The sequence below is a fragment of the Vipera berus genome (assembly GCF_964194415.1).
Source record: "Vipera berus genome assembly, chromosome: 1".
Classification (NCBI taxonomy): Eukaryota; Metazoa; Chordata; class Lepidosauria; order Squamata; family Viperidae; genus Vipera; species Vipera berus.
The window spans coordinates 113193907-113246262 of NC_138202.1; the positions used below are offsets into that span (position 1 = coordinate 113193907).

Consider the following 52356-nt stretch of genomic DNA (forward strand, 5'->3'; position numbering starts at 1 on the left):
TCCACTGTTGGCAGCTGTGTAGTACAATCAACATCTTAATTTATATTCCAGTGATAAATCTAACAGGTTTTCTTTTTTTCCAGGGTGCAGGGGAAAAAAAAAGTTCAAATGATGCTATTTGGAAGAAATGGAATGAAATCCTACAACTATGCCAAGAAAAGGAGGGTCTGCAGAATATGCAAGCCCGTGTTCCATGTTGATTGAGTGGAAAATAACTAAGCACTTACAGATAATGACTGTCCATAGAGGAAAAGCAGGTTTGCTGAGGATGATTTGCTCATGCTGGAATTTTTTGCAGTCAGAGGCAGGGAGTGAAGCGGAGGTGAGGCATTCCTCCTTTCTTCTCAAGGAAGCATGATCAAGGTGGGGTATTTGATGTGTTTCTGAATGTATCCACTGTAGGTTTTATTAATATCTGCTTTTATCAAATTGTATCCACTGTGTGTAAACAGCTAGGAGTGTTCTCACCCTATCAGGCAATCTACAAATAAATTCATAGGTTAAATGAAAGAACTCGCCTCAGGTGGGAGTTCTCTGGCTGATCAGGAAAAAAGATGAGTAGGTTGGACCTAGTTAGGTCAACCTAGAAGGTACACTGGGCTAAAAAGACCAATGCCACATAGGTTAGGGCTCCTTTTATTGGAACAGCTACAGTAATGGGTTCTTGAAAGTCTGAATGTACTTCTCCCTCATTTTTATCTTCATGGGAATTAAGGAGGAGCCTTGTCTGAAAAGTTTTCTCAAGTTGGTTTCTTGAAATGAGCCTAAGTCATTTGATCCTTACCTTGGTAGAGGCTCTTCCTCCTGTTCTCCGAGGCCCCTCCCTTCATCCTTTGCAGGTTAGTATAGATAGTCATCAACTTACAACCATATTGGAGATGGAATTTCTGTCATAAGTCATGATGGTTGTAAGTCAAGGCATCTGAGTGACCCACTTTTTTGCAGTGATTGATAAGCAAACTCCACGGGTCAATACATTCCTGTGGGTGTTTTTTTGCCCAGAAACTACTCAAAAAGGACAGTGTCTGGCAAAAAGCAGCATGTAAATAGTGTCACATGATTGTGAAACATTGCAACTAGCCATAAATACAAGCCAGTTTCCAAGAACCCAGAAGGTCAAGTGACTGCAGAGGGAGGTATCACCATCGGAATTCTGGAATTAGACGCTATTTGGGGGGGGGTGTCTGTCATAACACTAAGCAACTGGTCATTAAGTGAGGACTATAACTATATTTGAATGGGAGGCTACCAAGAAATTCAAGGGTTGGTAGAATACCTTGGGGAAAAGATCCCAGAAAAAGATAATAGCAAACCATTTCCACAGTCTTACCTAAAAACATTATATGGCCGCATAGACATCTGTTCCTAACCATAATGTCAAGTATGACATGCACCATTATATGTACACAAGGACATAAAGAACAGACTTGGCATTATGATGTCACAATGCACATTTTGTCATTTGCCCCCCTTCAACATCTTTATGCACAAATATGTTCCTGTAATCCCAGACTGAGCACAATTCTTAGACATCTTCATTATGCAAAAATTAACTTTGAGCTGAGTCTTAGGATTATTAAAAATAATAATAATATTAATAAATAGTAAATAACAGATAATAAAAATAATATTAATAATATTAAAAATAGGGTGTGCGGAAGTGTTTGTGTGTTTTTGACTCACAAATAAAATTACTGCTGCCTCGGGACAAGAGATACTGTGTGCATGCATGTGATGTGATACTGTGAGAGATGTATGAATATTGTGATTCCACAGAACAGGGGCAATGGGTTGAATATATGAATATTAATAACTTAAAATGTTCCTAGCTCCCTGTAATCCCATTTACCAACTCTTTGAAGATGCCTGTGACTAATGCTGGCCTAAAAGTGCCTGAAGAAACCATCATTACCCACTAATTGTGCCTATTTGGGTTTTTAATTCCTTCCTTCCCATGGCACAATTAGTAAAGCTTCTTATGACATAAAATTTTTTGGTTTAACCCAAGAAGACAGAAATGCTGGCTGGGAATTTAAAGTTGAAATCCTTACGTCTCAAAATTGCCAAAGTTGAGAAATGCTGATCTAGATCAAAAGATAGCCAAGCTTACTCAGACCAGTTCACTTCACTGACAGAAATCATGTTATAATTGCACTTTTATAGTCCAAATGTTTTACGAATGCAGGAGTTAGATACAAATTGCTATTAAATAAATGGTTTGGCTATTAAATACTACATAAAGTTGTCCGTATCTCACTTTAAGCACATTTTAAAAATTTATTTCCATCTTGAATCTTTAGGGTAAAGGATCAGGATCAGAATCAGAATAACAGAGTTGGAAGTGACCTTGTAGGTTATGTAGTCTAGTCCAACCCGCCACCCTACACCATTTCTGATAGATGGCAGTCCAGTCTCTTCTTGAAAGATGGACCAGATTCACCATTTCTGATTTTCAGTAACATTTTTTATCCCTACCCCAGCTTTGTCAGGCAATGTGAGCTGAGAGAGTGAGCCAAAGTCACTCAATGGGTGTTCATGGTTGAGTGGGATTGAACATGGCCCTCCCTAAGTCCTTAATTACTATATGTCATTGGCTGTGACATCTAGTCAGAAACTGATCCTCTGCTAGCTGTCCTGTCATGGTTCCAACAAATGAAACTCTTCAAAGAACTTTAAGGCATTGTTTACCTTAAAGAATCTTTAATAGAAAAGCATAGCTTCGGCACATACATGGTTGAAGCCGAAATCTGAATTCCCTTCCCCTAAACACATAGTATCAAAGCACAATTCCCACCTCTAATTTGCAGTCATAAATCACATTCTCCAATTCGTTTGAAATGCAAACTTCCCCTCCTGTTTCCAATCCATTTCTTATCATCTCTTATTTCAAAAGCTCCAGAATTGTTATGTCTAATTAACTCCCATCACATTCTTCCTCCTTTTCAAGTATCATTAATTCTAAGAGTAAAGCATAGAAAGAAAAAGGCTGCATCTCCCTATGTTGTCAAAACAAGAGCCTCCGATGTTAGCAGCATTGACAGTCCTACATCAACCACTGTTCTGTGATCTAATTGTGATCTAATCTAATTGTGCAATGGTTTCTAATTTCTTTCTGCTAGCTCCCTAGCAGAAGATATGTGCATTTGTATACATAAAACATTGAGATATTCTGCTCTGGAAATGTTTTTTTCTGTCTTATCCTGCCTCCAACCACTACATACGCTGATGTTGTGAGGAGGCGAAGCAGCTGAAATGAGGGGTTCTGTCTTAGCAAACCCATAGCTCCAATTAATTCTGCTGCTTTTCTGTGGGACTACCCCCTTCCAGTCCCTGATCTCCCTTAGCTCTCTTTCAGCTCTGAGGGAACCCAGATCCTTCTGAGCTCCCCCAATGGGTCTTCCTGTCACTTGGTTGATCTACAGAGTGTAAAGCTTGATTCCCTGGGCTTAAAGAAAATATAACTGAATAACAGAGTTGGAAGGGACCTTGGAGGTCATCTAGTCCAACCCCCTGCTCAGGCAGGAAACCCTATACCATTTCAGACAAATGGTTGTCCAATCTCTTCTTAAAAACCTCCAGGTTTGGGGCACCCACAACTTCTGGAGGGAAGTTGTTTCACTGATTAATAGGTCTAACTGTCAGGAAATTTCTCCTTAGTTCTAGGTTGCTTCTCTCCTTGACTAGTTTCCATCCGTTGCTTCTTGTTCTGCCTTCAGGTGTTTTGGAGAATAGCTTGACTCCCTCTTCTTTGTGGCAGCCCCTCAAAGTAATTAGACATATAACTGAAAAGACTTTGCCCTTGTGTTTTGAAAGCATGCCACACAGGAATTCCCGTCCCAGTGGTTGGGGTTTTCAAGAGCCCTGACTCATCCTTTCTTCTCATCTAATTTCATAGGATGGTTAAATAGCTTTGCAGGCTCCCACAGAGTTCACCTCCTTTTACAAACGTCTCCTCTTCAACAGCACTTATCTGGCAACTGCAGATATCCAGACGGCCACTAGATGGCAGCCAGAAAATACAAAACTGTCATTCTTAACTGCAGCCTAGAAGGTAATAGATCAACAGTTGACCAGTCAATCAGTAGTTTCAAGAAATAATGAAAAAGTTAAATCAGACAAGGGTATGAAAGGAAAGAAGGAAAAAAATGTAATGCATAGGTAAGCATGCTGGCTTTTCACATGGTTAGACAATGCTGGAATTTCAGCTGAGGGAATCATTACCTCACCCTAGACTAGTATGTGATTCTCTGTATGAACAGCATCTTAGACATATTTTGGGATATGCATTAAGGGTGCACTGTGGCTAGTAAAATTTAGGGTAGTGTGATTTTTTGCCAGCTCTGGGGCAGGAGACCCGATGTGTGCACATGACCTGAATCAATAGTATTTCTCAGTCAGCCTTGACATGCAAAGCTTCAAACTTTACAGGAAAGGTAGCAATCATCATATGAATTCATTGCTCTGCCCAGAAAAGCCCCAGGCACAACACAAAGGTATGTGCAATAAAACTGATGAAAGACATTGAAGTGTCTGCTCTAAACAAACATCACAATACAAAAAATAAGTGCCCACCATCTGTTTGCCAATAACTCAGCAAATTTATGAGTTTCATATACCTGTTCTCTCACCATCATGTCATACTTGGTGTGCTTATTTTTAAGTATTCTAATTTGCTATCATACTTGCTAGGAGGCAGGTCCAAATGTAACCAGTGGGACTTTTATCCAAGTGAACATATTTAAGTCTGAATTGTAAAGCATGCACGTAGGGAACATTTATGCAAACTAAGCAGTTCAGCATTTACTGAAGCAATTTAATTCCTTCTAGGGCAGAAAAAATTAGATTTGCTTGGTAGAGCAATTTTCTGAGTTTCCTTCATGCACAATTTTATTCAGGAGCTTCCTTGGTGTTCTAGTTTAGAAACAGGTATTTGTGACATTTAATAGTAAGATAAAATATATCAGATGTTATTGTTTCATGGATCTTGATTGCAAAATAAATCTACTCAACGTACAAAATGAGAAATACAATGCATCTTTCCTCTTCACATCTGGTGTTCAAAGATTCAAATTCTCTTCAAAAATATTCCAATTTAAAAAAAGAGTTTTGGGGTGCTTCATAAAACTGGGATAAACTGTGACATAAGATGGTACAATAATGTCTAATTATAAGATCATAATGCTCAAATGATATTGCTTTGGCTCACTCTTTCTTTATAATAATCTGAGTTATAACCTTCCTTCCTTCCTTCCTTCCTTCCTTCCTTCCTTCCTTCCTTCCTTCCTTCCTTCCTTCCTTCCTTCCTTCCTTCCTTCTTTCCTTCCTTCCTTCCTCCTCCCTCCCTCCCTCTCTCCCTCCCTCCCTTCCCAGTACTCATGCCTCCCTAATTTTATCTCCACAACTCCATGGACAGTTAGAGATGTGTTTTGATACAACAATCAATACATAAACACTAATTGAGCTGGAGAAAATTTGGCCTATGAGAACCTTTCCATGCATGTTTTTTCCAGGTCTCCAAGTTGTTAGAAAACTCCTAGCTAATACTGGTCTAGTTGCACCCTGGCAACTGGAAGAGGCCTGTGAGTTGGATGCAGTTCCCTTCTACATATAAATAGACAGATTTGACTCAACAGAGGCATTTGTATTTCATATTTTTCTGTAAGAATGAGAGGGAGTCCCATGACTGATAACTGGCAACATCTCTCAGGAAACTCACTTATTATTCATGACCATCTGTTCAGATGCAAGAAGAGAGAATGTCCTTGTATTTTTGGAAAGAGGGGGATGGGCTGGCTCCTGATGCCATTACGTTTGAGCATCAGGCACAGGTGGGAGATTCATGGCAGGGGGTTATCCAAATGGTTACACAGGCAGATGGGTGGCACATAAAGTGAACATGATGACAGCACATATGTACCATCACTGAGAGGGCAGGCAAACTTTAGCACCTGGAATTTAGTATAATTTTAGTATAATTCTAATTCTGGAGCACCAACCAGAACCAGATCAACATAGTGGCTCATGTATGGTGTAGTGTAGACACTAAGCACATGCTCAACTTAGAAACTTGTCATCAGAAACCCGGGACTTAAACTAACAAGTTCTTTCAAAGAAAAATCTATTCCCTATTTTATCTTTAGTATTTTTATTCAGCATTTAATTTAGGAGCAAAAAAAGTCTCTTTATAGCCATTGCTGTTGTTAGATATCTGGGAGTCAGATATGTGACCACTTGCTGATATATTGAAGGTTTGTTAAGGTCATCCAGTAGATGCTGATCTACCCTAAATAAGAATGAAGCAAAAGGAGTTTGTGGGTTAACTACGTATATCCAGAGTTGATACTAATAAATATAGTGATTTATGGGGAGTATTAGCAGACGCAATCAGTAGGTTACAAGCAGAAGCGACTACAGCACAGGTCTGCAACCCACGGCTCCGGAGCCGCATGCAGCTCTTTCAGCCGTCTCCTGTGGCTCCCAGTCCTCTGACGTGCAGTCCAAAAAAAAAAAAGTGGGACTAAAAAAGTTCAACCAATCAATTCAAATATGCAGGGTAGGTGCATATCTTGCCTTGGCTCCACTCTTCAGTCAAACCCTGTTCTGCACATGCGCACATGTACGCGCATGTGCACACATTTTTTGCGGCTCCCAGATTTTCCTTTTGTGAGGGAACCGGTTCCGAGTGGCTCTTTCACTGTTTCAGGTTGCTGACCCCTGGACTACAGTATTACGAATTGTCATCCAAAATCGTATAGTTCTGGATTACCTTTTAGCTAGCCAAGGAGATGTTTATGTTCTCATTAATTCTAGCAGTTGCACTTTTATTGATCAACAGGATAAGGTTCTTGCTGATGTCTAGGTAATCTCAAACCAGTCTGCCAATGTTCATGCTATTGCACAAACTGATAATTCCTTACCATCCTTCTTCAATCTATGGCACTCTCTCCCCAATTGGCTACCCAGTTTTGGGTGGTTAAAATTGCTAATTGTTATGATAACATTTTTTTGGAGTGATTGGACTCACGGTGTGGTGCTATACGCAGTTTTCCTTAGAGATCCTCTGTGCTTAAGGGATTGTTTCAAAAAAGGGATGATGCACACACTCATGGTTCTAAACTTCTACACTCCTAACCATGATCCCAATTATTACTTATGCTTCCAACACCCCAAAAAAGCAACACATCAGTGCCTTCACTATGGGTTGGTACAGAGCAGGGGTCTTCAAACTTGGCCCTTTTATGACTTGTAGACATCAACTCCCAGAATTCCTCAGCCAGGCATGCTGGCTGAGGAATTCTGGGAGTTGAAGTCCACAAGTCATAAAAGGGCCAAGTTTGAAGACCCCTGGCACAGAGTGTTAAAGGGGGAAATGATGGAGTAGCTTAAAGCCATTTGAGAAAGTTTATTCTTTCATTAGGCAGACAGTTAAAACTGCAAGTGGTTGCCTCCCCATAGGGGTCCCAAAAGTTCATCATCAGTATAGTCAAAATCATGCCCAGAGGCAGGGAGCTTAGATAATGAAGCACACTCCCCAGTGAAAATATAATTGCCTAGTGATGTTATGCAGGGAGTTATTTATTTGCATTGACCAATAATAATTAAAGCTGTATAACTTCCTTGCCTGAAACTGTCTAAATATGCTGTAAAACTGCAAACTTGTGCAATTGATTTGTGGCATCTGCCCCAAGTTTATCTCTTTGGAATAAAAGAAGGGTTTCTAGCCTCCACTATTTGTGTGTGTTTCATTGGCTAATCACACCAGGTGAACAAAGCCAGAGTTCTTTGGGCCAACAAAGAGAATGGAAATCCTGCTTTTCTTTTAGAAATAGATCACCAAAAGAGGTGGGTTAACTTAATCCATTTCTTTTTTCCCCTCCAAAGCTGACATGTGTTTTTTCTTTTTTAAATTTAAAGTCCTATCCTGGATGCAGATTTTATATCACAGACCTACATCACCATCTCTGCTGTTTTACTATTGTTATATGAATGAGTCCAAAAGTCAAACCATTCCAAGAAATCTACCGATTATGTCGTTTTGTATTTCTGCTTTTGTACTACAAAAAGAGAGAGGCGGACTAAATTGTGTAGGGCAGGCTGTAGTACAGCGGGAACAGAGGGAGATAATCCTTCAACCTTTGGTAGAGGGCTTCTTCCTGGCAGAGAGACCATTCAAGGAAGGTCTCTCTGCCAACTGACTGGTTATGTTGATCCTGAGCAACCACATAGATTTTCTCATGAAAATTTTCTTCATCAAGATTATTGGGTTATTTCATTGTAGAGCATTTGGAGGGAAGATGAGACAGGAATGCCTGCTTGCACCAGCCCAGCTGTGCCTATGAAAAGCTACTAACCCTATATTGGTGTTCTCACTGTGAGAATGTAGCATGCAACATCTATGCACTCACTGATTTATTACAAGCTCAGGAGAAGCATGTGTTATCTATTACCCCCACCCTCCACAGCACATCAGTGCTTCGGAGTACAGGCCTTAGCAACATATCAGTAAAAGTTCTCTCATGTCAAATAAAGTTCCCTCATGCCCATAAACAATACTAGAATCAGCGGAGGGAAGCGGTCATTTAGGCCATCAAATCAGACTTCCTGCTAAGTGCAGGAATCCAAATGGAAGCCTCTCAGACAGTCTGATTATTAACAAGAAAACAGAGGGGTAGGATTTTGCCCACACAGACCTCCTTGTTCTCTAATCCCCAAAAATGAATGAATGGATTACAAAACAGGACACAGCCTCCCTTTTCAAGGCTTGATAGTTGGAATGAGAGTTCTGTGAGATTTGTATCCCAGACATCTGAAATATAAGAACTTGCTTTTTAAAGCATCTGTTCCTAGTTTTAACAGGTTCTATTTCCTATCTAGCTTTAATTCAGAAAATGTTTTCCTGCTACATGAAATCCATTTCCTAAGAAGATTCATTGTCTGTATAATCTAATCCTTGAAAAGATCTTTAAGCTGTCAGCGGCTTCTTCTCTGTGCTAAAACAGTCTGTTCCCTAGACACCATTCACAGGAGATGCTTAAATTACCTTTATTGAATGCCGTGTTTTTCCTTAGTGGCATAGCTTCTGCTTTGGTAAAGGGATAGTCTGGGCTGCAAGAGAGCACAACCTTTCTAGAATTTACACCTTGTGGGGATCCTCACCATTATATGGTAGCATGGAAAGAGATGTATTTTCTGGAGAAGTCAGATACAGGTCTGTGTGTGCTATAAAAACACATGGTATATCCATCCAAAAGCAAGCTATTTGTCACATGCAAGAATTAAAGCTTTGCCCTTAGGGAAATCTTGCTTTCAAAATGTTGATCGGTAAGCATTAAGAGCTGGAGGGAGCTTAAAGATATATTTTAATGCTTCTTTGGACCATAAGTAATGGATTCCGCCACACCACCATTCGTTGCATTTTTCAAACCATTCCCAATGCCTTTCCAATCCCTCCTAGGATTCCCCCATTTCATCTGCACCATTCCTGAATTCTGAATGTATTCAGCAAGGCTTTGCTCTGGAGTGCACAGGGAGATCTTTAGCAAATACCAGGCAGCCACAGTAGCACATGCTCTGCCTCACAATATGCCAGTTGTGAAGTTATCCCACCCTGGACTGAACTTCCAGAGGTCCATGAATTAAAAAAAATATCTTCTGTGCCATCACAAAGAGACAAAGTTTGAATTCATCCAGGAGCAGGTGTAGGAAGCGCCAGGTGGCATCCCAGAAAATCCTGATTCAAAGCTGGCTATTTCTTGAGCTGGACTAAATGAAATAGAGGTAGGAAGGTGAACAGGCCAATCTTGTCTAGTCAGAGTGAATTACCATACAGACAGGCTGACCTCAGTGAAACTCATGTTTTCTAATGCAAGGGAAGAAGGAATAAAATGATTTTCCAAGGGTGTCAAGGAAACAGAGTCTCGGGGATTTTGCAGTGTGTTGCCGCTGGCGTGCTCTTGATATCATATGATGTATGGGGGTGCAAACATGTGATATTGATATAGATATAGTTATATTACTTTCCATCTTGCATGTGCCACTGCAAGATTGCAAATTAGAAAGTCAGCCAACTAATCAGACGTTCACAAAATTACTACATGAGGATCAAAAAGACGACAGATTGCCTAGAAATCATATCAGAACAATGCTTAGTTATTTGTGAGGTTAAGATTTTTTTTATCCTGTTGGTGTTCCTACATTCTTTTTACAAATTTTAAAATTAATAACAAAAAAGATATTTTTATTTACATTTATTTACTTATCAAATTTATAGAGCCACCCATCTCACCAAAAGTGACCTATTGGGTGCAAATACATCACCCACAATGTTTTCAGTAACCATGAAATATTTTTCCATAGAATTTCTCTTTTTTTCTCCTCAATTTCATTTTCATTTTTCAAGCTGCCATTTCTTATTTCTCAAAATACAAATATTTAGTGTCCTATGACTGATGTGACCTTGAATTACAAATTACCCAATCAAATTTACTATTCTAAGGATGGATCTATCATGCATGATACATCTGTATCCACTCCACTTCCTCTCTTCTTCTGCCCCTGTATGATGTCAACTGCTTCTTGAGGTCAAGCACACATAAACTGAATAAATAAAGCATTCACACTTTATAAACAGGCTGGTCTCCATTTGCTAATAAATGGTGAAAAGGGGAAGGAAAAGTTCATTGGCTATTGAATTTTATACCATATATATAAAATAAGGCCCAGTGAATTTACATCTCAGTAGATAAGCACAATATTGCATCCTCTGTGATGATAGTGTTCCTATTGGACATTGGAATTAAACAGGACCACACCAGAGCCCAGGTAGGTATTGCATGAGCAGAGGTCATCTCTGTGATGGTGCTGTGCTCTATGTGGGATTACATTTTTACCATAATTCAAAGAGAGGAGAAAGATTAATGAATCTTCAAAACAAATTGGTTGAGCATTTATAGCAAGCAGTAGTCCACATAGCTAATGATGCACATCTTTGTAAAAGTTCACTCTGTCAAATGTTTATTCACATATGAGCCTTTTAGTTTTCTTCTCCAAAACAGGCAAACAGGGCAACAGTACTTGAATCTCAACCATAAGACACACGTGACAATGATTGCAAAAATGTGACTTAAGCAACTTTAGCTGGAAGTAATTTTGCCCAAATTTATCCGAAATAATCAAGACTTGATTCCCAACAAAGGAATGAATGAAGTAAAAAAATTGTGATTCAAATATATATTTATATCAAAGCAGGACCCATTCACTCCCAAGAATTTGACTTCCAAGTCAACACGTCCGAAACACAGGTGAAGTCAAGTACATAAAATATTATAAGCTTTCCTTTTCAGCCTTCAATGAGGAAAATAATGTGGAACCGCAAGACTCAGCGTAAAAAAACTTTTAAGAATAACTGGCTCTCCAAGTTGGTGATTCAGAATGTTGGAATCAAAAGTCCACCAGCTAATAGGAAGCCATCTGTATTTATATATCTTTTTCTCTTACTGTTTTAGCTATGATTCTTTTCCAAGGCTTGGGTAGTCTTATTTGGCAATCCATCATCACATAATCATCTGTCACTGCTATTACGGTTTGTGAGAAATATTTAGATTATTTTTTTAACTCTTATAGTCTCACAAATTCATTGTTCCAACGCATTGGCCTCCTGGAGTTATTTAAGCACCGTGTTGGATTATTTTCAATGAAGTGCAGGTATGCCCTTAGCTTTGTCGAAGTGGGTGCCACATGGATATAGGTTTCCTCAAGGTAGCCAACATTTGATTCCAGTGAGTGATGCCCATGCCTCCTGCAGCTGGGCCTATGACAACATGGCCAATATTTTCAGCCCTCCCATCTTCACAGCATTCTGCGACCGTCACCCGAAGAGAGAGTTCCTGTAAAGTCATAAATTAGGGTTAGAATCTTTGATGGTATACAGTGCATTGGAATTCTGCTACCTTCAATCGACAAACTACACCTAGTTATGCATTTTAGTTTAAGTAAAGCAATGCAATTAGAAGGTTGAAAGTTGGGGAATTTGCCCAGAGTCACAAAGCTTGCCCATCTTACCCTTTTCAACAGCTCTGCAATGCTGCCCGGTGTCCTCATTCCTGCACTCTGTCATCTCTTTGAGCCTTCAGTGGGATTTCATTCTGGTGCTCCGTTATTTCATTGGTACAAAAACTGGCAGCCAACAGACACCCCACATTTGTGATGAGAGAGAAAAAGGCTAAAAATCCCCAGATGGCCACTGTGCTGGGGGAGTGGCAAGACCATACCACAGAGCAACAGGAGAGAGCTGAGAGGGAAACTGCAAGATACCACTGTGTTCTGGTAGCAGATGGTAGGGAGAAGTTCCAGGAATTCGGTGCTGAAATTTCCCACCAAAGTGACTTGAACTGGCCCACAGCTGTAAAGGAAATGCTGCAAAACTATATTCACGGTGTTTCTTTTGGCACAGATCATCACTTCAGCTTCTCAAGAGCCATGAAAGCCCCACAACGTCATGAGAAAATTGTTTCTGCGTACACCAGTATAATCTTTCATTTTGTCCTAAGCCACTCTGAAAAGCCAGCAATTATGCAATGGAACATGAACCGTGAAACTATGATCTTGTACCTACAGAGCTCCATCAAGACCAAAGCGTCTTCTCAGAAGCCACTTCTGTAGTACTGGCTTATATTTTTTTAAAAGTAATCAGACTAACTGGCTTTAGTTTAATGAAATATTTAATGTAGTTTAATATTTTTTGGCTTTTCATTCTGAATATGATCAACCCATTCAAAAACCAACTTCAGTTTTTATCTCTCCAGTAGGTAGGTAGCCTGTGATTTAAATAAGCCATTCAATCTACAGGCCTGATTTCTGGGGTTTGGAGGTAGTTAAAGACATAGCAGGAACAAGAAGGATGGAAAGGAAAGGAAAGGAAAGGAAAGGAAAGGAAAGGAAAGGAAAGGAAAGGAAAGGAAAGGAAAGGAAAGGAAAGGAAAGAAGGAAAGGAAAGGAAAGAAGGAAAGGAAAGGAAAGGAAAGGAAAGGAAAGGAAAGGAAAGGAAAGGAAAGGAAAGGAAAGGAAAGGAAAGGAAAGGAAAGGAAAGGAAAGGAAAGGAAGATGTGGAAAAAGTCATTTATAATTGACTTTTTCAAGCAAGGCTTGAAAAACTGCACGAGAGAAGTACAAGACAGTTGTCTGAGAAAGTCAAATTTTAGAAGTTTCATCTTGGATGAATTTCTTAAACCACTCCAAAATGTGTCTTCAAATGCACATTCTATTATTTAGGAAAAGCTCTGCTCCTCTAATGTAGACTGAAGTGTATGACCTCAACCTTTCAACAGGAATTAGCAACTGGATCTTTATTTATTCTAAGTTAGTCGTTGCTCTGTTTGCAAATGAAACATTAATAGGTCTTCAGGCCATCTGCAGATTTATGTATAATATTTTTTATCGTGGTTCCTATTCTGCTTATTTTTGTGAATGCTTGTTCCAGAAGCTTTGTCCTATCTCTTCTGATCATCTCATCTTCCAAGAAAAAGAGGGATAACAAGGAAAGTAAGCCTTTTCTGGGTTATTGTGATATCCCATCCTTTTACTTGTCTCCATGCTACTGCTGAATAAAGCTTCCTCATACAGTATCTTCTCATTTGAAGATTATTCTTTTAGATGGGGTTCATTAGATTTCAGCACAAGAGCTTTTGAATGACTGAAAAGCAAAAGGAATCTTATATTCAGCCTACCAAGTGACATGGTGGTTCAGTTTACGTCTTTTCCCCGGACAGCTTTTTCCCCCCGGAGAATTTAATTTGAAAGCCTCTGCTTTTTATGCCAAATCCCTGTAGACCAGACATGTCAAACACAAGGCCCGGGGGCCGGATCCGGCCCGCAAAGTGGTTTCATGCGGCCCGTGAAGCCATCCTGGAAACAGTGAGGGAACGGCCCCCACTGCCTTGGCCCTGGCCCAGAGACCCTCCTTCTGCCAGAGACCCTCAGATATGTCCCACTCCTGCCCAGGCCCCCATAGGCACCCTTGATGTGAACCATGTAGAGCTGGCCATGCCCACCCAGTAGGCCATACGCACTCTAGCCACGCCCACCCAATAGGCCACCCATGCCCACCCAGGCCATACCCACCCGGTCCCCTGAGGGCAACTGCCATGCTGATGCGGCCCTCAATGAAATTGAGTTTGACACCCCTGCTGTAGACAGAATCTATTTTCCATCAAGAAAAACTTGTGAAATCACCAAGACTAAGACAGGCAGAATTAAATGCTATAAGCCTATTCTGTTTCAGTTTATTTATTTTTGCTGGTCTGAATTTAGCACAGTGCCCTAATTTGGGGCACCCTGCGACAGGCTGCCTTTAATTTCAGTCTGTGATGCACGTAAAACCTTTGGTACACATGATCACTGACATAAGCAGTTTAGTGTAAGGTACAGCATAAACCGCCCTGTATTTATATCTGCCATAATCCCTAAAAGGTCTATGTTTGTTGACAAAACTACTTCTCAATTATTTACAGACTGTCAAAAGTAAGGGTTTTTTTTAAAAAAAATCAGTAAATTTATATGGCCACCCAACTCACCCACAGTGACTCTGGGCAGCATAGAGGAATAAAAAACCCACAATTTAACACACACCCTCATTCACCCAAGTATTTTTTTTAACATTTCTGCTTCATTTTGTAGTTGAGCATTTTGTTCCAATGATCTGGCTTTAATTGCTATGAAAGCACAGTCATGTACCATAAACCCTGCAGATGGAACAGACCTATTTAATTCTACTCTTGTCCCTCCAACTCTGAAGGACACACAGGGGGAGTCACTACTCCAAGTTCTGGGGCCAATGACAATGGTTCTGTTTAAGCAGTCTGCGACTGATGTAAGTCTAGCAGGATATGCTTACATGTAAAATAGTTATATGGACATGCCAGAAGTTAACTTATGATCAAACACCATTCACCTGACTCAGCATAAACTGAAATGAGAAAATGCACAGCTGCCTAGCTGAGCACATTAGAGTGTGTACAAGATCCCAGATTCAATCCCTGGCATCTCTAGCTGAAAGCATCTCAAGCAGTAGGGTTGTGGGGAAAACAACTACTTGAGTCACTGCTGACAATCCTGACTGGAAGGATTCAGAACCAGCTCATCTGTAGTATCACAGGCAACTAGACTCTAGTCAAGTTATAGATCAGGGCCTGAACAGAATATGTGCCCTTCAACACCACTTGCACAATAGCACGTAATGTCTCAGGAATGCTTGGGCTAGAGATGGATGCCAAAACCACCAGCTTGTTTCTGCAGTGTACGTGTTTTAATGCCCGTGCCCATGACAGGGTGGTGGTGGTTCATTGGAGGGCACCAGGTACATCACTTGAACCAGAGAGCTCTTACCTGCAGGACAATTGCTGGCACTGAAAAAATCATGGCCTCATTAAACACTGGATTTGTGTCATCTCTCTTTACTGCAGTTTTTTTCTTGCTGATCTTCCTCCCATCTTGCAGCAAGTACACTTTGACAAAAGGATCTGAAGGAAGAATAAGGAGATGATCCATAGTCCAAAGAAATGGTTTTTGCACCATCCTTATTTTATCTTTGAAACTCTGTCATAGCTTCAGTGACTGCAATTTCTGCTACTGTGTACCACCTCTGTGTTTTTTTTATTCTGGAGATCAAGGATGAATAGAAAATACGCTGCCACATGACCAGAAATATATATATATCACATCATAGTCTGATTTTAAAGCATTATAATCAGGCTCTTCAGGGTAGGTTAACTTCTACAAACACACTTGCTGACCAGAACCAGGAGAAATCCAATTAATTAAAATAGGAAATTAACCGATCATTTCCTAATTTCTTCAAAGACAGTAACCTCCTATAGATTTTCAATTTCTGCTAACAGCTATTTAAGTAGGTTGATGTTTAGAGAGACATTCCAAAATATACAATGGCTGTCCTGCTATGATCTTCTGGAAAAGATCATAGAAACTTGGCAACACATTGTGTCTCCATCCCTCAATCAATCCCTCTCCATATTTTCTGCCTTGAACCTTATATGATTGGAAAAACCAATTATCTATAATGTAGATTTAGCAAATTTTAAAAGTTAAGGTCACGGAGAGGGGAGATTATTATTATTTTTGTATTCTACCTGATGACTGATGTGGGAGGAATGAGATTTTCAGCCACTGTGTTTGTTCCCTTTGGCCCTACAAACCCGCTTTAGAGAACTGGGGCACAGGGGTCACTACACTCCATCTTTTCTACTTTTCAAAGCTTTTACTGAGTGGTTGGAATGAATTTCAGTCTCAGAATCTGGGTAGCAAATGTGGATTATTCACTGCATTTGGAAATAAAGTCATTTGCTACCAGCATACAGAAATCAGAATTCTTCCACTCATCCTAAGGATTTTGTGACATAACAATTTAGTAGAGCTTATCATAGTTTTACACTGATCAATACTTCTCTAATACAGAGAATACATTACAGACATTAGTATGTATATCACTTTTTTCCTCTCCCTGGATTTGTAGCAGAACTAAATTAATCCTTAAAGAAAATATGATAAAATAGATTGCAATACATTATTATTCCAACTCTTCTACTCAACTTGCAAGAGAACCAGATTGTACTCTCAACCATTGCTGACCCATTCACTGAATGCTGTGGCATCATATTTATAATTTTTCCAGCACTGGGGAAGGGGGTGGACGAAGGGACAAAAGGGATCCTACTGACCTGCAGTCATTTTTCCATTAGTCCACACAAGATTCTTGGCTTTAACCACAACTACAGTCAATCGCTCTGCTGTGGGTAAATAGCTAAGACACAGCAGGATTTCACCCACTGAATCAGTTGCCTATAAATACAAAGGAGAGGAACATTCATCATTCAATATTCTACAAGCCTTGCAAAGGAACTAATGGCATAATTTATTTTCTTTTCTCCTGAGTGCGAGCAAGGGGAATACATTAGAATGCCACTAGGAAAGGTGCCCTAAAAACTGAAGTTTAGTATTCAGATAACCTAGAGCAGGGGTCCCCAACCTGTGGGCCATGGCCCATTATCGGTTCATGGCCTATTTGTAACCGGACCAGGTGAGTGGATGGCTGGTGGGCATGTACAGCCCACTCGCAGGTCATGGGTGCATGGGGGCTCTTGTGTGAACGTCACTGGGGCTTGTAGCCTCACTTGCATAAGTATCACAGGCTCATGGCCTCAGTGACGTGAGTGTCACGGAGGCTCATGGCCCCACTTGCACAAACATTTGGGGCCTCATTTGCGTGAGCCTCATGGGTGTTCTCGACCCCCTTGCGCGAGCAATGGATGCTCCTGCACGTGTGCACACACACACGGCTTTCCCTCCCACTAAACCATCCCTTCTTTCTCCCCCCCCCACTCTGGGCCACCAACCTGGGAAGATTGTGGAGCATTACCAAGAGGCTGAAGAAGCTCCCCTAAATACTTTAGTTTCATTTAGTCTTTAGAAATCTATTTTGCCCAGTCCTCCTGCAACTACAGCCTCAATCAAAGAGCTCACAAGTGAGAAGAATAGCTTTTGTCTGACTAACAGCACGGAGATTTTCCTCCATTGCTCTTGGGACTACTGACTCGTTTTTAGAGAACAGTAATGGCAGAACTGGAGACTCGGAGATTCTTGCCTGAAGGAAGGCATGACATATTGAGATACAGCCAAATTATTTTGGCTCCTGAGATAGGAAAATCTTGCAAGGGCCTTTTCCCTTTCATGACAGTACAATAGTAACAAAACCAGCAAGTGATAGGCCTTCCTTTCTGGACTCCAAATCTGTGTGCAGTAATAGGATGAACCTTATTCATGTCCTGCAGATAAAGCCAGGCGTTGAAAGGCCGAACAAAGATACCCAAATCGGACAACTTCAGCTCAGCCACACCAGTGCTGATGTTTCTCTCATCCTCATCAATGCCAAAAACAGAGAATCTCAAGCTGTTTTCCTCCAACGTAGAAGGATCCAAGGGAATGGAAAACTTCTCATCAAAGAAGACGGAGTAAGCACTTCTTTGGATCTGTATAGAGAAAGAGGATGCAGTAGAAGAGGTTTAAAAATATTCAAGTTTAAAAAGCCATCCTGGCAAGGGAGATGAAGCTGTCACTCTTTTTAAAGAGAAGATTATAGTTTAAAGTAGCAATAGCAATAGCATTTAGACTTACATACCACTTCACAATGCTTTACAGCACACTAAACAATTTACAGAGTCAACATATTGCCCCCAACAATCTGGGACCTCATTTTACCAACCTCAGAAGGATGGAAGGCTGAGTCAACCTTGAGCCCGTGAGACTTGAACTGCCGAATTACAGTCAGCTGGCAGTCAGCAGAAGTAGCCTGCAGTACTGCATTCGAACCACTGAGTCACCACGAATATTATTAGTAGCCACTTAATAGATCAGAAAACCTAAATAAATTTGAGCTACCCAAAACCATAACTGACAATATATAAAGGATGTTTTGTCTTATTATGCTTCTTCTTCCCTGACCTGAACAATACCCCAAAGAGACCTTTAATAACTGTTGGAAGAAAGGTCTTCATCGTGGTTCATCCAAGCTGGGAATAAACGTGGCAACTGCTTTGGGAAGAAGGTTGTAGTTTACTGGAGAGGAGAACCAGATAGGAAGATGTCTGGCAGAAAAAAAGGGCTGAACACATGTAGGGAGTGGGTTTTTATACCCACTCAAGCCTTTTGTTTGGAGCTGCTTCCTGTTCCTGTTTAGGCTATTTCCTGTGTCATGAACTTTTGACCTGAGTCAGTGTGTGCCTTTATGGTATTCCTATGGTGATGGGTTAATCCTATTATGTCCAAAGGTCATCTCCTGCTTCCCTGGGGATGGGGTAGGTAGATCTGAGGTGTCTTTGTCTTCCTAAGCTTCTAGCTCCAACCTTCCTAATGGTTTACATCTGCATTTCTTTTTTTTGTAAATATTTTATTAGAATTTTTTAACATAACATAAATCATTATAAAACAGAATGTTGTCTGGGTAACATTTATAAGACAGTCCTTAACAATTAATTTCTATAATCTATATTCCATATGTTAATTATTTGATTTCCTCTTTCCCCAACGTATCTTTCTTTGCAAAACATTACTTTAAGACAGTTATATTTGCTTAACAACAGTTCAATATATAGTTTTAATAATCCTGTATATCATTTTAGTTGCCTTGTCATAAATCCTGTCACCATGTTTATTTCAGCTTATTTCTCCCCTTTTTAACACTTAACTATATTTACCTTGGTGGATTTCATTCTGTTTTTTCCATACCCTCTCATATTTTTATATTTCCCAATCAATAAGTAAAAAAACAAGAAACAAAAAGAAACAAAAAGAAAGAAAGAGCAGCTTATTTCTCCCTCCAAATTCTAAATGTTCTTACAAATAACAATCAGTTCAACATTCAACTATATTTACATTAGTGAATTTAAGTACTAAACTACAAAAAATGACATATGAAAATATGTATTTCTTCTAATTTAATATATATTTATTCCCTCAATTTCTCATTTTTAAACCATACCTAAAAATGTATTTAGTCTATTTAAACTTTGAACATTCCATTCAATAGTTCTAATCATCTAATCCTTTAAATCTCATTCAAAACACATTTTTTATATTTTTCTTATCATCACATTTAAGTAGCTAAAACGTTTGCTTTTGTTTAAATCAATTCAACTCAGAAGAATAGGAAAAACAACAACAAAAAACCACAATTATATCGATTTGGAGGAAGAAAAAATTTCCCTCTAAGAGTAGTATATTTCAAAATTTTCCCATTTCTTAGCCATATTCAAACAAATGTTTCTTTTTGAAGTATTCTTTCTGATATATTCCATCTTTTTTCTGATGTTTCATCATCATTTGTTTCCCTAAATGGAATTTTTTCTCATTCTTTTCCTTATCTTCAAAGTTGTTTAGACGTATTAAAATATTTCCCAATTGAATTAAATCATAATTTTTTATTTTATATGATTCCATCTTCAAGTCTCTATCCTCAAAATTATATTTAATCATCTCTGCTATATTTTCCTGAGAGAGTTCTTGAAGTGAAATTAAGTTGAGAATAAGTTGATTCATGCTCTTAAAGTTCTTCTGCATTTCCTTGTAATTTAAGGTCATTGTCCTTTGAAATTTTTGCTGCTTATCATATACTTCCTTTTTTGGAATGAGCGTTTTATAAGGTTCCTTCTCTGAGTCTCTGTCTTCAGAATCTTGTTCAGTCATCTCTACTGTATTTTCCTGAGGAATTTCTTGGAGTGAAATTAAGTTGAAAATGAGTTGATTCATACTCTCAAAGTTATTCTGGATTTCTATGTAGTTTAAAGTCATTGTACTTTGAAATTGTTGTCGCTCATCACATGTTTCCTTTTGTAAAGTATGCATTTCTATAGAACTGGTTTCTGCTTGGAGGAAGGGAGACCTGGGGCCATTAAGAAAACTGGGCATGCTTTCCTGCCTCTTCAAGATCCTTTCAGGAAATATATTTTCCTGCCCTTTTTAATATTTCCTTCTCTGGGGAGCTGACTTCCCACATAACCAAAGTCATAAATGGCACTAGCAGAAATCTATAGAGACACGAGAGATTAGCCATTATTTTGCAGGGACTATTCCTTATCCCAACGAAGAGCAATAATACAATTATTAAAACAAGTCAACAAATCTGAACAGTGTAAGGATCCCCTGATTCTAAATTGCAAGTTTTCCACAGTGCACTGCAAATTGCTCTATAGCAGAGGTCCCCAACCTTTTGGGCACTAGGGACCGGTTCCGTGGAGAAAAGTTTTTCTGGGGGCCTGGTTTTGTGTGCTACCTGCATCCCGCAGATGGGGCTTTGCTTGTTTGTGTGGACCAGTTGCTGGCATGCCGTGGCCCGATACTGGTCCACGGACTAGGGGTTCAGGACCCCTGCTCTATAGGACAGTTAAATCCTGATCTAATGAGAAACATGCTATTGCAGAATGAGGGGAGAGAGGGAAATCACAGTCCATTTTGCAGCAACAGCAAATTTCAACTGCTCTTCAAATGTAGCATGGCCTGCGAAAAGCCCCAAGGAGTGCTTAAAGAGAAAACAAGGCAGAAGACACTGAATGAGGACTCCTGAAGTGAGGTAAAAGATCTATACACAGCTATAACATATGTAGCAATGTGAATGCTACGGAGATCACAGTTGCCAGAGGCCAGCAAAAGGGAAACCTCAGCTCTCAGAAATGCTAATGTCCAGGATTAGAAAAGGTTCAGTGGGAATTTACTATTGCAAGGCCTTCCAACGGCTTGAGGCCAGGTTATTTGAAGGATCATCTTTTCCCAATTATATCTACTCAACCACCAGATCAGGGAGGCAGGGTAAGGAGGTCTTCCCCATGGTGGCTCACCTCGGGGAACATCATCCCTGCAAAGATAAGATTGTCCCCCATCTTGATACTCCTTTGAAAAGCCCTGAAGACATGGGTTTGCCGACAGACCTGGTACCCCAGGGTGATATGGAGCCCATCAAATGGTTTGATTGTTGTCACTTGGAGGATGGGGGTTAATACTACTACTACTACTACTAGTAGTAGTAGTAGTAGTAATAATAATAATAATAATAATAATAATAATAATAATAATAATACACAATCTTGCTAGCACATGTCAAAGCCTAATACTCTGATTCTCCTAAAGATGGCTGTTGTGTTTTTCCTTGTTCCTATTTTACCCCTGTAATTATCCAGAGAAGCTGAAAGCTTGGCTAAGGTGAAGAGGTGAGTTTTGTGATCTGAACCACATTTCCTTAGTCTGTTCTATCTACCACATCACAATGGCTCTTATTGTGCTTTGTCTATTCAGATTGCAGTATTTGGATGATATTTTTGGCTTTACTTTAAATGTTAGCCCACATTATAGGATGAACCTCAGAATTTAAGCAAGGAAAAAGTGGTTTTTTATGAAAGACTTAAAACTACCAGTTCAGCCTCAGCCACCTTCAGTCATTTTCCTCAGGGGCCTTTGTCTCTGTTTCCATCTGCCAGAAACCCTACTTATGTATTGTGATCCATGCTAATTAGTTTTATAACTACTTGCTGATTCTCTGACATCTGGCCCCATACTGACAGATCCTGGTTTATAGCTGCCACCTGTTGCCAGCACCACCCCTTCCTATTAATCCAGAAGCATTTTCCAGTCCTGGGTCAGAGGGTTACAGAAAATTCCCTACTTTTGGCTTAGGCATTGTGCAAAATCCATAGCACTGACTCCTGTCTGTGTTTCCTCTGTGAATAATGTGCTGTGCACTTTTTGCCAGTTATAGCATTTTCCTTACACTCATTTTCCAAACTGTTTGCATTACATCAGTCATGATTCCACTATTTAAGCAGTAATAGTTCCCCAAATTAAAAGTTTTATATCAGTAAATGGCAATAGGACACAGGGCCCAACATTATCTTCAGGGAAATACTACACAAAAGGTCATTAGAGCTGTCATAATGCAGTCAACAGTCTGGAGCAGTTCATAAGGTTAATTTCCTTCAAGGATAGCCACCTAGGATCTCTCCTGATATAACCTGGAAGAGCCTATGTAGATATGACACTTGTCATACAGCCTGGCTTTGCACAATTTAAAAATAGCAAGAAGAAATTGTTGTGTGCTCATGCACAGGTGCGATCGGTATCAGGGTTCTAAGTAATTAAGGGTCTGTTACGTAAAAATAGAATTCTTCCATTCCCTCTTGACAACCCTTCTAAGTAGACCAGATCAGGTAATCAACTTTGCAGGAAAGTTAAATCAGGTTAAAGCTGAGTATAGCCTGCCTATGCCATACCTCCTCCTCCTCCCACTCCATCTTACAGTTCACTGAATTAGGGAGGTAAGTTTGTCTCAGGCACTTCGAAATGTTCAGAGTTCTAGATTTCAGAAACGCTTGAGTCCCTTTTGAAATAGAAACACAGAAAACTGACAGCAGAAAAAGACCTAGTGGTCCATCAAGTCTGCCGTTTGAGGATTTTGATTCACTATCGCAGTAGGAAATTAGTTCCAAGCTTCCAATATTCTTTCTGTGAAGTAATACTTTCTAACATTACTTTTGAATATCCCTCCTGTCAGTTTGAACCATGGTAGTGCAGTGGTCAGAATGCAGTATTGCAGGCTAATTCTGCTGACTGCCGGCTGATTGCAGTTCGATCCTGACTGGCTAAAGGTTGACTCAGTCTTCCATCCTTCTGTTCTGTCCTAGCCTATGTACATCCTTGTTACTTCACAAGGCAACCCCTCTTTTAACACTAGACTGGAAAAATAAACCCTTTTTTATTTGAGTTATAGACTTTGTCCACAAACAAAACAAAGCATGAGCCAAAACAGGAAATAACTCATTGGTAAAATAAACAAACAGCAGAAGCTCTTTGCAAACGGCTGCCTCCAGCAACCAGCCCTGCCCACACATTTTGTTACGCAGCCCCTAAGGTGTGGCTTCTCACTGCTTTCTCCTTCTCCCCTGGAGTCGCCCCATTGCCTCCCACTGATCTACTTATGTGACCTGTCTACATTTATGTGCATGTCTGAGGTCTTCCAGCTGTGCTTCCTCTGAGTCTGACTCAGCCTCCCAGCACAGCTGGCTTTCAGCTTGATCACGAGTAGAGGGGCCAGGTTGTTCCTCACTTTGTAAGTCTTGTAACTCTTCAGAGCCTTCCTCCGACTCTGATGGCTCCCCAGTCCCCTCCTCCTCCTCCTCTGATTCCCCAGACTCAGCTGCCGGGATCACCAGCTGGCTCAGAATCACAACACCTTCTGAGGTTGGTAAAATGAGGACCCTGATTGTTGGGGCAATATGCTGAGTCTCTAAACAGCTTAGAGAGGGTTGTAAAGCACTGTGAAACAGTATATAAGTCTAAGTGCTATTGCTATTGTGGTTATGCCCCCGTTTTCTTGATTTTTGCTTAATATTGAAAATACTGCCTTCGAGAATCTTTATTCACACTCTTACTATTTAAGGTTTCAATCATGTTCCCCCTTTCCCTTCAAAGTCCTCCAACTTATACATGTTTGGTTCCTGCAATCTCTCCTGATATGTTTTGTCTCTCAGAACTTGCACCATTTTTGTTGCCTGTCTTTGGACTCACTCAATCTTATTTTTTTAGGGATGACCCATAGAATAGAATAGAATAGAATAGAGCAGAGCTGGAAGGGACCTTGGAGGTCTTCTAGTCCAGCCCCCTGCTCAAGCAGGAGAACCTAATCTCTCCAGGTATCTTTTTTCTTTGCACAAAGAAAAAGGACCCGTGCTGAGGAAACTAAGTAGTTCCTCTCTGCATTATTTCCCCAAATTAAATCACCTTCAATCTTTGTATTAACTACAGAGGAGGAAAATGTCAGGCATAATATTACAGGGACATATACAACCAATTAAATATAATGAGCAAGTACAGTCATTGGTATTTCGCTAGCCCCAGAGAGCCCCGCTGCTGTTTTTCAAAAAACGTCAGGCCATATTGCAGAGGTATCCTTTTTATTTAGCTTCTCCTACTCTAAGGAAAAGGGCCTGTATGCACGGATGGGGAACTTTGCTGTTCTTTCTGCTACATTCCTGGATCCTAGCTCAGGAACTGCCTGGGATAGCAATTAGTGTTTGACTGTGGAGACCCAGGTTCAAATCCCTCTGCCAGCATGAAATCCACTAGGTGTTATCTGCACTTGTAGGGAAGATGGGCTGAAAAAAAGATGGAGAGACCTGAATGGAATTAGGGCTACTTGGGAGAAAAGACGGGACTAAATGTAACAAATAGAACACAATAAATTTCAACAAAACCAGAACCACATATTATTAGAAACTGTAAGCACGTCTCAGACAAAGAGACAGCTCTCTTTTACTCTCATCCGAAAGATAGGAACACTTTATTTCTATTTATTTGCTGCAATTAACATCAGTCACAATGCTCTAAGGGGATTTAGACTAAAATGCTGTGCTCCTTTTGGCCTGTGCCTGAAAACGGGTGGGCAAAATGAACCCTCCTCCTGGTCCCATGGCTGGTCCCCTCCCTCCCCAGTCCTGGGTGTGTGGGAGGTTTCTGAGCAGAATGATTAAATCTGCAGTGTTCTGCTGAGGTAGATCTTTTTATCTTTGTAAGAAAGTACAGTAAACAAGGTCCATTCACAAGATGACTTCCTGCCCCACAAATCCTTTCACCATCTCCTTCAGCAGTTGCAATCAACTCTCTCTCTCTCTCTCTCTCTTTCTCTCTCTCTCTCTCTCTCTCTCCCTCCCTCCCTCCCTCCCTCTCCCATACACCACCCTGTAGAACAGATATGTCAAACACAAGGCCCGGGGGCCGGATCCAGCGCGTGAAGTGGTTTCGTGTGGCCCGCGAAGCCATCCTGGAAACAGTGAGGGAACGGCCCCCGCTGCCTTGGCCCTGGCCCAGAGACCCTCCTCCTGCCAGAGACCCTCAGATCTGTCCCACTCCTGCCCAGGCCCCCATAGGCACCCTTGATGCGAACGATGTAGAGCTGGCCACGCCCACCCAGCAGGCCATACGCACTCCAGCCACGCCCACCCAGTAGGCCACGCCCACCCTGGCCATACCCACCTGCCCCCCCCCAGGGCAACCGCAATGCTGATGCGGCCCTCAATGAAATTGAGTTTGACACCCCTGCTGTAGACCTTTGCCACTGAGTTTGTTAATAACCCTCAAACTCCTTGCAACTGCCTCTCCTATATGATGCTCAAATGGAGCATTTGTCTACTGAAGACTCTAGGGCCCAGTGTACTGTGTGATACAAGATTACACTGCTTCCGTTCTGTTTCCTCTAGTGTCTCCAACTGCTTGACAATAGCTTGGTGCTTAGAAAATACAGAATTAGCCCAGGGAACCCAGCAAACGTTTACCCTGAAGCAAAGATTAAATGGGCATAATTTCTCAATAGCAGGTCACATTGCAATGGGAAATATCTTCATGGGTATAGAGATTCCAGAATTGTTTACTGACATGCAAGTTACACCTACACTGAAAAAGTAACTTTACAACTGTTGCAGCATCCCCATGATCACACGATGCTCATTTGCAACTTTCAAACCTGGATTCCAACGAACAGAGTCCATGGAGGAGACGAGAATAAAACTGAAGTCATGTGATATTTTGTTTAATGACTGTGGTGATTTGATTAATGACTGCAATGGAAGTCAGTTGGTAAATCCATTGCAGCCATGTGATTTCTTGCTTAACAATTGCATCATTCAGTGACAGATTGCTGGTCCCAATTCTGGTCTTTAAGCAAGGTTTACCTGTACTAGTGTGTATATATACATCTAGTGAAACGTGATACACAATGGAAAACCAATTTTAAAAATTGCACGATAAAATGGATGAAAAACGTCAAAGAGATAACCACTGAAGAAGAGTGGGAACTGTTATGGAAGAACTCCTTAAAATTCACTCCACACTATAATGTCATAAAATGTTTTATAAAATTTGGCATATTTCAATTCCCTGGGAGTCATAGGTCCCAAAACCTAAGCATATTCTGTAAACTAGCTCATCTGAGGTACCTGGGTTCAAAAGTTGTTGCCCTAATGCACTATTTTGCCCAACTAAAGGTTTTAGTAGTATACAGACAAATAGCATTAGGGTTCATGGTTTTGGTATCTTGTCTGGCCTACCTCAAAGGACTGATAATATTATAGGAAAACTGGCTTCTATTTGGGTGGCTTTGCTTCTTGTGATGAGAATGGTAGTAATCTCCCTACTTGCTTATTCATTCTATCCACGGTCACACTTGGATTCCTAGACATTCCACAATAAATTCAGTGATCTACAAACATTCATATTAGAAAACTTCTGTTGTGCATTACAGGGAAGAACTATTGCCATATGGCAGGGGTGTCAAACTGCTGGCCCACAGGCCGGATTTGTCATCTGGAAGCCGCGCCCACCCCATTGCCAGCAATGGCAAACTGTCCTGATATGACGTTGCGAGTTTGACATGTCTGTCATGTGGAGTGTTAACCAAGAATTTCCTCCTTCAGTGGGAATATTGTGGCCCATTTGTCAAAAATACAGCTCAGGAATAGGGTGATTTGTGGTCTGCAAAATATGATCATTGGGGAAACAATGATCTATGCCAATCTAAGTAGATTAAATAAGTAGATTAAATAAGATACAATGCAAGTGAATGTTTCAATTTATCAGATAATCTGAGGATTTCCCCATTGAAGTGACTAACTTCTTTCAAAACTTTATTCATTTCTGGACTCTCAAATACACATCCTTCAGAAACTTTAAACTTTTTGTTTCCCTAGCAACCAAGGTATGTGTAAACTGTCAAAGGATTGCATTATATAACCCAGCAGGAACTGACTCTTTTCTCTCTGGATCAATGGGAGCATTTCTCAGCTGTGGTGATAAATAAATGTGCTAAAAATAAAATGGCTTCTAGCTCCTCTGAAGTCCTTGACAGTTTCCCCAAATTTCATGTCTTCTGGAAGCTGTCAAAGAGAGCCGCACTGCAGCAGGGGCTTGGATGCACAACCCGAAGTATACAAAGTGACAGAACCAATGTGGTGTGGAATTAAGATAAGCAGGGTGCCAGGAAATGTGATGGCACACAGATACCAAGGCATTAGATTAGATCTCACCCTTGTGGTACTGCACAATGCTTTTTCCTGAGTGTATCACAACAATTAATCCAGATGGAATCAAATCATCTGTAATAACCCTCCTAGCTCTTAAAACCTTCTGATTTGATAGTTTACCATAATGTAGACAAGAACAAACAAAGAGATTGGACCAGGAACTGTAGCAATAGCACTAGCACTTAGACTTATATACTGCTTCACAGTGCTTTACAGTCCTGTCTAAGCAGTTTACAGAGTCAGCATATTTCCCCCAACAATCTGGGCCCTCATTTTACTGATCTTGGAAGGATGAAAGGCTGTGTCAACCTTAAGCTGATCGGGATTGAACTCCTGGCTGTGGGCAGAATTAGCCTGCAATACTGCATTCTAACCACTGTGCCACCAGGGCTCTGTAACATGGTTATTCATAGCACAGTTTCGCAGAGGAACCTTCGAAGTCTAACTTTAGTAAGTTGTCTACCAAAATCCCATCAAAGAGAGTAAAGTATGGAATTGCAAAGCACTTTGCCCTTTTGTTCAGAAATTAACCCCAATACATTCAATTTAACTTTATTTCAGGTAGAGTACACTAGAATAACCTTTTATCATTAAATAAAATACTCTTGGAAAGTAGCTGATGAAGCACTATGCATATGGGAAGAAGAAGAAGAGGGAACAGCCTCATATGTCAACAACTGAATATTCTGGAATTCAAGGCTAGCAGAAGGTGTCTTCCTTTCAATACAAACACAAAATGCCTCTGCACCCATACTGCTGTGGGTCTTATTTATAGCTTAGGAAGCTGACCCTATAGCACTTGGATCAGTTCTCTCTCTAAATGAAAAGATGCAAGGGCAGTCTTTAGCATTTCTGTTGCAAGTGTGGGGTATGGGAATTCCCACTTTATCATGCCTTCAAGCTCCTGGGGTTTCCCTCCTCCTGTCAGAAATGCAGACAATGTGGCAGCCTCATTTCTACCCTACCTTCAAAAACGTGAAGGGTAGCTTTGCCACACATCCCACACTAATTGTTTTCCTTCCTGTAAAGGGAAATTCAACTAAGAGAAAGCAGAGGTGGTTCTGAATGGAGCATCCCACTCCTGGCCAGATGGATGAACTCTCTTCTCTCTTAGTTTTCAACCAAAGATTCAAGGACGAGCCCCCCACCCACCCAAACTACTCATACTGCTGTATAAAAGTACAGAACATTGTAAGAGGGCCTAGCCAGCAGATGAGCAGAAGAGGCCAAAGTCTAAGCTGGGGACCTAAAAAGTATATTTGCATTTCCTAGTGATAAACTTCATCCTCTTCTGCAGGTCGCCATTAAATAAGGACTGGCTGAAGAAATGTGCAGTAAAGTGGAGTGATCATACAGAGATGGGACCAATATGCCAGTAGGTCAGGTCATGGTTTTTTTTTTCCTCCTGGCTTGGGGAATTTAACTTTCTCGAGTGTCCTCAATTCAGAAAGGTGGAATACAAACCAAAATGTCAATGACAGCAAAGAGAGTCTGCAGCCACAATTGCAATATAGTTTGCCAATTTGGATTAATTTTGGCTACCTTAGCAAGCACCAATACAAGTATAAGACTTTGCTATGTTGAATTAATACTGACACGGAAAGATAAGAGTAGAATTCATGAAGCACAAAAGTAGCAAAGAACCGATAAACATTTTTAATTGGTTTACAAGACCAGAAGTATAATGACTCAAGTAGAAATGTAGACAGCCAAGCAAAGTGAATTCCAAAGTTAGACTGTTATTATCCCAGGATGTGTTCTTTATCAGAGACGCTGGCATAACATACTATACATAGGATGTGCTTACTGCTTAGGACCTTTACCAATAATGAAGAGGCGTAATGTTTGCATAATATTGGATTGTCTTTAGATGGGGAATGATCTACAAAATGGCTTATTTTCTTAAAAGTCCAATGTTTTAAATAATAGCAGCTAATGAGTCTTTATTAGCAGTCAGAGGAGACTGAAGAGACAGTAGGTAATGGCAGTGAATTATGAACACAGTAATAGGTTAGTGTAGAACATAAATATAGAAAATTTTCTGCTAACTAAAGCAACTATGACACATTTATCAAATCACTTTGTATTTTATGGGCTTTTGGAACCTTCAATCCCATTATTTAGTAAAGAACTTATTTTTTTTGGGGGGGGGGAACCCTCCTTTACAAACCCAATTCCCAGGAGGAACTGTACTTATATATGAATTGTACACACATGAGAAATACGAAGCTTGCCAAATATCCAAATTACTGCTGCTACCGTAGAATCTTTTCTATTGGATGGGCTAAAAATGTTGGGAACTCTGATTTAACATTGTTTCGGGGGCAAAAAAAAGTTCCCTATCTCCTATCCTTTTTTGCAGCAAGTTATATTGTCTTGGGTGATTAGCAAAAATTAGTATCAGCACCAGTCTAGTTTCCATGTTTGCTGATGATGTAATTAAAAAGCTCCCTTGAAAAGATTCAAGACTTCCCCACCAATCAGTTAGAACTGGAGAAGCTTCTTGAACGAGAAGCAAAATGTTGTCAAAGAAATAATAAAACAAGGAAGTCCAACTGACTTTTGGAAAAAGCACCTTTGGGACACCATGACCTGGATGGTTGAGAATATCCATAGATGTCTAAAACCTTGTTTTTCAAACTTGGTAATTTTAAGATGTATGGACTTTCAACTCCCAGAATTCCCTAGCCAGCAGTACTAAACCATTCCAATCTGAACCCAGGTGGTGTGTGCACCAATCAGTTTAAAATATGTTCTTTAATATTGGAAATTGGTCACTGTAAAATGAGCAGCATTGAAACTTGGGAGTAAGGAAATAGTGGGGAAAAAGTGGGGGGCAAAGATGGACTAAATTTTTGCTTTTTTAATAAGTCAAAATGGATATTGTGTAATGGGAAATTTTAAAACTGAAATTTTAAATTTCAATTTAGTTGCAATTGTGTGAGATGGAAATAAATGGGATTATAAAATTGTTGTGATTCAGGGCCAGCCTGGGGGTCCGGCAGCCGGCTCGGATGTCTTGGATGACTCAGACGAGGGGGAGGAGGAGGGTGTTGAAGACGAACTTGCTGATGATGGCTTGGAGGCTTCGCAGAGCCCCCAGCCAGGGCCCTCTTCTCAGCTGCGCGAGCCCGACAGTGCGGATGATGATGACCCACAGCTGGCCCTGTTCAAGGACGCCCGACGCAGGAGGCAGTCAAGCAGGAACAAGCAGAGAAAGGCTGTGGGACTCCTCGGAAGGAGGCACAGGGAGGCCACGCCCTGAACTCTAATAAAGGGAGTGTTTGGGGAAGGGCTGGTTGCTGAAAGCAACCGCTCCGTTTGAGGATCACAGTTCCAGTGTTTTGTTTCTTGTTCTGTTGTTTGTGTAATAAATCTTGGCAGACGCCTTCCAGCTTCAGACGCTCTCCAGCCTCTGCCGTTTGTACAGGGGTTGCCTTTCTGCAAGGCCGGTAGCAGGCTGGTTCAGAACAAAAATGGTCTGCAGAACTGACTTTGTAAATCACCTCAAAGCAAAGCATCTGCTATAGTACATACTAATGATTGAAAAGACTTAGTCATCAGAGACTGTTAAGTCTCTTTTCTTACCCTATAGGGCCTTCTCTTCTGCTGAATACTTTTAACAAGATTTTATGTCCACTTGTTCAACGGAAGGTGACATGAATGTGCAGTAAATAAGATTTGTTTTGAGAACAGCACGTTTCTATGGCAAAATCAGACTTTTTCAGATAGCTTTCAGGAACCTCTGGCTTCTTGCTCAATGAACTGACACCAGCAACTTCCTGTGCCTGTTTAGTTTAGTTTAGGTTACGTCTTACTGTGTTCAATGACTCCCACTCCCTAGTAAGCCTGAATTTTTCTTCAATTCAAAGAGTTATTTTCAGTTGTTTACCCATTCATCTGGAACTAAGTTTGTTTGTTTGTTGCAAAGGCCAAATAAAACAATAAAATATCAGGCTCACTGCCTGCCACTAGAAGCAAATGGGAAATAACGTTTTGCAATACAGTATATTGGTCAAAATCTGGATTTTTCTGTATCTAAACTAACTTGCCCCATCTCCTGGTGGCCAAAAGGCATCTGCCTGGTCATGTTCTGGTCTAAGATGGCATTCAGCTAATCTAACACTGTTACATGTATTCCTATGTTCTTATATCAATATGAAATAAGAAGCTGAATTATATTTTTAAAATAATCTTGAAACAGAGACTTAAATTCATGAAAAGGGTAAAGGTGTAAAATAATCAGAACCACAATATAGCCTACATTATTATTGTGCTGCCACCACGTGGCTGTTTTGGGAAATTATACATTATGTTAATTTTGGTCAGCCAAACCCCTCCTACCCTATGACATATTTCCTCCTTCTCCTGATCATGTGCCTTACACCCCGCCCCTTTCTGGGATGGACTTCCTCCTTCTTCTCCCTGGGGACTCTCCTCCTCCATGACCGGCAGACACACGTGCTCCTCCATGACCGGCAGACACACATGCAGACACTGAGTCGTTACTGTCTTTTGACCTTGGAATACCGTCCATACATCATCTGTCTACACCTTGTCTGCTGTAATCTCATCTGCATGCAGATAAAGGTATTTCTGGATGATCAAGGTATTTAATGAGTTCTGCTATCTGGAAAGAATTGTTAATAGTGATAACAGCTGCCTATACAGACCAGCACAGGGGTCTTAACAAAGGGATCAATCACAATACAGCAGTTTGTTCCAGAATAATTATGTCTTTAACAGCAAACCCATTGCAGAAATGATATTATGAAAAAGAGAGTATTTTTTCAATACGGTGGCACCACTAGCTACTAAGTGCTGCAGATCAGCACTGATTCATAAGAGTTGGCTCAGATGTTGTCAACCCTACTATTTGCTCCTTCTTACATTGGAGTTTTGTTTTTTAACTTTGGAACTCTCTGCTATAATCCATTTGGACATAAATAGCATCTCAACAGTGGCAATCTAACTAGATAAATTATTTAAGGAGCTGGTTCCCAAATGTACCCTCCCCGGCGCTCTCTGTATTCCTGCCATGCCAACATCACTGTGATAAGATTGAGCATGAATGTGGGCCACGATGAAGCTATCGCACATGCAGCGATGTGAGCATTGGTTTCCACCCTGAACCCTCTAATATTAAGTCCAAGTCTTGAGAACAGCCAAATATTTTTACCTGCAGGCATTCAGGCCAAATGCACAAGTGTCTCTTCAGACTCCAGGCGAAGAATACCTCTGTTACGGGTGAAGTCTGGGTGAAAAGTACTATAGGTCCTAATCTCAGAAAGTTAAAGACTGATGTCCTAGAAACATTTTTCTTATAGTGCCCTCAATCAGTCAGCCACACTGCTAATGAAGCAGACATGTAGCGATAACAATGCAGCCTAGAGAAGGTGAGGCAGCATGAGAAAAAAGCCACTGCAAATCTGTTTGTTTAAAGGAATCTCATTATTCAAGTGAGGACAAAGAGAAGGCTTAGATTCACAATCAATATGTGTCATTATCCTTCCGCTCATAAGAAAATCCTTTCCTGAAGAATTAATTAGGATAGGGATAGAAGAAATAGAACATATAAAAAGTTGACGTTTCATTTCCCAATGTTGTTGAGGAGTCCACCTATTCGTTTTCTAATTTTAATGGGAACAATCTGCATATTATGATGAAATCTAACATGGCTTTTAAGAGATAGGCATGTGCATCTCATAGTTCCATGTACATAAAGGCCAAGGGTAATTCCTGATTCAGAAAAATCTACATCACTCTGCTAGGTCATAAATTAGTACTTATGAATTACAGTGGCTATACATATGCGAACCTGCTTCACATGTTTATTAAGCTTAACATGATAAGAGCTATCATAAATGATTAACTGTTTATCTGTCATTTGGTGTATTCACTTAACACATTTGCTAGGATAAGAGCTGTGGGTGGCGCAGTGGTTAGAATGGAGTACTGCAGGCTACTTATGCTGATTCCTGGCTGCCAGCAGTTTGGTAGTTCAATTCTCAGCGGCTCAAAGTTGACTCAGCCTTCCATCCTTCAGAGGTCGGTAAAATGAGGACCCAGATTGTTGGGGGCAATTTGCTGACTCTGTTAACTTCTTAGAAAGGGCTATAAAGCACTGTGAAGCGGTGTATAGTTCTAAGTGTTGCTGCTACTGCTATTTATTACTGCTTGTCATAATTTAATCCAAAACCCCCCATCTGGTTTCTTCCTGATAATGGCTTTTTTAAAGTTTTGCATGCAGTCTGCCAGGGACTTCCACTCAGTGAAAGAATGAAGAGAAACACAAAAGCCATGTTTTCATTTAGGCTTGTTAGCAACAAGGTAGTGGTAGCCAGAAAAAGTCAATACTGTAGTTAATCAATGAACTGCACCAAATAGTGGGGTGAAGTTTCAGCCATTGGTAAACCACAGTAAATGAAATAAAATGAAGTAAATGAGATCTGTAACCAAGGATTTGTAAGTGGCTGTAGGGTTCCTACCATTCTAGCCCAGAGAATACCTGAATGCTGGAGAGCATTAGATTTTTTTATATGAACCTCTGAATATCATAGCCCCCCTCCACATATAATTGCTTGGAACAATGTGCATGAACCCCAAGTCAGCCAGGAAAAGGAAAGTGGTAAAATCCATTTCTACTGTCAATCTGAGTTTCTTGACATTTATATTTGGGGAAACTCTATTTAGTCTATGTTTTTTGAACTACTGAAGCCATCTACTTTGTAAGTCACAATACCATTTCTTATGCCTCAACAGACCTGGTTGAAAATTGTTAAAATAATTCAGTTTTAACATGAATTTTGAAGTAGAAATGTGAAAAGACTAAAGAATTCTAATCTAGAATGTTACAAAAGTCTTGGTCAAACTTGTTCAACCTGATTATTTTGACAACTACAAAATTATTACCTAAAAAAACAGTATTATCAACTTACTACCTAGCTCCAAATAAACACAAAAGGCTGTATTTTTTATTTGCTTCTAAGCAGATTCTGACAAAATTGGCAGGCAAAATAGAATGGAAAGGAACTTGCCAAATTTAATCAAATCAGTTCAGGGCTTTAAAAGCAACGGTCCTTTAAACTCTGGATTAGAAAAGACTGTAGACGAAAACAGAATAAAACACTCTTATTAAGTGAAGCACTATGTTAAATGAGATATATCAGGCAAAAAATAAAAATAAACCCTGTTTAATGCAGCAAGCTAAAATCACTAACAGCCAGCCTAGTATAGGAAGAAGTGCTAGAGTTTGCCAACCAAAACAAGAACACTTTGGCCAAAATCCTATTAAAAACAGTCTTGTCCCATCTTGTGACAATATTGAGAGTTGGGTGGGCTGTTTTTGCTCACCTGATTATTAAATGGACTCATATCTGAAGATCCAAAATTCAGTCACTGAAATTTAATCACTTCTGTGGGTTCAAAGCCAAATGCTGATTGCACAGAATGATGAAATGGTAGGTAGACCACAAGGAATCTAAAAAGGTCTCTGATTATCAGTTGCTTCAATCGTATGCTGAGGCCTGGCAATCAGAGCTTCTAATGGAAACTCCCCAGATATCTTATCCCCGCGGGGAATTCTGGGACTGCTCTGGATCACATTGCAGGCTCCTCTAAAAAGCACAGTGACTATGAAGTAAACAGTTACAGTATTAACATGAAAAGAACAATCAATGCCAGGCATGGCAGAGTAAATCAAAAAGGCTGCAGTAACTTTTGCAGATTAATACAAGACACCTGGAGAAGACATTTCCCATTTACTGTATTCCTTCATGTCTGAGAAAAGCATTTTTTCTTCATAGCCCCATCCTTGTGCCCTAAAGCAGCAGAGCCCTAAGCGGGACCAGAACTTTGTGGAGATCTAGATCACGGGTGTCAAACTTGTCACGTTACGTGACGTGTCGCAACGTATCGCGACTCTTTTTGCATTGCCAGCAATGGGGTGGGCATGGCTTCAGTATGATGAAACCGGCCCCGTGGGCTGGCAGTTTGACACCCCTGATCTAGATCCAAACGAAGATCAAAGTGAAATGATTCCATTTTATACCAGACATCCCCAAATTATTCCTCTTTGCCTCTGGTTTCAAGGATTGCTTGAACGTAATGTACCAGGTTGGATCAATCCCCAAGAGGATGGATTCTGCCAAGGAACTGGGTAAAGGAAAATATGGCCAGCTGAACTTCAGATCATTTTATCTGCTATATCGTTTGATGACTCTGAGGCACTCAACAACTCAACAAGACTAGTTAGCAAATGTATCATGTTATATGGTTTTTATAATCTCTTGAACTATGAGAATACATGAAAAAAAAATCATTGGTTCTCTCTCTCTCTCTCTCTCTCTGTAACTTTTAGTTCCTTCAATAATTTTGGGAAAATTAGTTCATGAGGAAAATCTTGATCTTTCCAAACAAAAAACTGAGAATTCAATGAAACCGCATCAGCCAAGTGTTGTGAGAAAACCATGAACATATTTGCTTAACATTATCTGTTTTGTTTAGGAATAAAACTCCTCAGTGAACATGTATAATCCACATTTTCCTGTCTGTTTCAGTGCATTCTGGTTTATAGTCTATGATTCTATACGCCACCATAGATAAACAACATGTAAGCTTTGAAGCAGTTATGGGCAGCCAATATTAAAAACTTTAATATGGGATAGCAGAATAATCATAGCTATCCAGTTGTAATTACCGGTATATATTATTTTTAAAAAAACAAATTATGCAAAGCATTTGCAATTAAAAAAACAAACAAAACTTTATTGAATAAAGTAAGACCAAATTAATCAAAATCAAGCTGAGCCATTTGAACTTGCACTGACCACGTGTAACGTGGAGTGACTCCTTTAGAAATCGTTTATGCATTTCGCCATAGGTGGAAAAACAGCAGAAAAGGACTTGGTCCTCTCCAAAAGTGGCAACTCCTGGAATTCCCAAGTAGCTTAACTTTCATTATGTTGTAATCCCAATGCAGTTGGGGGGGGGGGTCAGATTGAGAAAAGGCTACGCAGCCATTCACATCTGACCCTTGGCTACAACACGTTTGACTCTGTTTCAGATTAGTAAACAGATAAGATTTACTGCCAGCAGTGAAGACATTCTGATGCTACTAAAACAGGAGATCAAATCTGGGATTATAGGTGGTCCTCATTTAACAATCCTAATTGGGATCGGAATTTCCATCACTAAGCAATGCAGTCATTAGGCAAAACATTACATGGCCGCCTCCTTTACTGATAGCACTTTCAGTGGTCCTGGCTGTGGTAGTTATCATAGGGCACATCATTGTTAGGTGAGAATGAGACCTCACACTTGAACAACTTGCCTCCAGAAGTTGTGAATGCTCCAACACTGGAAGTTTTTAAGAAGGGATTGGACAACCATTTGTCTGAAAGGGTATAGGTTTTCTGCCTGAGCAAAGGGTTAGTCTAGAACAGGGGTCTTCAAACTTGGCCCTTTTATGACTTGTGGACTTCAACTCCCAGAATTCCTCAGCCAGCGTGCCTGGCTGAAGAATTCTGGGAGTTGAAGTCCACAAGTCATAAAAGGGCCAAGTTTGAAGACCCCTGGTCTAGAAGACCTCCAAGGTCCCTTCCAACTCTGTTCTGTTATTCTTGCTTACTAACTTTTTCCCTGCCATGCTCACTTCTTCACCCGCCTATCTCCCCTCAACTTTCTCTTTATTAACACATAGTGTGTTTGTTTCCTGAGGTGGTAGAATACAGGGCAGCAGGGTGACAGAGTGCAGGGCAGCCAAAACAGCAGAGGGGGATTTTTAAAAATTATAATTGTAAATGCGGAGAGTGCTGTCAAGCGCCTGAATTTTGGTCATGTGATCGTCTGGGCACTGAAACAGCCATAACTTTAAGGACCATCCAGAAGTACCATTAGTTCCAAGTTACAACTTAGAATGGTTGTTAAACAAATTATCATTAAGCTACATAAAGGATTTAATACTTTAGGATATACTGTACTTCCTGAAATTTCTCAGTAGGTGCAGTATGCAGCTAACTTTGTTTGGGGCTGGAAACTAAGCAGGGTCAGGATTAATTATAATTATAATTAGGAACTCCAACAAGGACTTTGCTGAATTAGTAGTTGGATGGGAAACCATCAGAAACAGTGATTACAGTGAGCATATAAGAACGCAGTGGCAATGTAAACTGTAGGAGTTATGTTCGACAGACGAACAATAAAGAGAAATTATCTGCCTTAAAGAAAGTCAGATCAATTCAACGTTAAAGATCTGCTCAGATTCTGGAATTAAATGTAATTGGGGCCAAAAATGTATTTTAAGATGAAATTATTTATCCAGCTAAATATACTTATATCATACAGCATCTTCAAGATTTAAGCACTTGTACGCATGACTTCAGATGACCATCAGGTATACTACTGCGGGCAAGAATCCCTCAGAAGAAATGGAGTAGCCTTCATAGTCAATAAAAAAGTAGGAAAAGCAATACAGGGATACAACCCTCAAAATGACAGAATGATCTCAGTTCGAATCCAAGGCAAACCATTCAATATCACAGTAGTCCAAGTCTATGCCCCAACCACCAGTGCTGAAGAGGATGAAATTGACCGGTTCTATGAAGCCCTACAGCACCTTATAGAACTAACGCCCAAAAATGATGTCCTTATCATCATGGGAGATTGGAATGCTAAAGTAGGAAGCCAAAAGATAACTGGAATAACAGGCAAGTTTGGCCTTGGAGTACAAAATGAAGCAGGGCACAGGCTAATAGAATTTTGTCAAGAGAATACGATGGTCATAGCAAACACTCTTTTCCAACAACCCAAGAGACGGCTTTACACATGGACATCACCAGACGGTCAACACAGAAATCAGATTGACTATATGCTCTGCAGCCAAAGATGGAGAAGCTCTATACAGTCAGTAAAAACAAGACCAGGAGCTGACTGTGGCTCAGACCATGAGCTTCTTGTTGCAAAGTTTAGGCTTAAATTAAAGAAAGTAGGGAAAAGTGCTAGGCCAGTCAGGTATGAATTAAATCATATCCCTGTTCAATATACAGTAGAGGTGACAAATAGATTTAAGGAATTAGATCTGATAGACAGAGTGCCTGAAGAACTATGGACAGAGGTTCGCAACATTGTACAACAGGTAGCAACCAAAACCATCCCAAAGAAAAAGAAATGCAAGAAAGCAAAATGGCTGTCTGAGGAAGCTTTGCAAATAGCTGAGGAAAGGAGGGAAGCGAAAGGCAAGGGAGAAAAAGAAAGATATGCCCAATTAAATGCAGAATTCCAAAGAATAGCTAGAAGAGATAAGAATGCCTTCTTAAATGAACAATGCAAAGAAATAGAAAAAAACAATAGAATAGGGAGGACCAGAGATCTTTTCAAGAAAATTGGAGAGATGAAGGGAACGTTTCATGCAAAAATGGGCATGATAAAGGACCAAAATGGCAGGGACCTAACAGAGGCAGAAGAGATTAAGGAGAGGTGGCAAAATTACACAGAAGAACTATACAAGAATGAGCTTAATGTCCCTGATAATCACAATGAGGTGGTCACTGAGCTCGAGCCAGACATCCTAGAATGTGAAGTGAAGTGGGCCTTAGAAAAGCTGAGCAACAACAAAGCTAGTGGAGGTGACAGTATTCCAGCTGAGCTATTCAAAATCTTAAAAGACGATGCAGTAAAAGTGCTACACTCAATTTGCCAGCAAATTTGGAAAACTCAACAGTGGCCACAGGATTGGAAAAGATCAGTTTACATTCCAATTCCAAAGAAAGGCAGTGCCAAAGAATGTTCAAACTATCGCACCATTGCACTCATTTCTCATGCTAGTAAAGTTATGCTTAAAATTCTACAAGCTAGACTCCAGCAGTATGTGGATCGAGAACTACCAGAAGTACAGGCAGGATTTCGAAGAGGCAGAGGAACTAGAGATCAAATTGCTAACATACGCTGGATCATGGAGAAAGCTAGAGAGTTCCAGAAAAACATCTACTTCTGCTTCATTGACTATGCTAAAGCCTTTGATTGTGTGGATCATAACAAACTCTGGCAAGTCCTTAAAGAGATGGGCATACCAGACCATCTTATTTGTCTCTTGAGAAACCTATATGCAGGCCAAGAAGCAACAGTGAGAACTGGACACGGAACCACTGATTGGTTCAAAATTGGGAAAGGAGTCCGGCAAGGCTGTATACTGTCACCTTGCCTATTTAACTTATATGCAGAGCACATCATGAGAAAGGCAGGGCTAGATGAATCAAAAGTTGGAATTAAGATTGCTGGAAGAAACATCAACAACCTAAGATATGCAGATGATACCACTCTAATGGCAGACAGTGAAGAAGAACTAAAGAGCCTCTTGTTGCGGGTGAAGAAGGAGAGTGCAAAACTTGGGTTGAAACTAAACATTAAGAAAACCAAGATCATGGCATCTGGCCCTCTCAATTCCTGGCAAATAGATGGGGAAGAAATGGAGGTAGTGACAGATTTTATTTTCCTGGGCTCCAAGATCACTGCAGATGGGGACTGTAGCCAAGAAATTAAAAGACGTTTGCTCCTGGGGAGGAAAGCCATGACAAATCTAGACAGCACACTAAAAAGCAGAGACATCACCCTGTCAACAAAAGTGCGTATATGGTCTTCCCAGTTGCAATGTATGGCAGTGAAAGCTGGACCATAAGAAAGGCTGAGCACCAAAGAATTGAAGCCTTTGAACTATGGTGCTGGAGAAGACTCCTGCGAGTCCCTTGGACTGCAAGGCGATCAAACCGGTCAGTCCTAGAGGAGATCAACCCTGACTGCTCTTTAGAAGGCCAGATCCTGAAGCTAAAACTCAAATACTTTGGCCATCTAATGAGAAGGAAGGACTCACTGGAGAAGAGCCTAATGCTGGGAAAGATTGAGGGCAATAGAAGAAGGGGACGACAGAGAATGAGGTGGCTGGATGGAGTCACTGAAGCAGTAGGCGTGAGCTTAAATGGACTCCAGAAGATGGTAGAGGACAGGAAGGCCTGGAGGAACATTGTCCATAGGGTCGCGATGGGTCGGACACGACTTCGCAACTAACAACAACAACAACGCATGACTGAAAAAGCCTTGTGTAATGCAGTCTGAGGAATTGTTAGCCACCAAGGATGAGTGGGTAGAGAAACTTACCCTAGAAATGCCAACAATCTGCTCATCTGGAAGTAAACTGATGCGCACAAAACAGGATTCAAAATTAACATCTTCCTTCTCCATCAGATCTTTTCCCTGCAGCAAGGTGATATGCAGGGTATTCGAATTCACATTGTATTCCATGTTAACTTCAATTTGTCCCACTGTGAATTCCTGGCCAAAGTTATTTCCAATGGAGGAGACAGAAGTTAGAGAGTCAGTGGAGACTGATTTTTTCAATGGCCCGTAAGGAGTCAGCTCGAGGTCTTTGTTCATCAGCTCCAAGGTGCCCAACTCATTAATATTTTCAAAGGCATCATCCGTTTTCAAGCTTTGCTTGCAGACAGGAGATATTCTTTCTCCTGGCTTTCGAAAATTGCTTGCTGCCCTCTGCAAACAATAAGAAGAAACAGAAAGCTAGTCAGAGATCAGGGTTAACCTGCACTTCAGAGTGCTGAATGTAGAACATACAATTTTAATTATTTATAAACATAGGCTGGCAGAAAGAAAATGTTAAGAACAAAATGGAAAAAAAAACATTCCATATAACGTGAAAATAAGTTTTCACATTATGAAAAACTGACATCCCCATCCAGAACATTCTCTTAGTTAAAATGAGATATTTTTTTAAAGAAAATTACAGCAGAATTAAAAGTTGGGTCTTCCAGGTGTTCATTGCATAGTTGTTTGTCACTTCAAGCATTATGACTGATTTTTAGGAAGTGCTACTAGCATTACTACAATATCATCACAAATAACAATGGTAAGAGATTAACTACAATGTTGATACTGAGAGTGCTGCCCATTTCATTAATACTTCTGGTCCTGTGGAAGGGTCAGATGACTGATGGTGGTTCTCTTAAGTCTAATTTATTTTTAAAACTGTATGAACAAGTTGGGGGTTTCTTTTTGGGGTAGGTATAAAGGTATGGTAAAGTTAGCTTCACAAGAGCTCTGAATTCAGAAAAGAACAAAGACCAAGATGGTGTCTTAAATAATGAATATATACTAATATTAGTCTTTGCAGGTATGACACAGTTGCATTTTCTTCATTGTTGCCTGCATTTTTTTCCTCTGAAAACACACATTTGTTTTCTCAAAGCTGCAAAGAAGCTTCTTGGATGAGAAGCAAAACGAAGAAAGTCCAGTTGCCTCTTGAAAAACCACCTTTGGGACAACCGTGACCTGGTTGTCTGAGAATCTCCATAAACACATTTATTTTCTGTTGCCAGTTTTATTCCTCCCATTTCTTTTTAGTGCACATTACCTTTATGGACTACATTTAATACTATCAATATTTATGTAGAGATCTATACACTCTTTTGAAAAAAAATGATTTTAAATTTAAGTTCTAGGGGAGAAAACAAACGAGTCTCCAGAAAATGACCTAGAAGAGAAACTCTGTGTATGCAACATTGTTTAAACTGTGTCTGAAACTGTGGAGTCTGTAGATAATGCCTTACTGAGGTGCAAATAGCTTAGTTCTGTCTACATTAAATAGCAGCAGCTCATCGGAGATTTAGGTTAGGGTCTTCCCAGATCTATCCTGACAAGAACTAAAATGGAGATATTCCACATGCCAAACTCACATTCTACTACTAGACTACAACTGTTTCTAGTGCTTGTTAACTTAATTAAAAAATCACTAACATCAACAATTCTCCCCGCAACTTTTGCACAATGCAAAAAATCAGATTCTGAAATAAAAATACCTCTCTTGCCTTCAGACATCTGCACACATATAGACAGGTAATCTTGACTCTGCTACATAATGTAAAATTAGAATTAGGCTTCACCTTTTAAAACTCTCATCTGTGAGGCCCTATATTAATTCTGACTGAAGATCAATAATCCAACATACACAGCCTCAGGTTTTCATTTGTTTGCCAATGTTAACAACTTTACTGAAGGCTTCAAAACTGCATCTAACCTCTGCTTCCTGCTTTGCCATGTTCCTACCTCTCTGCTTGCCTATGCTTTGGATATCAAAATAAAAACGTTTGTTATACCCGTTCATCAGCCAAACTATGGAGGGAAAAAAAGGCAAAAATGTATTTTGGAAGGAAATGTATTATCTTATAACATTCCCACAAACCTATTCCCAGAGGACTGTCTAAGCTATTTTATTTATGTACTCCCAAAGAAAAATAGGCCAAAATATTCTCACTCAAGCAAACAGGAATATTTAATATTAACATTTAGAGAGTCTTTCAGATCTTAGTTCTTTGACTTGATTTTACAAAAAGATTCCATCCCAGAACAATTTTCATTTTAAGATGGACTCTGAATTGTTGACTTCTTGGCTGAAATTTGGGACTTTCTGACTTCTTCTCCATCCCTTGCTTTTCTAACATCCTGCCTGAATAAAAACCCCAAAGCTTTTCCAGTTGTTTAAGGCATTTTCATTCAACTATGAATTTTGGGGCACGGGATGGGTGGGTTCATAGAGTAACATAACTGTATTATTTGTTAGGCATTTATAAGAAAACATCCAAGAAAAATCTGACCATGGTCATTGTTTCACTGAATTCAAGCCTACATTCTCTAGTGTTGGTTTTAGGGATTTGGAAAGGAGGTTGTTGAATGGCCAGAAAAAAATAGTTGGAATTCACCAAATGTATTGGTCAACTCTCCGTTGATCAGTACTAGAGAGACTTAAATTGTGGCCTCTACTTAAGATCATATTGCATTACTTTATTTATTTTTTTATGTAAAAAACCTGGAGAATTTCTTTTTTACTTCTCTGGTTTTTATTTTTTGGAATACAGGTTAACATTTACAAAGAGCAGGATCTTTTCTACCATGGGCTTTGGCTAGCTAGAAACCAGTTGTAAGTATAATTGCAAATTTGCAGTACCTCTTCTTTCAAGACTCTCTTCTTTCTATAATATATCCTATCCTATCTAATTGTCAAAATCTCAGATCTAAAGTTTATTTTATTTTTTTTGGTTTGCACAAAAAGTCCATAAGAGGTTTCCAGTCAGCAGTAAGCACAAATATTATCATTTCTGTAATCAAACAAGTCAGTTTGGGAATCAATGTTGAATTTCCTTTAAGGCTTTCACCAATTCAAACGTGCATTTTTTTATTTTGCATTAGAATAGGTGTTTGTGTTTTATTGGATTACTCATACTATTGTGTTCCATTAATAACAAATCTTGAGTTTACGCTTGGCATGAATCTTGCCAAGGTTCAATACATCAGGGGATGGTGAGTGAGATATAAAATATAAAACAAAGCTGAATGTTAAGTCCTCTCCTTGCTCAGGCCTTCTCCTTAAAGAAAATCTCTTTCCTACTCCCTGTTTTTTTATGGTACAATTATTTGGTTTGAGGCATCAAAGGCAAATGGTTGGGGGGGGAGGGTGGATTTAAGAAAAGCAAAGAGGAAAAAGAAAGTTTAACAATCCATCCCACCCATTGTTTCAGTACATTTAAGTTTCCCTCAGGTGCTATTACTACCACTCTTGCAAATTTTACCTTTTTAATTTGGTAGAAGAATGTTTTAACCAATTCAGTATTTAAGATAATTGAGCATTTATAAGCAATTAAACAAATCAGCAAATGAAAAGGGCTGTGGCTGAAGGGCTAAAGTCCTTGTGAGTCTTTTCTGTCTGTATTGTCTCTTTAGGCAACAGCTGAGTTTTAAAGTCTCTACTTTACTATTGATTTCTTACATTTATATATTGTCAACCTGGCCAGTGCACATAGCAGTTCACAGGCAAAAACCAAGGATTCATAATGTAATTAGCTACAATATAAAAAAGGAGGGGGAGAGAGAAGGGAGAAAAACTAATTAATTCAGGAACCACATGAGAGATGGGGAAGGTAAAAGGTAAAGGTAAAGGTTCCCCCGCACATGCGTGCTAGTCATTTCCAACTCTAGGGGCCGGTGCTCATCTCCGTTTCAAAGCCGAAGAGCCAGCACTTGTCCGAGGACGTCTCCGTGGTCATGTGGCTGGCATGACTAGACGCCAAAGGCGCACGGAACGCTGTTACCTTCCCACCGTAGTGGTCCCTATTTTTCTACTTGCATTTTTACGTGCTTTTGAACTGCTAGGTTGGCAGAAGCTAGGACGAGTAACAGGTGCTCACTCTGTTACGCAGCACTCGGGATTTAACCCGCCAAACTGCCGACCTTCTGATCAACAAGCTCAACGCCCTAATCCACTGAGCCACCGCGTCCCTAGATGGGGAAGAGGAAGTGCCAAATGGCAGATGGTTTCAGCCTTTGCCACCAGTGCAAGTCCCTGTGCCCTTCCACCACCATAGCCATGGTGGTGCAGTGGTTAGAATGCAGTATTGCAGGCTGACTCTACCCACAGTCAGGAGTTTGACTCAGCCTTCTATCCTTCCAAGGTTGGTAAAATGAGGACCCAGATTGTTGGCAACAATATGCTGGCATTGTAAACCAATCAGAGAGTATAGTAAAGCATTGTAGAGCGGTATATAAGTCTAAGGGCTATCTATTTTATGCCTAGTTGAAATAATTGCTCAATGTTCTTTTCATAAACCTACCCCAGTCTTTTCAAAATATATACAGTTCTGTTATTATAATCATCATTATCTTAACTTGCAATATACAAGACAAAATTAAGAGTTGGATGTTCATTAAATGATGTTAAATGATGTTTGATGACATGCAAAGAGGATGGATGGATGGATGTTGCAATTGATGGGCTTCTTAACACTTGTCACAATGAACTGCTCCTTACCTTTTGTTTGATTTGAGAATAAGTAGACCCATACTTTTGTTCTAGGTATCTGTAGTCATAGTTTGGAAATGGAGAAGGTGCAGGATAGCCACCCGATTTCCATAACTTCCATAGGTTTACTCCAGCTATTGCCAGAAGAGCAAGAGCACCAGTAATATAGATACCTATTTCCCACCCAGATGGATTTCTTATGACTGGAAGAAAACAAAGTTCTTATCAGAAGAAAGTAGCCACCAGAGCCTTTCCATCCTGCAGAAATATTTTATGTCAACAGTACAAATATGCCTTTTATGCGATTAATGCTGTTGGAAAAAGAGGAAAATTGATATGCCAAAGGAGAGGTTTTTTTCTTGAAAACTGTTGTAAAATAGCAGGAATATATGGCAAAGCACAAATACGTTTTTATTTTTAAAACTGAATGACAGCATCATTATGTAGGCATATACTGTATTCAGCAAAAATGTAAATGCCTTAATAATCTCTATTAAGAACCACTGTAACACATCCTAAAATATATTTTTCTTTTTTAATCTTTGCAAATCCTTTATCAGGCTGAGTATCAATTTTTAAAATCGACCAATGTCTCCTTGTAGTGATTAGTTTCTTTTCTACAAAATTTTGAATCTTTTGTTTTTGTTCTGTTTCCCTATTTGTCTGGACCTGCACACGAACAACATTTTTTTCAGTACAGAATGTATGACCAAGGCTTTATGCTTTAGGTTTCATACTGCTTTCATATTGCTTCCCTTAATTATGAAATCTCTGAACAAGTAAATTCTCAATCAGTGATATGGCAAAGGCTAATAGCATAACTATAATAACATAAAACTCCTCTACATATATAAACTGGGGGTGGGCAAACTATGGTCCTTTATGACCTGAACCAGCATGTCTGGATGAGGAATTCTAGAAGTTGAAGACCACAAGTTGTAAAGGGGCCATCGTTGCCTATCCCAATCTATATCTTTTTGTTTTTGATTTTTTCCCCATTCCCCACAACCTTCCTGAAAATGAGACCTGGATGTTCTTACGACTGCAATCTAACAAAATGCTTATGGGTGTGTGGGTGAGGAAAAGAGGAGGTGAAATAAATGTCTAAAATGTCTTTAAAAAGAGTCAAGAAATAAATGGCTAAAATCATTTCAAAGGTTCTGGAAGAATGACAGGCTTACAATTTCTTTCAAAAATGGGAATCTAATATGCCCACATATTCTCCCCACACAGGTAGTCCCCACTTAATGTCCAGTCAATGACCATTTGAGGTTACAACGGTCTCAGAAAGGGTACCTTATGGCCAGTTTGTTAAGAATTTGTAATACTCACCATTGAGATGCTGGCCAGCAATGTCACGATCCATGGTGACTATTTCAAATTACACCAGCTACCTGCAAAAACATATAAACAGAAGCCAAGACAAAGAGATTATGGTACTGTCACCATGCAGGATTGTCTAAAAGCACAGAAGTCTTGCTCTCTATATAGGGTCACTTAAGGCTCTATTTTTTTTCTGGTTGGCCCCTTACGTCTTCCACAGTTATTGTCACAACAAAAAAAATGTCATCCCACCACAATTTGTCACACATCTATGTGAAAGCATCCCTTTGTAAATTTGAATTCCATTCCCCCCCCCCACTGGGAAACTTAACCCTCTAATGCTACTTTGGATATAGCAGTTCCAACAAAGGCCTTTTCTCTTACCTTTAATGTATGCATCATCCCATAAAGGCGATGGGAAGATATGAAGGTGAACAGTGACAGTCATACAGTACTATTTCTTCATCCCGTTATGCTACTAACACAGTTTTATAGCACCTCTATATCCCGAAGCTTATCTTCATTACTATAAAGACTGGTTATGTGAAACAACCCTTTGGTATGAGGATTGTTTCACTACCACTACCAGATCCCTATTATTGTTAAGTTGCCATAAAGCCAAAAAGGGCCTCACTTCTCCAGTTCAAGGTTTCTTGGGTTGATTTATTTATTGGGTTGATTCAAACTCAACTGGTAACACTTCCAACTCTTAAACGTAATGGGCTAAGTTAGTCATGAGTTAACATAGAATTGATTTGGCATCTACTAAATTTCAATGGAATTAAATATAAGCAAAATATTATTAGCTTTCAATCTATCAGAAATAGAGGGGGCCTTCATCAAATAAACATGTATAGCATTGCAGCTTTAATCAATCCAATCCACTATATTTGCAGAAACATGAGATAGTTAAAAAGGCTGCTACTTTGTTTCCAGACAAGTTACTGGCCCTTTAATAGATGTGCGAAGGTCAAGAATTCAAAGATTGCAGCTTTCCCAAACATGAGCTGGAAGAAAATTGATTTTTGTCAAGCATGCAGGTATTATAAATCTGTGTCAGAAAAAAAAGAAGTGTACAGGGAACCCTACTGGTTAATAGTTAGGTTGATTAATCTGCATCTTGAGAGCATTTTAAAATTCTGCTGTAGACAAGATTATTATGGATCAGTTGCTGCTGAGAATTCAGACTACAGAGATTTCATTTCACACAGTCAGCCTTATGTTAAACACTTCAACCTGACTGTAATCAAACAGTGAAAGCCATTGGGGAATAAGGAAAGATTCAATGCCATAGTTAAAATCCTTTGGGAGGGTTCTAGCTCTTTAAAAAAAAACAAGCTTGCAAATAAAGAAAATCTTAGAGGAAGAGTAAAAAAAAAAGTGTGTATTATATTAAGTTTCTAATTTTTAATGCTCCTCAAAGGTGCTTTAATTTATAGAGCTCATCACCGGGGTTCCTTCCTTTGCACTAATACGGTACAACTCTGGCAATCATATTAATTAAATCTTGAAACCTGTATTATAAAGTTCTTCCAAGCAGCAGCAGTGTTCTGAAATGCTGATAGACAAAATATGTTTAAAAACTCAATTTCTGTTCTGGGGATTTATGTGTGATAAGATTCTAAAGTGTCTTTGGTTTTCCATGAGTCATTGATATATGGTTTTTTTTGTGGCAATATTTCATTAAGATTTGATTTTCATATAGGGCATCTGGGATTAGAGGTCAAAGATTGCTGAAACTTTGCAAAAGCATTTTAGGTAACCTGCCAATGTTTTATTTTATCTGTTTTATTTTACATTCCTGAAGGTTCTTTGTTTACTGGTAAAGAATCACTACATTATTCCATTTCATGTTCAGCTGATGGAACTGTTGGATAAGGATTTGCTTGAGATCATTCTGTTTAGCTGATAACCTTTTGAGCAGTTCCCAGTGTTTAACACCAATAATTTCCATGAAGATTTTTTTTAATCAAAATGTTAAATGGTCAACTGTCATATCTTGGGGAAAAATGTCCCAAAATGTCTGATTCTCAATATGCTGTGATGTTTGTATGTACCGTATGTCTGTGTATAGTATACATACACAAATATATATACTTTCTGTGTCTTTCTCCCCCACCCCCAAGACTTCTGGCAAACCACAGTCTAATTGGATCCCAGGCTGCTTCACACATGCTTATCATGGTACAGCAGAGACTTCACAGCAGTGGATGAATATCATGATACAATCTTGAATGTGAGATTCCATACATGGGAACTCTCTCATGGAAGACAATAGGCCAAGCCATGATCAGCCAATCAGTCAAGTGGATTTTCAGGACAGTGGACAGCTCTAAATAACAACTTGCTCTAGCAAATCCTGGCATTCAACTGAGCCTGTCCCTTTCTGATGGGAGCCAAGCATTGCCTTTGAGCCTCCTGTTAGTTCCCAGCTGCTTGCATATCAAAGCACATTGGCAAGAAGACATTCAGATGAGTCTTGATCAGGGGCTCAATATGGTTTGTCTCTCTCAAGAAGTAGTTCAATTTTGGTGTTCTAAAGTTTTGGTTTGGATCCACCACCTTGATAGTCACATCATTCTGTTCTCCAGTGGTTCTCCTCCTACTTCCTGGGCCGCTCGCAGTCGGTGTTGACAGGAGGGCAGAGGTCAGCCTCGAGGCCTCTCATTTGTGGAGTTCCTCAGGGGTTGGTCCTCTCGCCTCTCCTGTTCAACATCTATATGAAGCCCAGGAAAATAAAATCATTCGTGGTTTTGGAGTGGGGTATCATCAGTACGCCGATGATACCCAGCTTTTCATCTCCACCCGAAACCACCCAAGTGATGCCCTCGATGTGATGTCCCATTGCCTAGAGGTGGTTCGGGTCTGGATGGGGAGGAACAGGTTTCAGCTCAATCCCGACAAGACTGAGTGGTTGTACGTTTCGGCATCTCGGGAATTTCAGTTTATTCCATCTTTAACCATGGGGGGTGAGGTATTACCCCCGTAGATAGGGCTCGCAACTTGGGTGTCCTCCTGGATTCACAGCTCAGTCTGGAAGACCATGTAGGAGCTGTGACCAGGGGGGCTTTTGCCCAGGTTCGCCTGGTGCGCCAGTTGCGACCCTATCTGGACCGGGATGCCTTGCGTACAGTCACTCATGCACTTGTGACCTCTCGTATAGACTACTGCAATGCTCTGTACATGGGGCTGCCCTTGAGGACCAATCGGAGGTTTCAGCTGGTGCAGAATGCGGCCATGCGAGTTGTGGGGGGTCTCCCGATACTCCCATGTAACACCACTTCTCCGCGAGCTGCATTGGCTTCCAGTTGCCCTCCGGGTGAGATTCAAGGTGCTGGTGATTACCTATAAAGCCCTAAATGCCATGGGTCCGGACTACTTACGGGATCACCTGCTGCCGGCATCATCTTCCGTTTGTCCTGTGCGCTCCCACAGAGAAAGCCTCCTCAGGGTGCCGTCGGCCAGAGAGTGTCGGCTTGCGGCCCCCAGGGGGAGAGCATTCTCTGTGGGTGCGCCAGCCCTTTGGAATCAATTACCGGTCGACCTCCGGATGGCTCCCGACCTTCGCTCTTTCCGCTGGGATCTGAAAACCTATTTATTTGAACAGGCCGGCCTGGTTTAAGGGTTTGGGGTATTTTAATTATTTATTATTAGGGCTTAGTTAATTTAATCTTATTTTAACTTTTGTATGTAAAGCTTTTATTGCCCTGTACACCGCCCTGAGTCCTTCGGGAGAAGGGCGGTATAGAAATTCAATTATAAATAAATAAATTTGTCTTGATCCTCTACTTTGGAATTAAAATTATGGCCATTGTTTAGGTTAGACTTAAGCCATCAGTGTGCCCATCCCCTCCCTTCCAAAAAAAAACAACCTTTGAAATTCAAATAAAGGATACTTTAAGTACAAATCTATGTTTCAGTTTATACAATCTTTTTACACCCATGAGTATTATAATATTAAAAGTAGTAGGAGACTTAGTGGCATGTTCTTGTACAGTTTTGGAGATTTTGTAATATAAATGCTAAATATATTTATAATCCAAGAAAGTATCTGTTTTGGTAACCATAATTTTTTAGTTTTTATAACTTTAGATTATTTCACATGCTGAATTTCCAAACAAAATAGAAATACTGTCCAACCCAGGTAAATCATAGTGAAATAATAAGCACATACTATCGTTAGATACAAATTCAGCACACAGTCAAGATATGGAAGTGGGGGGCATGGAAGTGGGGGGCAGCCTGGGGGACAGCCTGCACTTCCCAGGGCCTTTCCTGGGGCCTTGAGGCACTCCATGCTCTGCTTAATGACTCACACATTTCTTTAATGATTGTATTGGTGAGAGCTGGTTGGGAGAGGGTTGTAAGTGAGCCAATCACATGAGTGCTTCACATAATAGCCATCACCACTTCCAACCATAATGGGCAGGCTTGATTACAGTCATGAACTGAGGACTACCTGTACATAAGAGGCCCGTACCTACTACAGCCCAGAGCCAAGGGCAGGGGTAGGCAACCTTGGCTCTATGCTGGCTCAGGAATTCTGGGACTTGAAGTCCATGAGTCATAAAAGAGCCAAGGTTGCCTACCCCTGGCCTAGGGAAAGAACTAGATTCTGAAAGCTATTTTAAACAACTTCAGGATGAAACCAAACATATTTCTCGAGGGAAGCTGTTCCACAGGGCAGGATCTTGGACAGAGAAGGTATGTTTCTTAGGTACCATCAGATGACATTATTTAATAGATGGGAACTAGAGCATACCAACTGCCTGATTATACACAATGGGTAGAAATCATGGAAGATAGATGGTCCTCATATAACTAAGCCATATGTCATGAAGGGCTTTATTTCCAGGATCAGGAGCCTACTGGTAACTGTTTTAGCCTATGAAGCAGAGGTATTACATCAGCATACCATGGCACCCCTATAGCCACCCATGCCACTGCACTGTGAGCCAGCTGCAGCTTCCAGGTGGTCTTCAAGGGTAGTCCCATGCAGAGTAAACTGTAATCACCTAAAATGCAAGGAGACCAAGGATTTAAAGGCTTCCTTGCCCAAGCAAGGGCACAATTGATGCATCACAGTACATGGATCTGTATGAAAGCCTTCCTAGCTAGAGCTGCCACTTGCTCCTAGAGTAAGATCTATGAGTCCAAGAAGACCACCAAATTGTGTCTATGGTTTTTCAAAGCAAAAACCAAAAAAATCTAATTGCCTTTGGGATCCCCAAATTGTGCGCCCCTTCCAAAGGGGCAAATGCAACCCTTTTGAGGGCTAAAGAAGGGAGACCCTCAGTCCCGGCTGTTCTAAATTCCTAAGGTTTCCTACGTCCAAATGAAAGTTCCTATTAACTGGGTCATAAAGATTTGGCTTTGTGGGATGTTAACAAAAGCTGCAGAGAGATCACGTTTTATTTTTTTGAAGAAGAAATATGGTTTGGAGAGAAAAAAATCCATTTTATTTAACCCTATGATTTTGCAAAGTCGTGTCTGACCCATTGCGACCCTATGGACAACGTTCCTCCAGGCCTTCCTGTCCTCTGCCATCTTCTGGAG

General features: G+C 40.2%; 1 protein-coding gene across 1 annotated transcript; it reads right to left on the reverse strand.

Annotated features, from left to right (window-relative positions):
• Nucleotides 1–11049: 11049 nt before the first annotated feature.
• On the reverse strand, nucleotides 11050–46843 carry SYT12 (synaptotagmin 12; the record flags this gene model as incomplete). The annotated part of the gene is made up of 7 exons (XM_081346004.1): nucleotides 11050–11885; nucleotides 15382–15515; nucleotides 16731–16851; nucleotides 17823–18038; nucleotides 40773–41162; nucleotides 45487–45680; nucleotides 46810–46843. 7 exons carry the CDS (start codon nucleotides 46841–46843, stop codon nucleotides 11712–11714), a joined length of 1263 nt encoding a protein of 420 aa, XP_081202130.1. The 3' UTR covers nucleotides 11050–11711.
• Between the last annotated feature and the right edge of the window lie 5513 nt (nucleotides 46844–52356).